Source organism: Gossypium hirsutum, chromosome A13 (genome assembly GCF_007990345.1).
Source record: "Gossypium hirsutum isolate 1008001.06 chromosome A13, Gossypium_hirsutum_v2.1, whole genome shotgun sequence".
NCBI lineage: Eukaryota > Viridiplantae > Streptophyta > Magnoliopsida > Malvales > Malvaceae > Gossypium > Gossypium hirsutum.
Window position 1 is genome coordinate 97,962,024 of NC_053436.1, and position 72,089 is coordinate 98,034,112.

At 32.6% G+C, this 72,089-nt stretch overlaps 5 protein-coding genes and 2 long non-coding RNA genes across 11 annotated transcripts; 5 read left to right on the forward strand and 2 right to left on the reverse strand.

Annotated features, from left to right (window-relative positions):
- Positions 1 to 12,954: 12,954 nt before the first annotated feature.
- LOC107895324 (uncharacterized) lies at positions 12,955 to 14,042 on the forward strand. The gene is made up of 2 exons (XR_001683483.2): positions 12,955 to 13,355; positions 13,630 to 14,042. It is a non-coding gene; the product is annotated as an uncharacterized lncRNA (long non-coding RNA).
- Positions 14,043 to 16,473: 2,431 nt separating this feature from the next.
- LOC107895323 (probable 2,3-bisphosphoglycerate-independent phosphoglycerate mutase) lies at positions 16,474 to 20,763 on the forward strand. 3 transcript variants are annotated; one of them, XM_016820636.2, is made up of 6 exons: positions 16,474 to 16,894; positions 17,463 to 17,901; positions 18,486 to 18,631; positions 18,915 to 19,191; positions 19,371 to 19,643; positions 20,122 to 20,763. In XM_016820636.2, the coding sequence occupies exons 2-6, from the start codon at positions 17,593 to 17,595 to the stop codon at positions 20,602 to 20,604; spliced, it is 1,488 nt and encodes a 495-aa protein (XP_016676125.2). In that variant the 5' UTR covers positions 16,474 to 16,894; positions 17,463 to 17,592; the 3' UTR covers positions 20,605 to 20,763. The 3 variants fall into 3 exon arrangements, with proteins under 3 accessions (XP_016676125.2, XP_016676124.2, XP_016676126.2); XM_016820635.2 differs by having other exon boundaries at positions 17,528 to 17,901; XM_016820637.2 differs by having other exon boundaries at positions 17,565 to 17,901.
- An 858-nt stretch (positions 20,764 to 21,621) lies between these two features.
- On the forward strand, positions 21,622 to 22,884 carry LOC107895322 (uncharacterized). Its single transcript, XM_041084802.1, has 2 exons — positions 21,622 to 21,866; positions 22,017 to 22,884. Exons 1-2 carry the CDS (start codon positions 21,622 to 21,624, stop codon positions 22,882 to 22,884), a joined length of 1,113 nt encoding a protein of 370 aa, XP_040940736.1.
- An 8,599-nt stretch (positions 22,885 to 31,483) lies between these two features.
- LOC107895320 (uncharacterized) lies at positions 31,484 to 33,807 on the forward strand. Its single transcript, XR_001683482.2, has 3 exons — positions 31,484 to 32,414; positions 32,537 to 32,595; positions 33,662 to 33,807. It is a non-coding gene; the product is annotated as an uncharacterized lncRNA (long non-coding RNA).
- A 16,778-nt stretch (positions 33,808 to 50,585) lies between these two features.
- Positions 50,586 to 55,430, forward strand: LOC107895317 (uncharacterized). The gene is made up of 7 exons (XM_016820630.2): positions 50,586 to 50,868; positions 50,947 to 51,080; positions 51,619 to 51,805; positions 52,635 to 52,775; positions 53,247 to 53,903; positions 54,102 to 54,281; positions 55,086 to 55,430. The coding sequence occupies exons 1-7, from the start codon at positions 50,602 to 50,604 to the stop codon at positions 55,260 to 55,262; spliced, it is 1,743 nt and encodes a 580-aa protein (XP_016676119.2). The 5' UTR covers positions 50,586 to 50,601; the 3' UTR covers positions 55,263 to 55,430.
- Positions 55,431 to 55,541: 111 nt separating this feature from the next.
- On the reverse strand, positions 55,542 to 56,950 carry LOC107895319 (serine/threonine-protein kinase BLUS1). The gene has a single exon (XM_016820631.2). The coding sequence runs from the start codon at positions 56,798 to 56,800 to the stop codon at positions 55,613 to 55,615; it is 1,188 nt and encodes a 395-aa protein (XP_016676120.2). The 5' UTR covers positions 56,801 to 56,950; the 3' UTR covers positions 55,542 to 55,612.
- A 10,166-nt stretch (positions 56,951 to 67,116) lies between these two features.
- LOC107895316 (uncharacterized) lies at positions 67,117 to 69,131 on the reverse strand. 3 transcript variants are annotated; one of them, XM_016820629.2, is made up of 4 exons: positions 68,418 to 69,131; positions 68,067 to 68,184; positions 67,709 to 67,949; positions 67,117 to 67,496 (listed from the first exon to the last, which is right to left on the reverse strand). In XM_016820629.2, exons 1-3 carry the CDS (start codon positions 69,017 to 69,019, stop codon positions 67,734 to 67,736), a joined length of 936 nt encoding a protein of 311 aa, XP_016676118.1. In that variant the 5' UTR covers positions 69,020 to 69,131; the 3' UTR covers positions 67,117 to 67,496; positions 67,709 to 67,733. The 3 variants fall into 3 exon arrangements, with proteins under 3 accessions (XP_016676118.1, XP_016676117.1, XP_016676116.1); XM_016820628.2 differs by having other exon boundaries at positions 67,117 to 67,618; positions 68,418 to 69,130; XM_016820627.2 differs by having other exon boundaries at positions 67,117 to 67,949.
- Between the last annotated feature and the right edge of the window lie 2,958 nt (positions 69,132 to 72,089).

The following is a 72,089-nucleotide window of genomic DNA, read 5'->3' on the forward strand; positions in this document are numbered from 1 at the left end:
GTTTGGAGCCACACAGCCTAGACACATGATTGTGTGACCCCTGACTTGAAAATTTCTAAATTCTTCCCTAAAAGTTCTGATTTGTTCTGATGTAGTCCCTAAATGTTCATAAATTATTTTTTAAAGCTTTGAAAGCTCGATTTAAGACCTAAAACTAGATGATCTCTTTTATATTGAATATTATTTGCAATTATGGAATTGATTTGATTATTGAATGTAAATCATATTAACTATTTCAACTTGACTAGTAACATTCAGTATCTTATTCTGGCAACAGAAATAGGATATGGGTGCTACAATAAGTATGTAAAGATTTTATTTTTATTCAAAGGATAATACTGTGTTAAGCAAAAAGGGGTAAGTATGGTATAAGTTATCGCCAAAGGTATAGTATGCGTTGTTTGTCTAAAGTACTATGCTAGTTAGGTTGTAAAGTAACCTGGTTTGGAATTAACTGGATAGATTAGTATGATATTTGTAAATACAACGTATTCATTTATGTTTCTCCTGAAAACTATAAACCATTAAAAAGAAAAATTTCGAAATGTATCACACTTGTTATTCTACCAAATAGGATGGGTCATATTTATATGTGTAAGAAGGGTTCTGAAAAATGTTCTTCTTCTTCCTTCAAGAGTACTTTCTGATACTTTTTCTTAAGTCTAATTGTATCTCTTCCTCGTTAAGCAGGAAGGTATGGTTCTTAGTTAATGAGTGGTTATTCCATCTCCAGGTAAGTATTACAACTCTGCATGTCAAGTTCTGGATGAGTAAGTCTGTATGTGGTATTTGAACAGTAAGTTGTAAGTATAAGGTTTTGCATGGGGATTATCACTGATTAAGATTATAGTAATTTGTATGTAAATAATTTTAATGGTGGTCTTATGTTCTGTAAGCAATTGTTGCTGTTAGCTTGAGAAGGATGTCTGAGTTTGGAGCTTAGAACTGTAGTAGGTGAGTATCAGGTGAATCTTTACCCTAACTCTTTTATATAAGCGGTTCAAGTAGAAGTACATATAGAAGATGATATGTATAAACTTCTATTGAAAATAATATTAATTGGTAAGTTCAAGTAACGTTAGAGATACAAAAAGTATGAGTCAGTCAAGAATATGAATAAATCTGGGTAAGTAAATGCTGAGAAATGTCCCTTTATGAATGCTTTGGTAGGGCAGTTATATTGCTAACCAGTTTGGCAGATCACGATATGAAATCAAGTGTAAGACCATGAGGTTAAGACCCATGGCATCGTATGATATAAGAACACTCATGGTGTAGCCTCTAGTAAGTTGAAGACTAGATTGACAAATCATGATACATGAATGTGTATAAGTTCATGTGGTTAAGACCCATGATAAGATTTGTCTGTATGTATGTTCATGGTGTGGCCTTTGATAATGTGTAAATCAAATTGGCAGAACACGATACATGAAATTATGTTTAATTTCATGAAGGAGAAACTTATGGAACCTTCTGTGAGAGTCTGCTTGGATAATAAACAAATGAATTTGTATAATGCCTTTTTGGCATATTTTGTTTGGCCCTTGTGGCGTACTCTGCTAAATCTATCTGGCAAAGTATGCTTATCCGCCCTTATGGTAAGTTTTGGGAAAATTCTAATTATTTTATGATAGATACTTCTATGGTAAGGTTAATTTGGTTGAATTAGATAAAGGAAGTTCTGAAAAAAAATATGTATCTGTATGTTAAAAAGGGTATACACTAAGGTAATCTATTAGTTTTGCAAATAGGCATATTCATGGTTATGAAAGACACAAGAAATTGTCAATTCAAGTTCGTTTGCATTATAATGTTCAAAATCTGAGTATATAATTTCCGTCATATTTGGACAGTTTCATATCTTCTTTTGAAATCTCATAGAATTCAAGACATCATTATTTTTAAGTATCTTGGATTTTGTAACAAAATTATGTGTGAAATTCATCTGAATGGTCTATACAATTCATTATCAGTATGAGTCTGTGGGTTGTTGTATAAGAATATGATTTGATTAGTGGACCAATGGTATTTAGTTTTGTGTAAGTATCCGCCAAACGTATTTATATCCAATAATCATTAATATCTATGAACAATTATTTGGGAATAAGTGTATATGTGAGGAGATGGTTTGTATGAAGTGGGATCCCAAGGTATATTCTTTGAAATAGTAATATGTGGTTAAGTGAAAGTAAAGATTTCAGTATAGAAAGATCCTAAGTTGTTCAGATAAGGAAGAATTGGTAAGCTAAGAGTACGGTAGTTGGTGAATATGAGTAAGCCGAAATAGCAATAATATCCGTCTGATACAAAATTAAATGGTTCAGAAGGATAGATGATGCATCAATATTCTACAAATATTATAAAGTATCCACCAATGTATTTTTGTAGTAAAGCTCACTAAGTTCTCTTGAACTTACAATGTCTGTTATTGTTTCAGGTATTGTTGTAAAAGAATGTGCCAAGAGGGACAACACCAGAAGTGCACTAGGGTAGCGATGAAGTGGGTTATTATGCATATAGTAAAAAAGTGGCGTAGATTAAGGTTATGCCCTAAGAGTCTGTCTTTAGAAAACTTTTATACTATAATAAGTTGTAACAAGTTTGATGTAAAAAATATATTTAATAGTTTCCCTTTTTCTTAAATATTAAGTCTCTCAATTAAATTAATAAGAAAAATGTGTTAAGGAAGGATTGTTTGTCAATTATTTGATATTTTGTTAAATATTGTGTGTAGCAACACTCGAGATCCAAACTCGAAGAATCTAGTCAGGTTGAGGGTGTTACAAGAATGCTAATAAATTGGCACTTAATGATTTTGAATTAATATCTAATAGTCTATACTTGAACGATTCACCAATTTTATTGGTGTATTATTTACAACCCACGAGTTGACTTACTTGTACTTGGTATATTATTTTCAAGGACACCATTGCTTACTTACTCTCATATCCTGGAGAATGATTCAACTTACTCAATTGCGTTCGATCTACTACTGGCGTATTTAATACAGGAGTTATTATACTCAACTATACAAAGCCTTGTACACAAAGCTTTCAATTAGTAGATTTTATAGATGTAATATTGAAATACAGATTTGACAACATTTGACCTCTTGACAGATTATCCTTACAAACTCTATCTTCATTAAATGCCTAGGCGGACCTATATGCAACTTCTTCATTGAGAGGAAATCCTTGTGAATTCTTACTTGCAGACTTATGAAAGTAAACCATTCTCGCCCCTTTTTCCTCAATAAAATATTGATAACTAGATAAGACAGATCTTGGAAAATAATTCTTGTTGTGAACTACCCTTCTTGGTTTGTTCTAATGAACTTAGATTCGTAGTATAATCCTCATGAAATCCTAATTTAGACCTAAGTCTAAGGATTCATACTTTACGAAATTTACCAGTGTGTTCAAAAATAAGATTTCCATAACGAGTTCAATAAGAGAACCACACAATCACTCAAGCAGACAAGTCTGGCAAATCATCGTATCCTGCATAACAAATAACCTTTCATTTACAAACTCATGTAAACAGATAGCTTATTCATAGCAGACTTATTAAGAGCGCATCCCTTCTTTGCAAAATCCTATTTATAACTTAGCCCTAATGAATTTCCACTTATAATATAGTACTTATAATATAGTTCTAACGTTCTTTCACATATAAGATAGTCCTGACAGGCTTACACACATAAGATAATCTTGACAAATTTCCACATCTTTCATAAATTTCATATGCCATGAGCATGGAGTTTCATACACATATGGAGCAATAAACATCATCATCCAATCATAAATTTGTCATAGATAGACTTAACCAATATCTTTCATAACACTCAACCAATATAACCAACAAACATCAAGCCTAACATCTGATAGATAGACTTACAACCAACCATATACTTTCTGTAAAAGCTTGTTTACAGTAGTGTTAAAAACAGTGGTTTCAGGACCATAATTTTGACGGGTGATTTATTATTTTAATATTTATTTAATTTCTACGAGATTATTTTAAGGTCGTATTAAAATTTTGTTCAGAAATTTTAAATTTTAAATGGTTAATTAAGTAATAAGGACTAAATTGTAAAAGGTGTAAAAGTTGAATTTTATTAGTTAAAAGGGTTAAATGGCTATGGAAATGAAATTTAATGGACTTGAGTGGTAAATATACCATATTTAAAGTTTGTGGATGTTTATGGATAGATTTTATTGAAATTTTTTTATTAATAATAAGGTTAAAATAGTAATTTGGTAAATAAAAGAAAAACTAAGTACATAAAATACAAAATAAAAATGTTGTCTTCTTCATTTTGTTTCAAACCCTAAAATAGCCATTGGAGAAGAAGGAAGGTTTGGCCAAGCATTTTACTCTTGCATGGTATGAATTCAAGCCCCGTTTTTAATAATTTTTATGTTTTTGAGCTCGTTTTAGCTTAATCTAGCTAGCCTGGGGTTAATTTGCAAATTTTTTAAAGGTTGAGGGACTTTCCATGGTTTTTTTAATAGGTTTTGAAGTTATTTGATAGATTATTAATCTTGGTTGTAAAATAAACATGTTTGTTAAGTGATTTTTTATGAAATTGTATTTAGGGATTTATTTGTGAAAATAGTAAAATTTCATGGTAAAATTATAAAGTAATGATTGAAATTGGTTAGTATAAGTCCCTATGAAATTCAACTAGCTTGTATGGAGGATTAAAATGGTTAAATTTCAAATTATGAATTTAAAGACTAAATTGTGAAAAGTTAAATGTTAGGGGTAATTTCATAATTTTACATAAATATGAATTATGGATTAAATGGAATATTAGAAGTACTTAATTGAATGAAATTATCTATTTAGATCAAGATAAACTACAACCGGACTTAAATCGAGGAAAGGCTAAAGTTTCGGATTAGTTTCGGGTTTTACTTTTATGACCCTAGTCATCAAGGTAAGTTCGTATGAATTTATGATCGTACTAATGTTGGCTAATTAATTATTTTCTATGTTGCATTAATGTGAAAGAACTTTAAATTGTATATGTATCGATGTTTGAATAATTGACGGGTAACGAATCCTGTTTGAACCTTAGGAATTCTTAGGATACGAATGACACGTCATTAGGGATTTCATGTTTCGAGTACTGGTCTTGAATGTCCTATCGATGGCTAATGTCCTACATTTGTTGCGGGTTCTCCACAGCTCGTGTGAGTAGCATCGTGTAGCTAACATTCCAACCCACAGCTCGTGTAAGTACTATTGAAAAGGAAAGGTTACTGTTATATAGAAAAGTACACTATGTGTGTGAGTATTCTTGAGTATCCAATGCAATTCTAGATGGTTCAATGGGTAAGAAAAGAAAATTAAATGGTAAGCATACAAATTAAACGGTTCATGATCATATAAAAAAATTGATGGATTAAATGATGTATATGTGAAACTTACTTACTATATGATTGAATACATTTGTATCATGGATAAGCATACTAACTTGTGAGTTTGATAGTGCTTGTATAGGCTTATGCTAAGCTTATAGTATTGGTTATGATATTGTGTTTATTCTATAAATTGTGTCAATGAAATGGTAAGTTTTGTTTGAGTTTATATGAGCTTACTAAGCATTAGTTGCTTACATAGTTATTTTTCTTTGTTTTATAGATAATCGGAAGCTATACCGGTTGGAAGCTCGTCGGAAACCTATCACACTATCCAACAATCATTTCGATAGTTTTTGAGTATTTTGGCCAAGGTTAATAATGCCATGTATAGGATCTTTAGTAATGGTAGTTTATAAATGTGTAAATGTTGATTTAGTATGTTTATGCCTTTGAAGTTTATGTTTGGTTTAATGGACTTGTAATGCTTTGTTAAGTTAGCTCATTTGGGCCACTTTTGGGAACTTGAAATGTATAGTCTTTTGGTATGTTTGTGATGGCTTGAAATTGATCATCTGTGATATAGTTTGGTAGATAATTGAACTAAGTTATATGCCTGAAAATTAGTTATGCTGCTTTGGTTTGATCCATAATGTTTTGATACAATTGTGTTGCCTTTGAATGGCATATTGATTAGATGAATTAGAATGTTTGAAATGGCATGTTTAGGTTTGTTTGAATGATGTTTAAATCCCTTAAATGTGTGCTCAAATGAAATAGTTGGTTAGATGTGGTTTGGCCTTGAAATGGCATGAATTTAGGGTAAATTTTTGGATCACACGGGCTGTCACACATCCTAGCAACACGATCATGTGTCATTTGTAAATTCCTAGTGTTTTAAGTCAGTGAATTACACGGCCTAGAACATGGTCATGTTTGGCAAGCCAGAGAGTTACATGGTATGGGACATGGTGTGTGACCTTTCTCAGTGAGTTATACGGGTAATAACACAAGCTAGGACACGACTGTGTGTCCCTTGTTCGATTGTTACACGGCTTGGGCCATGTCATATGGCCTGGCCAAACAGCTGTGTGACCCCTGTTTTCCAATTTTTCCAACTTCTTCCCAAATTTTTTGTTTTGTTTCAAATTAATCCCGAACTACTTGTAAGCTATTTGTTGGGCCTCGAAGACTCGATTTAGGGACCAAATGCATATGCTTGATTGTATTTAATATGATTTACTTAAGTAGTGTTAAATTATTGTATTGAGATGCATTAAGGTTAAATGTTTTCCAATTGTACGGTAATGCTCCGTAACCTTAATCTGACGACGAAGACAGGTTAAGGTTGTTACACAAAGGCTCGATTTAGGGACCAAATGCATATGTTTGATATGTTAACGAGTTTAATTTATTTAATGTTATGTTTTAAATGTTGTTTCGATTGTTTGGCAATACTTCGTAACCATAATCCAGCAACGGAGATGAGTTAGGGGTGTTACATTTTTATATCTACACACAACATGCATCTCGATATATCATCATCCAACCATAAATTTGTTATCTTAGGACAAAAGTTACAAACCCAACAACTATACCAAAATGTAAACATCTATTTAAGGATTGAGTTCTGGAACTCATTTGGAAGTTGATGCCAAAACCTTGTTCTTAGCTTTTTCCTTTGTTACTCGAGCCTCTAGCTTACAAAACATAACAACCATATCAGAATCTCCAATAAAAATATTTCATCATCATAAAAACTAGAAATTTGTTTACATGTAGAGACCATTAAAATGATTGTCCACAACTTTATCCAATACAAAACAAAATCGATGGATAACGAAAATCCTTAATTTTCTTTCCTTTACTTAAATCCGTGACACAGAAAAGTTAAGCACCTTACTAGCTTAATAAATTATCCATTTCTTAAATACAAACTTTAGTTTTTTTTTTCTCCATGCAGACCATTCTCAATCTTTCTTTCCTTCAACCAAACCAATGAAGATGATGATGAAAAAATAGAAAAAATGAAGGATTCCCCATTGAAAAATAACATCTCCCTTATATACTACTCATGCATTTCCTTCATCGATCCCAAACACAACAGCCAAGTGTACATGTCCATAATCATCATGTCTCGCACTAAAATATTTCTAGTTTAAACTCAACAAAACTAGGTTGAAATCCATCTATTTCCCAAATAGTCTGCCAATTTTTTTTATTTGTACTAAAGTCCGCTCAATTTATAAACTTTTCAAATTGATCCCCAAAATTACCGTTCAAACCTTAATTTAACATTTTAGGGTATGACAACTCTCCCACCCTTAAAAAACATTTCGTCCTCAAAATTTCTTACTCTCGATTAGAAAAGAGAATAACCATACTAAGATGACACATAATAACAAATAACTTTTCATGAAATACTTTGATTAATCATCATACCCTAGTACTTAGTGGATAATCTTATCAAAGAGACATAAGATATAGTCTTTGCAGAGTGTCAAAATATAAATAGCCTTAACGAATAGCTAGTTGACGGATAAGTACTAGGCAAAACCATGTTGGCGAATACTATCTTATACAATTTATACTGGCGAATATTCCCATGTTTTTGAATACTAAGGGTTTAAGAAAACACTTATAAGAACTAACAGCTATCGAACACGGATTGTAGGATTTGAACTGTTTATTACAATTCCCTTAACTATGAAACTTCCTGTGGACGATTGGCTTTATAATCAGACGTAAAGAAGTGGAATCATCAATCAATTTTTTCCCCCAAATTTCTTGTTTCTCAAGCTCTTTTAGAATCCCTAATTTCTTTTTTTTTCCTTCTATCGCAATTTCTTCCTTTGCTCTTCCATTCTTACATTCGGAGTGCAACTTCTTTATTCATTCGAAACTCCCATTCTAGAGGTAATTCTTCAATCCCAATTTTCTTTATTTTACAATCATTTATCATAATGGTGAGAGAAAGTCATAATGGTAGAGGAAGATGTCGTAATAGTAGAACCCCAAGAAACCGTAGGAGTAGGTTAGCCACTGAAGGTGGCAAGAGGCCATAAAATCGAAAGGCTAGTATTATAGTCGAATCACTTTCTTACTGGTGCCAAACTTCTGAGGAAGAAATGGTATTGCATTTGGAAGTTAGGGGAATTCGGTCGCCTAACTTTTCCTTCGACTTTGAGGTTGTGAAAGGAGAGTGTTGATTAAGCGATACCACAAAAAGTTTTATACTTTCCCTTTATCTGTTCGAAGAGGATTTCCATCTCCCTTTACATCTATTCTTTTGCATCGTTCTAAAAAAGTACGAAATTGCACCTGAACAGTTCATCGATTTATCATGGTGGACACTGGTGGCGTACTTTATAGATTGCAGTTTACAAGACGAGCCACCCTTGTTGGATCTGGTGCCCTAAGTGTAGTATTTTCACCTAAGTACACTTGTAATTTTTTCCAATAGATTGGTAATAAAACTATTCATGAATTACATTAATACTTTTTATAATGTCTTCACATAGTTTTTCCACGCAAAGCAAAATGGAAGCAAATGTTGTTCATTGATTGTCTATTGTTTAACTAATATTTAGCAGTATTACGTGGTTGGATCATAATACAAAAAGAACAACTTGTATTAGTAGACGAACCTAAACATGTCCTTAATCTAATCGGAAATGAGCAAACCGATTGAAAGATTATATGTCGTCTATCAAGTTCAATTGGTGAGATGCTTTGTCTTGGGCATCGGAGTGGGCAACTCCTAGAAGATAAAGCCCATTCAATTTGTAATTTTTTCAAATTGATCCCTGAAATTATCGTTGAAACCTTAATGTTTTGGTGTGTAGCAACCCATGTACCAATTTGTAAATCTGTTAAAGTTTTTGAAAGTTGCCATTGATCTTGAATAAATTAGTACTAAATTGATAGATTTTAAGCTTAGATGTGAAAAAGGACTAGACTGTAAAGTTTAAATTGCTAGATTTGTAAAAAAGGACTAAAATGTATAAATTGAATATTTAATGTGAAATTTCTATAATTATATATAGTAGAGGGTCATAAAAAGATGTAATTGAAATCAGTTTCAAAATCAAAGCTTAAAAATGAAAGTTATAGCAATTTCAATTTTAGGAACTAAATTGAATAAAATAAAAAACTTTAAGGGCATTCAAAAAATAAAATTAGACTGATTCATGCATATAATAGGGTGTTATAAAATTTTTGGTATTGATAAATTGAACTAAATTATTGTATAGATCAAGAATTGAACCAAATCGAAGATAATCGTGGAAAAAAATTGTTGATTACTCCTTAAAGACTTGTTCATTTGTTGTTTTGTCATGTAAGTTCATATGGAACTTAATATTTTGTTTGATAGCTATGTTGATTTGTATTTATTTTTATATAATTTAGATTGTTATGAAATGGATGAAATTGGCATCAATTGGACTAAATCGCAAAGTATGAAAAGTATGATATTTATGAATAGGTACAAAGTATCAAAGTGGACATGGAATGTTTATAATATTGATATGACATGTATATATTGTTACATGATTTGAAATGATACAGTTACGATAATAATGGTAAAAGATCAAGATACGTATGGCATGTCATTAGGGCCAAAGATGGAAACGATTAGGGATTTACATGGTTACATGAGATCCAATTTTTTTTGTAGATTCTTAGTTTATATATATCGTTGGTTTAACCTATACTGGTAACCTCAATACGATGTCAACTTGTATAAGAAAATTCATAAATGTCAGCTTATGTGAGCAACCCTGATCACTATCATCTTGTGTGAGCACTATAATGCCGTGTATCCAAGTTCAATTTACTAAGGTTCTTTCGAGTGAAATCAGTAACCTAATGGAAATGAAATTGTTGAAATGTTTTGAATATGAATTAAATTACATATGCTTTCAAATTGAAAATGAATTAGTTGGTACATGTTGTCGTAACCATTTTTTTTTAGATTTAAAAAAAAGGATCAACTTTTTGAAAACAGAACGTGGAGTCGCCACCAATCTTTTGTTTAGGTGTGATTGGCACACCTGATAAAACATTTTATTCATTTAAATCAATTTTGGCCTACATAAATTTGAGGAAACGGGTTCGGGAGCCGGTTACGCACGAGGAAGGATTAGCACCCTCTACCAAATTGATTAAGTACTGTCCTTATGTCTGAGATTTGAAACTATTTTTGAAACATGGTTTCTTCGAAAACATTTGAATAACTCAAGTTGATTGTCAAAATTCTCTTGTTTCAAAGGAATGCAACATCATATCCAACATGATAGGACTCGATCCTTTATTCCCTCAAGAACACGATAAATTTTCGATTTTCAAAAATTTATACGTTGAAAATTACAACAGGATGCCCAATCATTTAGTCCAACAAAAAATCGAAACCCAGCACGGTAGGGCACGATTCCTCAAATTCCCAAACATTGAACATTGCCTTGTTTTAGAATTTAAAGAATACGAATGAAATTCTAAAGGAATATTTGATGATTTTGGATAAACGAGAAATCGAAACCCAGCACGATAGGGCACGGTTTCCCGAATTCCAAGCATCAAACATTGCCTTGTCTTAGAATTTAAAGAATACGAATGAAATTCTAAAGGAATATTTGATGATTTTGGATAAACGAGAAATCAAAACCCAGCACAATAGGACACGGTTCCCTGAATTCCAAGCATCAAACATTGTCTTGTTTTAGAATTTAAAAAAAAACGAGTGAAATTCTAAAGGAAGGTTTGATTATTTTGAACAAACAGGAAGTCAAAACCCAGCACGGTAGGGCACGATTTCGAATTTCCAAACATCGAACATTACCTTCGTTTTAAGGAATTTTTTTTTACGAGTACCTATAAAACCAGCTTGAAATGCATTAATTTGATTTGAAATAAATATAGGATAATTAGTTTTAAAGAGTTGGAAAACATAAAATGATATTTGTAAACCCTAAAGGAAAAATAAAAACATGGGATAACATTCATGTTTGAAATAATATGACGGATGAATGAAGATAATATAGTTCATTTAATCAACTAACAAGATAAACAACTAAATTCAACCAATCTAAAAACATTATCAATTTCCTAAACATGAATGAAGGATAATTAATATGATAGTAATACATAACGAAAACAACGCACAACGATAATATACATAGCCTAATACGATACAATTAAATGCCAAACATGCAAAACAAAATGAAAATAAAAATGTACAAATTTAAAAGGATGAACACATAATATATTATAAATGAATTGTTGAATTTGAAACTATTTGTAAAAGCAAACAAAAGATATATATGCATTCATTAAATCATGTGTTATAGAATGAAAACTTTTAAATCAAATAATATATGCATGTAAAAATGTTTATTAAAATACACTCAATAACGAAAATTTTGATAATATGTAGAATGTGAAAGTATAGCAAGGATACATAATAAGATATAACCTTAAGAAAAATACATAATAGGTTCACAAAAAATATATATATAAATAGATTTAGAAATTATTAATTGTAAATATTTGCATGAATTTAGTAATATACATGAAATTAAATTAATTTTTTCACAAGTCATATAGGTAACAAATTTAAAAAAAAATTATATGTATAAACACATGAATTTAGTGATGTATAGATCAAATATAAATACCAATATATATATATACGTATAATAATAAAAAAATAAGATATGTGAGATTTTTCTTTAAATAACATCAATACATACTATGTAAATAAATTTAAAAGAAATTACGTATGCAAAATAAAATGAGATTAATAATATACATAGAATATAAAAGGAGAGTAAAGTGTATATAAAATATGAGATTAGGAAACACTTATACATATAACAAATTTAAAAACATGTATATATATAAATAAATAAAGAAAAAAATATATATGCAAGAATAACATGGGATTAAATATGTATATAGGATTAAACTAGTTTTACTATAAATCATATATGTATAAACATAAAAACGCTTGAATGAAATATTACATAAAATGTTAATATAATGTAAAAAAAGAACTTAAAAATGACGAAAAAAACAAAGTAAAGTTATCAAAATAGGTCAACACATGTGTTAAAATATTAAGAACTTTAAAATAATAAGTATTTTAAATGGAAAATTCAATTAAAATAGCATATATGTACAAATATATATATATATGCAAATGTATTTAAATGGAATATTATACAAAATGTTAGGATGATATAACATGAAAATTTTAGAACAGTGATTTTTCAACAAAGCAAAATCAATAAAGCAAACTCGGCAAAAAGAGAAAAAATAAAATAAAACAAAAAATAAAAATAAAAAAATTAAATGAATTCTTTTGAAAATAAGTATTGGATAGATAATAAACGTAATTAAAATAAATTTAAAATAAAAGGGGTAATCTAAAAATAAAGAAACCAACATGGGGACCAGTGTGCAATGTGCGCAAATGCACAAGGATTAAAACTGGAAATAATCTAGGTCTCATAATGTAGTGCTTAGGCGCGGACCGAATTGCCAATATGCGTAAATTTCAAAGCCAAATTAAAAAAAAGAAGTGAAATAAATAAGGCATGATTGAATGCTTGCGCAAATGGGAAGGACCTAATGAGAATTCCCCCATTTTCAACTAAAAGGCGCAAATTAGGCCTGTTAAACGGGGTGGAGCTATTAACCCACTCTGCTAGGGTTTCATTTAGCTCATAGTCGTCGAACCACCTTCATGCTTGGTGGCTGACGGCGCACGAATAGCGACCGGATCTTGTCGCTGGAGGCCACAACTATAGAGATCTAGTAAGTTTTCTCTTTCTCTTTTTCTTATTTTAGAAAAAAAGGCTTCAAATCCTACACTATTCTTTAAAAAAAACAAGCAAAATTCAAAGAATGAAAAAGAACTTAACATCGTTCGACCCTCGTCCACATCTCCCTGCTTTTGAGATATTTGGACTCTCATCGACGTCCATTCAGGTATTATTTTCTCATTTTTTTATTCTAAAATCGCAAAACAAATCAAAGGAAACAAAAATAAATAGATAAACAGATTTTGAAATCACCTTTTAATTTCTTGTTCCCTTTTTTTTAGTATTTCAATCTCTGTGTGTAAAAAAACATTGTCTTGGTTTCGGGTTTTTATATCCGAAAAATAATACATCTTAATTTTTCATTTTCTTTGCGCGTTCCTTCTGTTCTGTCTTCATTTTCCTTTTGTTCTGCTGGCTTTCTTCTTTTTGTGTGTTTGCAGGTCTATGGAGGAGGTCAACGGGGCAGAGGCTTCCTTTTTGGTGCAAAGGACGGGTAGAGCCGTCCCTCGAGCGATGTTTGCACTGAGAACGCACATGGCTGGCAGAAGGAAGGCGCGGCGCTAGGGTTTCGGTTGGCTGAACTTGGTTTAGGCATCGGTCCTATCGGGCTTAGGTCTTTCTTTTAATTTTGGGCCTATTAGGTTGTAATTTTGGCTGAGTTTAATTGGGTTTGATGTTTGGGTTGATGTAATGGGTTTGGATTGGCCTTTTAATGGGCTTATTATTTGGTTTATTTATGGCTTAGTCGGCCGGGCAAAATTTGGGTTGTACACATGTTATTAATTGAATTGTTGTATATATATGACTTGTATTATAAGTTTTGATATGTAAGTGGACTAACCTATTGGTTGTATTTGTTGATATGCATATGATACTACAAAGTATACCAATGGATGCCATATTGAATGCCAATGTGTTTAAATGTTTAGTTTATTGTAATGTCAAGGTAAGCTAAGTAAATTTCATATAAGCTTATTAAGCATTAAATATGCTTACCCCCGTTATTTTCCCTTTCCTTGTAGTTGGTCAACTTGCGAAACATGTCAGACGGATCAATGAGAATCTCACACTATCTCATTATTTATTTAGTAGTTTTTCAATCATTTTAAAGTCCGATTTTGTGGCATATTCATAGGTGTTTGTATATGTTAACTTGAAATGATAGTTTTAGTTTGAAACTTTATTAACGTTTAATTTTGGTAAGGTTAATGCTTAATTGTATATATATGTTTTGGTGATATGTTGAGATATGTTGTGGCAAATTGAAATGGCATAAATGGGATATAATTTGATATAGGTAATGGTTTGGCATTTTTCAAATGGTTTAGTTTGAATGTCATGGTATTGGAATGATATGTTTAATGGTTGAATAGGTTGTATAATTTGATGCAGAAATGATTGAGATTATTGTACATGTTTTGGTATGTATTGGAAGTGTTTTGGTGCAGGTGAGGTTAACCAATTATGCACAAAATGAAAGGATTGTGTGGTAATCATGAAATAGGTACCAAATGGCTTAAATTTTACCAAACATAGAGTCTAAGTCCCGACGAGCAATCTTCCCCGTCACAACGTCGACTGACAATGAGTCATGTCGCGATGTCGAGTGGCTTAAGGTCACGACATGAAAAACTATTTGGTGAAGTCACGATGTGGAAGAAGTGATGTCAGACGTCAACCCTGGAATTTTGAAACTTTATAGTTTGGTCCTATTTCATGCTCGGGTCAACAAAAGAGCTTTCTTAAGTTCAATCAAGGCTCGAATTTAATTGTGTATCACAATATGAATATGTTTATGACATGATTGTATGTTTGAATAATTTATTTACAGTGTATTTGACGGTAGTTGTTTCGGCAATAGATGTAACATCTTATAGCTTGGACCCAACGATCGGGTCAGGCAAGAGGTGTTATAATAAATCCATAAACGGATTCATGATCTATTCTTCTTGGGTCCAGTCTGATGTCCTATCAGTCCAATCAATTACATCTATGTCTCTATCTTCTGGGAGTCATCCGCTCCGATGCCCAAGACAAGATATTTCCCCAATTGGACTTGATAGATGACATATTAGTCTTTTAATCAGTTTGCTCATTTTCGATTAGACTAAAGACATGTTAGGTTCATCTACTAATATAAGTTGTCTTTTCGTATTACGATCCGACCACGTAATATCACTTCGTATTAGTTTAAATATTAGACAACCAGTGAGTCAATATTTGCTTTTATTTTGCTTTGAATGCAAAAATCACATGAGGACATTATACAAAGTATATTAATGTAATTCATGAATTGTTTTATTAACCAATTTATTCGAAAAAATTACAAGTATTCATAGACGAAAATACTACATTTAGGGCATCAAATCTAACATGTTACACTATCAGCAAATGATCTTCAGCTATGTTTTATTCTATCCTTAATGATGTTGGTCAAATTTGGAGAGGAAGAGGAGAAAGGATCGGTTTTCATCCTCTCATACCTTATATCTTTTTACTTGGAGACCAAGATGGTTCTTTCACTTGGATATGAAATAAGTTATGGTATAATTATTGAAGATATTTCAAGAGATAAGTTCAGTCTTTTACTAAGAGTTTTAAGCTTAATGTAAATGTGCTTAAAACATCTAGTGTTAGCCTATAAAAGGTTGTTGGTTGTCACACATGTTGGTGTACTAGTGGGTGTGCTTTTGGTTAGTTATTTGTGTGTGCTTTACTTGGTGTTTTTTTCACTATTGTATTAGGAATTTTTTTGGAGAATTATTTTGATTTGTAAATGAGGTTTTAGGTGAATGAATTGTAATAATCGGGATCATTGTTGGAGCTATAATTACTTCCTGTGCAAGGATAACTTGGGCTTAAGCTAATAGAGTAGTTTGTGCAATGATAGTTTGGACTTAAGCCAATAAATGAAGCTCCGTAAAGTACGATTATATATTCAAATTGCATTCATAAACATCATGTGTTGACTTCTCTCTTTGCTTTACCCTCCATTTATAAATTACTCTTTAGCATAATTCTTAACATATTAATATCGTATAATTTTTTATGCAAATATTATATAAAATTTAAAATATTAAATATTTATATATTAAATATATTAAATATATTATATGTCGATAGAGTTTTAATTAGATTAACATGAATATTATTATAAATATAAAAAAATAGTTGCTTTGAATACTTTAAAATATATTATTCTTTCATTTATGAATTGAAGAAAGATTTATCATATTTTAAAAAAATTATTTTTTATATAATGCATAAAATTAAGAATTACCCATAATCATGTAGAGGCATAGACGATAAACTTTGTTCGGTGCACTGACATGAATGCGAATCCCTAATTTTTCTGATTTTGGTTCTTAGAGAAAACAAGAAGAAAATCTTATTTTGCACTTGAGAGTTTGTACTTTGGACAAAGATTCATGAAAATGAAATAAGAAATCCTTAAACTACCCAAGGAAACATAAAAATGGCTTCCTTCCTTTTCTCTGTCATGTCAAAAGAAATTTTCAGATTCTCTCAGAAAAAAAAAACCATATTTTTGCATAGAATTTTGAGCCAATTTGCTTCCAATTGATGAATAGAACAAAAGCTACATTTGCTTTAAACGATTCCTCTCTTGATAAACCCATCAACACTTCTTCCTCTTATCATTATTTTCAGCTCCAAAAAACATTTCCACTAATCTCCCTTGTTTAGGTAATAATTGATTCTCTCTCTTTCTTTAATTTCATTTGCTTATTGGCTTTTGTTTCAGTTCACCTTTTTAATGTTCTCTTCTTCTTCCTTATCTTCTTAGTTATTATTATTATTTATTGGATTTCGTATAATGTAAGCGGTACCCACTTTATATTTTGGCTTCAATTTTATGAATTCATCGTGTATATTGTTTAAGAAAAATCTATGCTGCCTGGTTTTGTCTTACAAGACAGGAAATAAAATTTTAATGCTTCTAGGCAGCTGCTAAGTGTTGTAATAGATTGAATTGTTAGCCTTTAATTTCTGATAAATATTCCATTTCATATTTTATTGATATTTTGAATGAAATTTATGCTACATTTTAGATAATTCAATCCCAATGATTTGTTAACTTCAAAAACCATGGCAAACTGATATGTTTACCAACCCATCATATGAATTGGATCGCACGATCCAATCACATATCGTATGCGATCCTATTGATAAATCGTTAGCATCCCAAAAGACAAATGCTTGCGCTTGGTTCAGAGGTTTCTAGTGTGCTTTAGATTCTATTTGCTTGCTGTAGGAACTAGCTGCTTTGCTAAGTTTGGTACTCGACTCACCATAATGAAGGAAACTATCTATTTTCAGTTCATTTCTGTTCATCTTTGCGACTGCCTTTAAGCAGGATAAGGCATAAATAGATACGCAGAAACATGGGCACTCCTGCCGAGTCAAAGAGAAGAGTGGCATTCGTGTTGATCGATGGATTGGGGGATGTATCAATACCGAAGTTTGGGTGTAAGACTCCTCTGCAGGCTGCAAATGTTCCAAACTTGGATGCCATAGCATTAGCTGGAGTTAGTGGCCTCATGGATCCTGTGGAAGTAGGTTTGGGTTGTGGGAGTGACACTGCTCACCTTTCGCTGTTGGGCTATGACCCCAGAGTATATTACCGAGGACGTGGTGCATTTGAGTCCATGGGGGCTGGATTGGCGATGTCACCTGGAGATATTGCATTCAAGGTGTCTAACCTGTTCTACCTCGCCTTTTATTTGTTTATTTTTACTCTCCTGCATTTCTTGGTCGATTGTTTTGTCGATATTGTTTCTGTTTTGGACCATTCACTAAGCATCCCTTAATGGGGTAATATTATGAACTATGATACTTCTCAAATGCTGATAATTTGATTTTTTGATTCAAGAATTTCAACTTATTAGTTAAGTTTAATGTGGTCATTAGCTTTTATATGAATGAAGGAATTTTTGTCATTGGCTGTATTTTATTTTCACATTTAATATAAAAAACATACACTTATACTTGTTGCATGAGATGATTTTATATGATCTTTTACTTGAAAACCTTACATCTTTAATCTCCATTCCCCAGAAAATAATTAAACTTAGTCCCTTTTCTCCGAACAGGTATAACCTAGCTTCTGACTTTAATCACTGATTCTTTTGAGCATTTTCTTTAATATTTTTACCAAGTTTTCTTTTGGCAATGAATTTTACCAACAAGTTAACATGTAATAGTTCTGTATATTTTCTTTAAAGAACATTATTTGTGTTCTTATACATGATTACCCATTCCATTTTTCTATCTCCAGTCAAATTTTGCAACTTTGGATGAGAAAACTGGCATAGTTACGAGTAGGAGAGCTGACAGGCATTTTGAAGAAGAGGGGCCTATCCTTTGTGGTGCCCTGGATAGAATGAAGCTTCCATCTTTTCCTGAGTATGAAGTCAGAGTCAGGTACATTGTGTTTCTTTGCTGTAATTTTGAGTTTCTTAGTTCTGCACGATATGTAGATTAGTTGACAATGTTTCATTTTTACAGGGCCATTTTAGTTATTGAAGTTCCTATGATTGACAATTTTGAACCTAGGAAATGTCTTAGCAGAAATGGTTGTGGTGGTTAGCCTAGATGGATATGAGAATGTTTTGTTCGATGTGAACTTTGTTAAGGATTCAATTGAGACTTTAAGCTTCTATTGTGAACCATTTAATGCTAAGTCATCATAATCAACCTCATACAGGTATGCAACAGAACACCGATGCGGAGTTGTTGTTAAAGGGCCAAGACTCAGTGGAAATATATCAGGAACTGACCCATTGAAGGACAACCGCTTACTTCTGGAAGCCAAAGCTTTAGATGACACAGATGAAGCAAGACACACGGCTGCAGTTGTTAATGAGTTATCCTGGGAGATTTCGAGGATACTGGTGTCTCACCCGTTGAATGCAAAAAGATTAGCAGAAGGGAAGAACATTGCTAACATTGTCCTTCTAAGAGGCTGTGGTATTCGAATCGAGGTATTTTATTTTGTCCTAGAATTTTCCCTAATGTATATGCATTTGACTTCTTTGAATGTGGAGAAAAACACGTGCACCGAAAAAAAAGAACATTTTGCGTTTTGCATTTTTCTAATTGGTTTCTTGTTCTTCTATAATAAGATAACCGAGAAATGGCTCTATCTCTTCTAATTATGTAGGTTCCTCCATTTCAAAAGAAACATGACTTGTGGCCTTGCATGGTGGCACCCACAAAAATTATTGCAGGATTGGGCCTATCACTTGATATCAATATCCTAGAAGCTCCTGGTGCAACTGGGGACTATCGAACACTTATAACTTCAAAAGCAACTGCCATAGCTAAGGCGCTTTCTGCTCCTTTACAGACTTGTCCTAATGTCTTTGTTCCAGGGGAGGATGAGCACAAGCCTGGCAGATCAGATGGCTATGATTTTGGATTTCTCCATATCAAGGTAATGACCATATATGAACTCATCATTTGTCGCCATTTTTCGTGACTCCTAAACTTTAACAGATACTTGTAAATAGCTACCTTTTGGGGTAGAACCACTGTTATTTTCCCCTTCTCTTTCCTTGAGTTTTCATCCTGTTTAATCCCATATAAGATAATCTTGTTTTGGAGTTTGCTGATCATTTATGTCGAACATATCCTAATTTATCAATCCTGGGTTTGAGAATCTTTTCTTGCCCGTGGAAAAAAATATCTCCGAAGTGGCAGGGCATGAGGATATAATTGTATCGTGAAAATTGTTTGACATTCAGAATATCTTATCACAGAGATTGATTTATATATTCCATTTTGGCTTTGTATGCATTTCCCCTCCTTGTTACGGACACTAACAAGGTCTAATGTTTATGGAGTTCTGAAATATATGGACATGGTTATCCATGTTTAAGCAATGTGATTTACTTGATATTTCTAAATTGCAGGCAATAGATGATGCAGGTCATGATAAGGCAACTGTTTTCAAAGTAAAAGGATTAGAAGCTGTAGATCAAGCTATAGGGCAGCTGGCTAAGCTCATGTGGCAGGCTGAGTCAACCGGAAACTTTCAATATTTTATTTGCGTCACTGGTGACCACTCTACACCTGTTGAATATGGAGATCACAGTTTTGAGCCAGTTCCATTTGCAATATGCCGGTTGAAAGATTTTGTGGGTGCCATTGGTGGGGAGTCTGTTATTTTGGAACCTTCTCTTGATCCTTTTCCTCTTCCAACCGTTAAGGCGGGTGAAGACCTAAATGAAGACATTACTTTAGGAAAAGGGAGAAATTGCAAGCAAGTTGAATCATTATCTGGTGATTCAGTTTTCGAGTTTAACGAGATTGCTGCAGCGAGGGGTGCTCTTGGACGGTTTCCCGGTGGAGAGATGATGGGAATTATAAAGAGATTTCTTAAATTAAGTGCTTGACTATCATTAGCTCTCAGTATCTGTATCAGGTACTTCTAATCCTAAATAGACTGCTGTTATCCAATGATAACCATTGTTCTTCTTTTGTAAGCAAAATAAAGATTGCATCTTAACAGTGGCACACATTTTTTGAATAAAGCAGTTCCTATTTCTTGTTCACTTTGAATAAGTCATTCATCATTCTTAGAGATAGCAGCTAGGCAAGACTCATGAGACTCTTCTCTTTTGTAAAGGAAAACCATTGGTGATCCTCTAGAATCAAAGGGAAAACTCCGAAGAATATTGAAGAATATGCACGCTGAATGTGTTGATTCATAAGAATTTCCCATTTGTTTTAAATATTTCGTTTCTTTATATAATAAAGTGTCATGTAAACAATCATGATAAAGTAAAAAAAAAAAAAAAAAGAGCAGGTACTAAAGCAAGCACTATTCTTCCTACTAGTAAGTTGCATATGTGTAAATACATCAGCAAAAGCAAGTAAACAAAGCAAAGTTTAAAGCAAAATGTTGTTTTGCCTTATCTTTCAACACTTCAAATCTAATTTATATATTATCGTAAACTAGTCTCTGAGTTATACTTCTTTTAAACGGTTTATCACTTAAAAAGTTTCACAATTATTTGCTCATTTTTTTATTCAATCAATTGAATTAGTTGATTAGTTCAATGCTCAACTTTTTTTTCGGCAAATCATTAAAAAAGGTATAATTGGAGGATAATTTACACATTAAACCTTAGTCATATACGTGTGCTTATTTTTTTAAAAGTAGTGGTCGTCATTTATCACACTTTTCTTTTTTTTCTTTTTTGCTGCTTTTCATTAGCTTACAAGGCCCATGTGCTCCTCGTTATGTAAAACAATCAAATAATCCAATTTCTACTAGAAACCAACTTTTTTTAAAGCTTAATCAATAAGAAAAAAACAATCATAAAAAGGGATCCTCCTCCAATACCTCACCATTTCAAAAAACCAAAGGGAGAAAGAGAGGAAGTGTGTGTTAGTCTGTGGCAGTAGTGATGTATGTGACAAGGCCCCTTTCTTTATACAGGAAATCGCCAAATGCCCTTGAAGATGAACCACCTGCAGAAGGCCCTTATTCAGGTTATTTAGTGATTACAGATGAAGAGGCTGAGGAACAAGACACCTTCTGTTTCGGGGCTATTAAGAGGAAGGCTGTTGAAAAGCTGCCTTTCCCACAAGACAAGATATTGAATGTTGTTCATTCATCGGAGGTTGAGGAAACTATGGTCACTAGGGTCTGGTTTATTCCTGTTCTTGATCAGCCTCTTGCTTCTAATCACTACTATGTTATTCGAGCCAAAGGCAGATAGAAAGGGTAAGGCTATATATATACTAATCAACAATATATATAATCTGTATTAGAAATTGTGTTTATGTTGTCAACTTGCAGGCTAGCATGTACAAGTTCAAGGGAAATAGATACCAAACTATGTTGTTTCTTCAATAATGGTGTAAGTGATGCAAAACCAAAACCATTTGATCACCGAAACGTATATCAACAGTTCAAGATCCATCGTCACCATGGGCACAGTTTCTTTGCTAAATCCACCGCTACAGATTCAGTCCCACCAAAATTCTTAAGGAGAAATGGATGGGAACTTCGTATCTCACGCTCATACAGGTTACAACTAAACCAAGCACTAGGCCTCGACTCATCTCTCCGAAAACGCCTCCCCAGTTTCGATTTCCCCATGTACAACAAGAAGTCACCTTCAGTTGCCATCGGACAATGGTACTGTCCCTTCATATTTATAAGGGAAGAGTCGAGACTAAGGCGACAAATGAAGAAATCACTGTTCTACACGATGACACTGGAGCAATGGTGGCAGCAGATTCATTCATGCGACCAAGTGAACGATGAACAAACTGAGGTGAAGATGAGTAAAATCGTGAAAAGGGAATTCATTTCTGTGAATGGTATGCTTGGTGAGAGAGAAGACACGGTTGGGCAAGGAGGGTTTTGGTGGTTCAAAACTTTACCGAGAAACGATGGCCGAAAGAGCAGCAGTGTTGGGTTGAGTTTAGCTATAATGGAGAAAATGAAATGGTTACAAGAGGAAGGAGGATGGTATAAAGGAGATGAAAGTGAAGTGAGGGTTGAAAGAGAAGAAGAAACAAGAAGTGAAGAAAGTGGTGGGTGGAGGAGATATGCTTGTTATATGCTGGTGGAGAGCTTTCATTTGAGAAGAATGGATGGGAGTTTGGTGCTAAGAAGTGATTTTAGGCATACTCAAAAGATTCGATCTAAATGGGAATGAATGCTGTTGATATGTTATCAGTTAATGAAGCTTTAATCTACGGCTTAATTGGGTTCATCTTCTTGTATGTCTTTAAGTATTACATGCTGGCTCTAAGAGCTGGGGGATACTGGAAGCAGTTGTAATTATCTATCTATGTTATCCCCCCAAGAATTCATACTACTCCATGAATATTTTGAAAGCAAAAAATATTATGGTTTTGCCGTTTCAGATTTATTTTCCTATTTTAATTTACCACGGTTTAATTTTTTAATAACATTTTAAAAACAATTTCTTTTGTCTCGCCAAGATGAAATGAGTTTTTTTTTAATGTTAATATAGAGTTTTTCTTATAAAAAAAATTTATATATAACATTTTAATTTGAATACGAGAGAATATGAACATTTAAACTAACTAATAAGAGTATATAAAGTTTAATTAAAATTGACTTAACCGGTGAAGGTGAGTTAATTCGATTCATTAATTTACTAATGAAATTAGTTCAATCGAAGTAATCATTAAAAGATTTTTGAAATTTTAATTATAGTTTAAAAGTTAATATTTAACCAAATTTATTACTTCACCCAAGTGATTAATAATAAATATTATATGTATTATATATAAGAAGCATAAATTCAAATTATATTTGGTAGTGGGTAAAAACATAAAATATTAAAACTTTAAATAAAATGTAAAATAGGTAAGAATTAACAAAAATAAAACTTAAAAACCCTAACACTATCATTTTAGTTGGGTTAAATAAAAATTTATTAACTTAATCAAATTTAATTTAGTTTAGTTTAGTTTTAATTATTTTTGCAAAAAAAAAATTATTCGAATGGTAGTGTGGTTGAGTTATTTATTTGAACACCCTACTAACTAATGGCATTAAGTAAAGGAATCAAATTATACCAATAAATAGGGGTGTTCAAACTTTGGTTAAAATTAAATTAACCGACCGAATCGATCTAATTCAGTTAATCGGTCGGTTAACCGATCTAGTTCGATTGGAGATCGGTTAAAGTTTTTTAAAATTTCGATTAATGGTTAATTCGGTTCAAAATCAGGTACTTAATCGAATATATTGAACTTAATAAATAATATTATATATTATATGTATTAGGCTATTACTAGTTCTGTTAATTCGATCAAATGAACATTATCAATTTTTTTATATATTTTATACTTCTTTTAACCAAAAAAACAAATAAAACATATAAATTTCGATTAATTCGGTTAACTGACCAAATTAACCAAAATATTTCGATTCGATTAATTTTTGTTAAAAAAATTGGTTCGGTTAAAAGTTAAAGGATTAAAAATTCGATTAATTCAGTTAATACTAGTTTGGTTCGATTAACCGTTTAAACACCCCTACCAACAAGTGCAATAGTAAGGCACATTGCACTCTCAAGTAAAGGACTTAGATTTTAACATTATATGCAACATTGTTGGAATGGCAACTATAAACCTTAAAAGGATTAATTTTTGTGGACCGTAAAATAGGATACCTTGGTGTAATAAGTTGATGTATATTAGATTTTGTCATACTCAAAATAAAAATATGATTATATTAGCATTTATTCTTGATTTAAAAAAAATAATTTTTAAATAATTTATTTAATTGAGTTAATGTCAAGTTAACTTATGATATTCAAAATAGATAGACAACTATTCTTTAAACATAGAAATTGTTCGTAGAAGCGGTATGGGGAGCTTCAAGTTTCAATTACAGACCAGAACGAAGGTTTTGTTGGGATATAGAGATTGGTAATATCTGAACTGTGTATAAATTTTAAATCAATTTACTTTAAATGGAATTTTTTTTAGACAAGAAATGTGGAATGATTATAATAATTATTTTGCTTTATTTAATTTATTATATTAAATTATTATTTTATCTTTATATATATTATATACATATATATATTTTTGTTTTTGATGAAATAAAATTGAAAGAAATCAACTACATGAAACAACTATTGTTTTTATCCTTCTTTAACAAATCAATAACCTCATTGGGAGCTTCATTGAAAACATGAAGACTGGATTTCCAATTTAGATCGAGTTTAGCAAGATGGTCTGCCACTAAATTTTGAACTCGTGGAATATGACTGACTCTCCACTTTCCTTCCGTCTTCATGATACGTTAGGTCCTTCTAAGAATAGTAATCTCGGATTCCTCCAAATCCAAATCGGACAAGGTTTTAACGACTTCAAAGTTATCAGATAATATCAAAATTCGTCTATAACCTTTATTAAGTAAGATGAGAATCCCATCAAGAATGCCCCAAACTTTAGCTTCAAATGGAGAGCAGACTCCTAAAAAAATGAGAGAACCTCACAATCCAATTTCCTTCCTTATCTCTAGCCACGCCTCCAGAAGCAACATATCCTGAATTTCTGGCCACAGCTCCATCAGTGTGAAGAGAGACCCACGAATCATTTGAAAAAGTGACCAATTTTGAGCTAAAGGAACTCCTTTCTGTAGAACCCATACGTAATCCGTATTGGCGAGCCCAACAACTCGATTTCCAAACCACCTCAGTTGCTGACCAGGAAAGATTTTGAAAAATGAATAGATTTTTATTCTTCCAAACACGCCACACCACTACTCCGAATAAGCATGGCCAGGAAAGTCCACTATCCTGTAATCTTTCATGAAAAGACAGGTTAAGTGAAAACCAATAAGGAAATGGGGAAGAAAAGAACCTTTGTTTAAGTTGTTCCGGAAGAATAAACATCCACACGTTTTTTGCAAAGGAACAATCTCGAAAGACGTGGGCTAAACCTTCAGTCGTATGACCACATAAAGCGCACGAGCTACAAGCACTCAATCCCTTTCTAACACTCTCTGAGTTAATGAGGAGTCTCTGTTGGACAGCCAGCCAAAGAAAGACTCTAACTCTTTGTGGACCCGGCAAATTCCAAATAGCCTTCCATTGCTCATCAAGGGTCTTCCAAGTAGATTCTTTTAAGGTCCAATAAGCGCTACGAACAGAAAAGGCTCCAGAAGATAATTGAGCCCAAACCACTCTATCAGGACTAGAGTCAGGATGGGGGGAGGAATACTAATAATCTTACAAACCACATCTTCAAGTAACCAAACACGAAGCAATTCTACGCTCCAGCTTCCATCCAAGTTGACTAAATCCCTAACACGGCAGTCAAGATCAATGTTAGAAAAGCCTGGAATTTTAGAAATTAAAGAACCCATACCTGGAATCCGTTTGTCCTTCCAGCATCGGACAGTGGATCCATCACCAAGAGACCAAATTAATTTATCCCGAATAAGAGGCCACAACTTAGAAAGAGCTTTCCATAGATGTGAGCTTCGACTTTTGTAAATCGAATCTAGGATAGATTCTTTCCAACAGTATTTAGAGCGAAGAACACGAACCCAAATAGCATTGTTCTTAGAGCCAAGACTATATCCAATCTTCATAAGAAAAGAATTATTCTGATCTTCCAAATGTCTAAAACCAAGTCCACCCCTAGAGCAAGGCTGACAAATAGAATCCCAACCAACCAGAGACATTTTGGAGTGATCATCAGTACAACCCCAAATAAATTGTCTAACCAACTTTTCAATTTCTAAGTAGACATTTTCGGTATCATCAATGACTGCATAAAAAAATTTGGAATGGAAAGAAGAATCGATTGCGCTAAGGTGATCCTCCCAGCCATAGATAACTTTCTAGCATCCCAACTCTATAATTTCTGTCTTACCTTATCAACAAGAAATCTAATAGTGCATTTGGTAACCCTCTCGTGGAATAAAGGGACATCAAGATACTTCCCTAAATTCTGAACTTCTTGAAATCCGAAAACCTGAACAATTTGACTACGAACCTCTCTAGAAGTAGTCTTAGAAAAAAAGATATTACTTTTCCTAGTGCTAATTCTATGTCCCGAGTATCACAAAACTGATGAAGAGTACACTTAAGCATTCGGGCTTAATCCAGCTGAGCTTTGCCGAAAATAACAAGGTCATCGGCGAAGATTAAATGAGAAACAGCTGGACTATTTCGAGACAGTCGAATAGGCTCCTATTTCTCGCTTTCTATATTCTTACGAATGATATACCCTAACCACTCCATGCACAAAACGAACAGATACGATGACAAAGGGCACCCTTGATGGACACCCCTAACTGGTTTAAACTTACAAGTAGGAACACCATTCCAAAGGATCTGCATTGTAGAGGAGGAGATGACAGACATGATTACTTTTCGCAAACAGATAGGGATTCCAGTCGCACTCAACGAAGCCTCAATGAATTCCCAACTAACTCTGTCATAAGCTTTCTCCAAGTCAAGCTTAAGGGCCATCCAATTTCTCGCTTTCTGTTTACATCTCATAGAATGAATGATTTCTTGTGTAAGAATAATGTTGTTTGAAATGTTCCACTCGGCTATAAATCCAGCTTGTTCCTAGGAGATCAACTTAGGAAAAATCACTTTGAATCTATTGGCAATCACTTTCATTACCAACTTGTATAACACTGAGCAAAGGCTGATAGGCCGAAACTGACTGAAGTCTTCAGGATTCTCTTTTTTGGGAATTAGAACAATCAACATGTTATTCAGATCCTTCTCAATCTGTCTTCCAGCAAAAACCTCTTTGACCAATTGGCACACATCACCGCCAAGTAAATCCCATTGACTTTGAAAAAAAATGGCATGGTACCCATCACTGCCAGGCGCTTTAAGAGGAGCCATGTCAAATAATGCCTTTTTGATTTCTTCATTAGTGACATCAGCTTCCAAAAAAAAAACTTCTGAATGATTAAGTCTAGGAAAATCAAAGTTAGGCATACCCATTAAGGTAGGAGTAATCTCACCATAGAGTCTTTTAAAATAGTCAACCGCTTTTTCCTGCAAGATAACCTGATCAGAACACTAATCTCCTTCATCTAAGCGTAAAGAAGAAATGCGGTTGAAATTCCTTCTCTTAATCGTGCGGCTATAATAAAATTTTATGTTTCTATCTCTCAATTGAAGCCAGTCACAACGAACCTTCTATCTCCAAAATAAGTCTTCATGATCAAGAACATTTTCTAACTCGTCTCGAACTTCCAATTCCTTTTGAGAAAGGAGACTAGATGGAGAATGATCAATGGCTTTTTGAATATTATTAAGAGAACGCAAAAAAGTCCGCTTACGAGAGTTCAAAAAGCCATATACGTTCCTGTTCCAGATTTTGATATCAGAAGTGAAATTATTAAGAGAATCACTCATATTACCAGAATACTTCCACTTCTCTTTAACAAAAGTAGGAAAAGTGCTATGGTACGTCCATCCCACTAAGAATCTGAATGGTCTCCCTATGGAAACGTTGAGGTTCGGATTAGTATGAAGTAAGATAGGCCGATAATCCGACTTAATACGAGTTAGGTGATAAACTAAACACTGCGGGAATGTTAACATCCATTAATCATTTATGAGTGCTCGGTCAAGTCTAACAAAAGTGCTACCTCGTTGTCAAGTGAAAGAGGGTCCACTAAAACCTAAGTCCTGCAAAGCACAAGAGTCAAAGAAATTACCAAAAGATTCACAACGTTTACCAACATTAAAAGGACTTCTTTTATCCGAGGGGAAAGAATAGCGTTAAAGTCTCCCATAATAAGCCACGGAATAGATTGAGATGGGGAAACAACTCTTAATCATTCCAAAGAAGCTTTCTTTTTAACCTGTCAGGACTACCATAAACAAAAGAAATGAAAATAGATTTATTGCAAATAAAGTTATCAACACGAAGGGAAATAAATTGAGGATGACTGCAAGTAATATAAACTCGAACAGAGTTCTTCCATCCTACCCATATACCACCTGAAAAGCCGACAGCTTCAACCCGCTGAGAGAAATTAAAACCCAATTGATCAATAATAAAATTGACTTTATTAGCAATTACTCTTGGTTCAACTAGAAAAATAATATTCGGACTAAATTCTGAATTATATTCATTAAAAGCCCGAATAAATTTCCTGTTAGCACTGTCTTGACAATTCCACGAGAAAACTTTAAAATTAGGCTCCATCGATATAAAAAATAAAGATAAAATGAAGAGCAAATCAAGAATAAAATTAAATCCATTTAAATAAAATTTTAAAGGAAAAAAAGCCAAAAAACAACAAACCGCCTTACTGTCTAGGGGTTGAAGACCCCTCCATTTGTCCATTATTTCTAGAAAAAATTACATCACTACCATTCTCCTTGGAGATAATAGAAATGCTTTCAGCTAATTGCTCCATTGAATTTTTTAGAGAAACATGAAGGGACCCATGATTCTTGAACCGCACATTACTGCCTTGAAGGCTCTTGTTATGCTTGTTAATTTTTCCTCTAATTTTTGTCCCTTTTTCCCGAATCAAGAAACCCCGTTGACGATGATGAACTGTTTGATTGAGGCGCTTCTTGTTTATTACAAAAGATCACTGCCGAGTGCTTCCTCGAGTCTAGCTTTCCAACATCAACCACCTTCTCACTTCTGTTAGATTCCTTTAAAGTTGGGCTAGAACGAATTGCAGCATTCTCCCTATCAGTAGGAAGGGATTAGTCTTCTCCATTTTGTTCTATATCGTCCACTGCTTTAGCAAGAGCACTGTTAAAACCTCCAAAACCATCAGCGCCCAAATTGGACCCTTTGGTAAGATTCTCTGCAGCCTGCATTTTTCGATCCAGTGGAATTCAGGCCTGAATTGGAGAATTATCTCCTAAGCCCAAACTATTGGTAAGATTACCTAAGCCTTGTTTTAAATCTATAGAATTAATGTGGGTCTTGACAGAATCCAAAAGAGGGCTATTATTCCTCTTGATGAATGGGCCAACACTATTCTTGGGCCCCATCTCCTTACCTTTACCGTTACTATTACTTTTATTAACTTTATTCTGCCCATTAATTCAAACTCCCGTGACTTTCCTCTATTGATCCTCTATTGAAATATTTTTCCCTTTAGCCTTCTGGATCTCAGACATATCCCTGATTTATGATTCTTTTATTAATTTTCTATTTTCAAATCCACTGAGATTGGAACTTTCCTTTTCCCTCTCAAGATTCTCGTATGATTTCTGCATCTCGATCCTTGATTTGCGCCTAGATTTCCTTTCAACGATCATCCAAGGACTATAGTTACCATCTTTTTTCTCTGTAGTTTCAATGTTCAAATTTTGGTTTACCGGTTCTTCCACCAGTGAGCCTATGTTCGCTTAGATCGGAGCTTCGGCAACTTTGAAATTGCATATACTTTCCACATGCCCATACCTTCCACAATGAAAGCAGATTGTAGAGAGGGATTCATAGTCAACTCTTTGTTCACGTTCATTGATTAAGATTTGTGACACTAATGGTTTTTCTAAATTAACATACACTGCTAATCTAGCAAATCTTCCTCTTGTTCTACTATCAGTGTTTATGTCAAGCTTGACCATTTTCCCTACAAGATTACCGATCTCAATAATAATTTTGTGGTTGTATAGATAACTTGGTAAAGCAAGAAATCTAATCCATGCCATCACTACACTTGGGAACGTCTGAGAAGGATCGAAAGCCATTGTTCAAGGCTGGACAGTCAAATATTGACCAAAGATTGTCCACGTGCCTTCCGAGAGAGCCTTCTCACAGTCGAAATTGTTTTGAAAATTTAACTAAAAAGTAGCTATTCTCAATGTCCATCATATGAAAAGGAGCTGAAGGTTTCTATATAGAATAGATTTTATTCTGCAAAACTGAGAAACCAATATTGCGACCAAGAAGTTTTAAGATCACAGTATTGCTCATGATCTAAATAAGGATCTGTTGAATTCGATCCGAAAAATTGATGGAAGGCACTCTGTTCACCATAGTTTTCTGAATATCACCTTCCAAAATATCTATATTCTCCTTATCGTTTGCTTCTTCAAAGCCACCCTTCGACTATTCACCGACTAGCATATCTCTCCATGAAGTATATTGATCAGAGGACAATTCTATCACCATATCATTACTCTTTTCTACCTCTTTGTCTCTGAACCTGACCTTCTTAGGGCTCGTCTCTTCCACAGATGAATTTCCAGGAACAGCAGAATCACCGAGAGAATTCATAGCTCCAAAAAAAAACTGATTATGTAAGTCTTTTTACTTTTCCTTTTATTTTCTTTTCAATTTTGTATTTTATCTTTATATATTATAAAAGAGTAAAATATATAAAAGAAAAGGTTAAAACCTTAAATCACTATGTTACATCAATTCAATGGTTTTTTATTTTTAGTTTATGGTTTCTAACTAAAAAAAAAGATTAGAGAAATTAATTGCGTGAAAAAAATTACTTTCCAACGCAAATCCCTTATTTTACTTGGAAGTTTTGTTACAAGTAATCACGATTATGTATTAATTGACTTTTTTAATAATTATGTTTAAAGGATTGATAATATTAAAAGTAACTAATAAAAATTCAACATGACTGGCTTTTAACTCTTAAGATTATATATTTATATTGCAATTGTTACATCCCAACAATTAAGTTAGAAGAAATTGGGTTAGTAGATCAAGAGTTGTCACACTCTGACTTTTAATTATAAGCTCATAATATTATTTTAAGAATGAGTTGTTAGCTTAATGATTAAGGGAAAAAGAAGATAGTATGATTGGCTTAGAGACCCGAGTTTGAATCTCTTTCCGAACAAATAAATTAATTTTGCTATTTTGCTCACTCCCCTAGTTTTGTGCCACCCAACCTATCTAAACTCTAGGTATATATGTTATTTCTTTCATTATTTTTCAACCTTCCTCTATTATCCCTCTGCTCTTACTGTCTATCTCATATTCCTCTCCCATTCTTCTAATTTTTTTCTTCTTCTTTCTTCCTCTTGTGTCGTCCCAAACACAGTGAAATTCACCATTTTTGTGCAGCCTTTTTGTCTATTATTCTGCTGCCATTTTTCTAGCCACATTATTTTCATTTTTAATCCCTAAATCAGCCTCCCAATGTTGACCATTGTCACTTCCTCTCCTCCACTTGTGGTGGTACCAGTTAGTTTCCATTTTCTTTCTCTTTTCTTTTCATTTTCTTGCCAATTTTTCTGTTGTTTTTATAGCCACTTTACTGTTGTTTCCAACCCTAAAAATCGTCCCCTTTTTTTCCCAAAGATCTTTCTTTGTGCCACTCACGTCAGCCCCCTTTTCTGCCACCATTTGTAGTGTTGCCACCCTTGGAACACCATTGCTTTAGGCTGTTGTTTTCTCTTCATTTGTTGCCCCTCACAATAGTGTGTTCTTTGATTTTTCTTTGTTTAAAACAACCCTTAACGTTTGAAATCAATAGGGTATCCAAACATGTTCATCTGCCATCTCAAATCTGGTTATTGAGATAGGGCAAGTGTGGATCTATGCGAGATCTTGTGTCATTTGATTTCATTAATGGTTATTATTTTCGTCGAATGCTCAAGGCCTTAGATTGACTTTTACTTACTGATTTTTATATGTTATTTCCAACTTAGGAATTGATTTTAACGTCTCGGATCAACAGATAAAGTTGATTTTCATTTGCACCATCATTTTGCATCAAATCAGTGTAAGTTAGCTTGTCAAATTGGATTTGAGAAAATCGTTAATGTAGCACTGATTTGGTTGAATGCATTTCAAGACTGGTTTTAACCATATTTTAACGTGTTAGGTGTTGTAATTTGGATTTAGGCACATTTAAAGCTTAAGTGTGGACCTTACGAATTAGTGTTATGGACTTGCGAATTAAGGTATGGGTTTTTCCTTTTGCTAAATTAGTTTAAAAACCTTATAATACGTGTTTAGATAGTAAATTTGGTTGCTAGTTTTGGCATGTCCGAAAGGTGTAAGTGCTAGTAGATGAGGTGTCGAGTGAGATACGTATTTAAATAGATAGTCCGATTGTTAAAGGCCCTATTGGGACCGAATGAATTGTGTATGAGTTGTATGTGATGTATAACTTTGTATTGTAACTGATGGATCGTATGTCGGTATATCAAGTCTCTAATTGCTAAGTCCTGATGAAAATGCATATACTGTATGCATATATAGCATGCTGAATTTTGAAACATTGATTGATATGCATGTAATATATCATGAATGACATTGAGCTTGTATGTATATAAATTACATACCATATGTGAAAATGACTGTATGGAAAACATGTATGCATGCCACTGTTACTATAAAATGAACAGCATGCAAGGCATACACCGATTATATTAACTAAAACGCATGTTAAGCATGTTGTAATACCAAAATCATAATGATAAACATGATATGCTGATTGATTGTATGACATATTGCATCTGCATGGGGTAGGTACTTATGGTTGATGGAGGAGTTCAGTGGAGTACGAACGACATTTAAAATCCGCATATTGAGTCAGTATACTACACCTGGAGTACCGAGGAGATTGTGCGATTTATTACTAACAGCTTGTCTGCACCATTATTGGCAGTTTACCTGCATTACTGATATTAGTGGCTTGTCCATATTACTAGTAGCTTGTCTACACCGTTACTGGAAGTTTAATTATATTACTGATATTGGTGGTTTATCTACATTGAGCTCTAGCTCGCACTGTTTGGAGTTCGATAAACAGGTTTTGCAGAACTCGTGGTGTGTAGCGAATGGATGGGTAGGAAACCTTTTGCATTGTATCATACACATGACATGCTCATTCACTGATTGGTTATGCCATGTTCGATACTAAAACGATGTTGATTGTTAACTGTTATAATTTATTGCATGATGGTTTATTGTTGACCACACTGAGCTTTCATAAGCTCACCCCAATAGTTTTAAACTTTTCAGGTAACCTTCTTAACTAGGATCAGACCTGGCATTTGGAGCATCAACTCGGACATCGAACTTTTTTTAAGTTTATTATTTAATTGGAGTTTTCCTTTGGTTTTGGACTGTAATAATTTTTATTTAGTCTATGGCTTGGTAATTTTGTATTTGGGGATTTATGTAACATCCTAAAGTAGGGCCTAGAAGTTTGAGCCTAGTGAACTGTGATCGTCAGTAAGCTTGGTGAGTTGGTAGTCGCTAGTAGGTTTGGCGAGCCGGTGTATGCCAGTAGGTTTAGCGAGCTGATGTACAATAGAAGTTTTGGCAAGTTGGTGTTCGCTAGTGGATTTGGTGAACTATGACTGCTAGAGAGCTTGGCGAAATAGGGATCACCAGTGGGCCTGGTGAACTGTGATAGTTATTTTGGCCCAATAGTAAAAAAGTAAGGGTAATCAAAGGGTAATTATACCAAAATTCAAAGTCAACTTACTTTTCTTTTCACAACACCATCCATGCATGTAACTATTTCCTACTTCTACTGTGACTAGGGTATCCTAAGAACACCAAAACACTAAGTGCCTATAAATTAAGCCCTTTCCATAGGAAATCTCATATTCTATTAAGCAACAAAGCTCTATCAAATCCTTCATCGATTACTCTGTTATCAAGTTTTAAGAACCTAGAACTTAGATTTTAGGATCTAAGGTAAGATTATGTTCCTCTATTGTGTTGATGTTTAAGAAGAGTTTAGAACAAAGGAAACTAGGTTTGCCAAAAGACCAGCATGTGCGAACTTAGGTTAACTTATGTTTATGTATAAGTTTCTACATGCTATGTGTGTTAGTGACTTTTTCATGTTTGTGAAATGACGAACTTGACAGAACAATCTATAAGTAAAAACAAGGGAAAAATGAAGCTTGTTTAAAGTTTTCAGCAAATTGGTGAGTGTTTAGGGATTGTCGTATGTATGTGCAAATCATAATATTAATTAATAGCTTAGAGTTTTAACCTAAGTTCTGTAATACCCCCTACACGTATTTATTGTCAGAATAGGGTACGAGGTATTACCGGAGTTTAATAATTTTTTTATTTTTTTTATATTCAATATAGCCCCTTTATAAATATCTAACCTTCCCTGCAATATTAAATCGAGACCAATCCACATCAACCAAACCAATTCAACATATTTTCAAGATAAATTCATGCATATTTATAAGATAATGTCATCACATACCCAAAACCAGGTTTGTTAACCATACTAATGGCTAACTTTACATTCATTTCACGTTAACATTTACTTTATTAGCTTATACATGCCATTGATTTCCAAAATAAAGTTTCTTTATATACCGAAATCTTGAGGTTGATAGCGTGATGTGTCTCCGACCAAATCCGACCTCCGAGCTCTTAACACTACAAAACAGGGGAAAATGAAACAGGGTGAGCACTTTGTGCTTAGTAAGCTCATGTAACAAGAATTATACTTACCTAATATTTTCAATACAATACAACAAACATTCCTATATCCATTCAATGCATTATTACCCTAACATGTACAAACTCAACATTCAAGTTAGTACAATAATTTCCATGTACCAATAATATATACTATGATTGATGAGCTCATCAATACATGATTTCCATTTCCTTATATTTTTTTTTCATATTTATCCGTTGAATTTCTTGGAATTTCGATGGATTTTCAGAGGTACACTTTTAGTGTACATTTCCGGGTCCGTCAATTCATATTCATGTGCGCACATTTCCATTTCAGAGAGCACACTCCCGCGAACCTCATCCTTACAGCGGGATTACCAGTCCAGGCTAAATCTCATGTAATATAAACTCATAGAGTATTGTCGGATTACCAGTCCAGGCTAAATCCCCTGCAACGACAATTACTCTAATGAGCTTGGATCTGAATTACCAGTCCAGGCTAAATTCAGACCCTAATTCGGATTACCTGTCCGGGCTAAATCCATTTTCCACATATTCTTCGGGAGGGCTATATCAGGATAGGATCACCCGTCCGGGCTAGATCCTTTTTACCGTCAATTCCTTTTCAGAGATCCATCGAAATTTCCTTTCATTCAACCGGGATTTCTTCCCCCTTTTTATCAAATATATCAATGTTTCATCAATTTTCATACAATGAACATTCAAATCATATTCACATCAATAACATACATTTCAAGCATTTAAGAATATAATTCAAGTTACATGAACTTACCTTGATACTTGTTCGTGTACAAAAATCTACTAATCCTGAACTTTTTCCTTTCCTTGATCTAGCTTCGTATTTGAATCTTCTGGATCTAAATAAATAAATTTAATTATCAATTTAATACATTTCATGTTCATATGCAACAATTTCTATAATTTCATTATTATTATTTATAGTTTATTCAAAGCTGTCTATTTGAGTCATAGTCATTAAATTATTTATAACTCAAGATACGAATCTCTAAATTAAGATCCGTTAATTTTCCATGAAACTAGACTCATATATATTCTTACCATAAAATTTTCAGAATTTTTGGTTTAGTCAATAAGTACAGTTTATTCGTTAAAGTCACCCTTGTTCTGCTGTCTGATAATTCTGACCCTTCTTCATTAAAAATTAATTATCTCTTCATACAGAATTCGGATAATGTTTCCGTTTGTTTTTCTTGAAAATAGAATCATTCAAAATTCTATGCATATAAATTTAAGCCCCCAATTATTTTTATTCAATTTTTATGACTTTTCAAAGTCAGAACAGGGGAACTCGAATTCATTCTGACCTTGTCTCACTAAATTCATTATATCTCATGATTTACAGATCCATTGCTTACACCGTTTCTTCTATGAGAAACTAGACTCAATAAGCTTTAATTTCATATTCTGTTCATCTTCTAATTCGATTCCTACAATTTATGTTGATTTTTCAAAGTTAGTCTACTGCTGTTGTCCAATATTATTTTAGTGCAAGCTGTTTATTACCATTTTTCCCCTAAGCTTTTAATAAATAACAATTTCGTCCCTACTCAATTAGCCTATCAATTGAGCTGATTTTTCTCAATTAACACTTTATTCTATCACCTTAAACTAGTTTACAACCTTTAGGAATCAAAATTTCAGCAATATACTTTAATTCCAAACATTTTCACAATTAGGTCCTAAAAATCAATTTCTATTGAAATTACCTAATAAAATCATCTCATAAACAAATTAAAGCTTTAATTTCATTCTAATTCATCATAAAATTAAATAACTCAACCATGGTGACTTTCAATTTCATCCATGAAATCAAAAACTAATGAATTTAATAATAGGACCAAGTTGTAAAAGTCTTAGAAACACAAAAATTACAAGAAAAAGGCAAGGATTAACTCACTTGGTGCAAAAATTATGGAATACCAGCTTATAGAACCCTCCTATGGCATTTTTAGCTGCTGAAATTGAAGAGAAATGAAGAGAAATCTAGATATTTCCTATTTAGTCCTAGTTTTATTTAGTTAATTTTGCAATATTCCAATTTTTCCCTTAATTATCAATTTTCCTGCTGATTTCATGCCCTTGCAGTCCAGCCCGAATAAATTTTGGGTCTAATTTCCTTTTAAATCCTCTCTCATTAGACACTTAAGCTATTTAATCATCCTATCCACTTTTACACATTTTACAATTTAGTCCTTTTCATTTAATTAACTATCCAAACATTAAAATTTCCTAACGAAATTTTAATACCACATTACTAACATTTCATAAATATTTATAAAATTATTTTCAACTCGGTTTTACGAGATAGAGGTCCCGATACCTTATTTTACTTTATTTCTTCAATAATTTCTTTTTCTAACTAACCACTAAATAGGTAAAATTTTTCTATCAATATTTTCATACGATTTTCCTATCATATCAATTTTCATGCAAAAATATTGAAATAAATTTTTCTTTAAATCGGATTTATGGTTACGAAACCACTATTCCGATAACCTTGAATATAGGCCATTACAACTCTCCCTCCCTTTTAGGATTTTCGTCCTCGAAAATCTTACCAGTAAAGAGGTTTGGGTATTGTTTCCTCATTGCCTCCTCCGGTTCCCATGTCCCTTCCTCAATCCCATGCTTTTGCCACAATACTTTCACCAAATTTATCTTTTTATTTCTAAGCTCTTTTGTCTCTCATGCCAATATCTTGACCGGTTTTTCACTGTAAGTCATATCCAGTTGAATCTCCACTTTTGTTGGAGAAATAACATGTGAAGGATCTGATTGATATCGTCGTAACATAGATACATGAAAAACATTATGGATTCTATCAAGTTCCGGTGGTAATGCCAATCGATAAGCGACTGGTCCAATTCTTTCTATGATCTCATATGGCCCGATAAATCTTGGACTCAGTTTACCCTTTCGACCGAATCGAAGAACTTTCTTCCAAGGAGACATTTTCAGGAATACCTTGTCACCGAATTGAAATTCAATCTCTTTTCGTTTTTAAGGTCGGCATATGATTTTTGACGATCGGAAGCTGCTTTTAGACTATCCCGAATAACCTTTACTTTTTCTTCTGTTTCCCAGATCAAATCAACCCCATGTATCTTCCTTTCACTGAGTTTTGTCCAATATAACAGTGTTCTACATTTTCTACCATACAAAGCTTCATACGGAGTCATTTTAATACTGGACTGATAACTATTATTGTAAGCAAATACAATCAAAGGTAGATACCTCTCCCAATTACCTTCAAACTCTAGTATACAACATCGAAGCATGTCTTCCAATATTTGAATTACACGCTCAGATTGAGCATCTGTCTGAGGATGAAATGCAATGCTAAAATACAACTGAGTACCTAAGGCTTCTTGCAATTTGTTCCAGAAACAAGACGTAAATCGGGGATCTCTATCTGATATAATAGAGACAGGTACTCCATGTAGCCTGACAATCTCAGATATGTATAGTTCAGCTAATTTATCTAAAGAATAATCCATACGTACAGGAATAAAGTGCGCTGACTTTGTCAATCGGTCAACAATCACCCAAATAGCATCTTTTTTCCTCGGAGACAAAGGTAACCCCGATACAAAATCCATAGTGATTCTTTCCCATTTCCATTCCGGTATAATAATTGGCTGAAATAACCCCGAAGGTACCTGATGTTCAGCTTTAACTTGCTGACATATTAAACACCTTGATACAAACTCAGAGATATCATGTTTCATTCCCGACCACCAGTACATCTTTTTCAGATCATTATACATTTTATTACTCCCCGGATGTACAGACATAGTACCGCTGTGAGCCTCGTGTAGAATCTTCTATATGAGCTCTGAATTGTGAGGTACACATACCCTACCTCTGAATAATAAACAACCATCAGAACTAATCTGAAATTCAGAATCATTACCTGACTCACACTGTGCCCGTTTAACCTGTAACTTCTAATCATTCTTCTGAACTTCACATATTTGCTATAAAAATGTCAGTTTAGCTCTCAATTCAGCTATGATTGAACCATCATCAGTCAGTGACAACTGGGTATTCATAGCTCATAAAACAAATAGAGATTTTCGGCTCAAAGCATTAGCTACAACATTAGCTTTACCCGGATGGTAATCAATAATCAAATCATAATCCTTTATCAGTTCAAGCCACCTGCGCTGTCTCAAATTCAAATCTTTCTATGTCATCAAATATTTCAAGTTTTATGATCAGTATAAATATGACATTTCTCACCGTACAAGTAATGCTGCCATATCTTCAGTGCAAATACAATAGCAGCTAATTCAAGATCATGTACTGGGTAATTTCTTTCATGTGGTTTAAGTTGTCTTGAAGCATAGGCTATTACTTTACCTTCTTGCATCAAGACACAACCTAAACCATTTAATGAGGCATCACTGTAAATAACAAATTCCTTACTCGGTTCAGGCTGCACTAATACAGGTGCTTTCGTTAGTAGATCTTTCAATCGGTTGAAATTCCGCTGACATTCATCAGTCCATTCGAACTTTACATCCTTCTACAATAATCGAGTCATTTGAGAAGCTATCATAGAGAATCCCTGTATAAATCTATGATAATAACCAACTAAACCCAAGAAACTTCTAACTTCAGATACATTCTTTGGAGGATTCCAATTGACAATAACTGAGATTTTACTTAGATCTACTTTGATGTCTTCGGCATATGTGTCCAAGAAAACCCACTTTTCAAAGCCAAAATTCACATTTACTGAATTTAGCATATAACTGCTTCTCTCGCAGAATTTGCAACACAATTCTCAAATGTTCTGCATGTTTTTCTTCATCCCGAGAATAAACCAAAATATCATCAATGAATACTACTGCAAATCTGTCTAAGTACAGTCTGAATATCCAGTTCATCAAATCCATGAATAATGTAGGTGCATTAGTTAGCCCAAACGGCATAACCAGAAACTCATAATGTCCGTACCTGGTTCTGAAGGCTGTTTTTGGCATATCTGACTCCTTTACCCGTAACTGATAATAACCTGATCGAAGATCAATCTTTGAAAACACAGTAGCACCTTTCAGCTGATCAAATAAATCATCAATCTGGGGTAACGGGTACTTATTCTTTATGGTTACTTTATTAAGCTGCCGGTAGTCAATACACAGTCTTAAAGACCCGTCATTCTTTTTCACAAACAGAGTTGGAACACCCCAAGGTGAATGACTCGGTCGGACAAAATCCTGTCAACAAGCTCTTGCAACTGTGTCTTTAACTCCTTTAATTCAGTAGGAGCCATCCAGTACGGAGCTATGGAAATCGGAGTAGTTCCTGGAATCAAATCTATGGAAAACTCCACTTCTCTTTCTGGTGGCAACCCTGGTAATTCCTCTGGAAACACATCATAAAATTCACATACTATTGGCACTGCCTGTATCCTTGACTCAGATACCTTGGTGTCGAGTACATAAGCCAAGTAAGCATCATACCCTTTTTTGACATACCTTTGTGCTGCCATTACTGAAATCACATCAGATAACCCCTCTGTCTGATCAGATTTAACCCGGAGCAACTCACCATTATGACATTTTAGCACAATATATTTTTGTCTACAATTTACTATTGCACTATGCTAGATTAACCAATCCATGCCCAATATTACGTCAAATTCATCAAATGGCAGTAACATCAAATCAGCCAGGAAACAATAACCTCTTACCATCAGTGGACAATTTTTACAAATTTTATCCACCAAAACAGATTAACCCAGGGGGTTCGAGACTTTAACCATAAATTCAGTAGGTTCAACAGATAAATTTTTTACAATTGCAAGTTTAACACATATATATATGAATGCGTAGAACCAGGATCAATCAATGCAGTAATATCAGTATCAAGTAAAGAAAATGTACCAGTAATAACATCGAGTGCTGAGGCATCTTTTCTGGAACGAATGGCATATGTCCTAGCAGGTGATCGTGCCTCAGACCTGCCTGCAATATCTTTCGTAGCTCCTCGGTAACCACTGACATTACCAGATGGTCGAGGTGGTCTGCCCCTCGAAACTGGATTACTTAGCTTCGATATTTGCTCAGCTTCTTTTTCACCTCTTTCTGGACAATCTCTGAGGAAATGGTCAAAAGAACCACATCGGTAACAAGCTTCACTCTTTAATCGACATTCACCAAAATGAGCTTTATTACAATACTGACATCTCGGCTTAGGAGTGCCTACACTGCCAACACTGGCCACTGATGGAGTTGAAGGTCTTGGATTAGTGCGTTGAGAACCTCGCTCTCTATCCGAATACCCAATGGCTGAGGTAGAATGATCCTAGTACTTCTTCAATTTTTTTGGAGCAGAAAACTGGGATTTTCCCATCGGTCTTTTACTAAAAATTAGAGCTTCCCTCTCAGCCTGTTTCTTTTCTTTGCTCAATTCTTTTGCTTTATAAGCTCTCTCTGCCAATGTAGCAAACTCTCAAATTTCAAGAATTCCAATGTCTTCATTCAACCCTTCTTCGAATCGTTTGCACATTTCAGCTTCTAACTGTAACCATTCTCGAGCATATTTACTCAATCGAACAAATTCTCTTTCATACTCAGATATTGATCTGTTACACTATTTCAGCTCAAGAAATTCTTTTCTCTTCTTATTGAGAAACCTCTGACTAATATATTTCTTTCTGAACTCGGTCTGAAAGAATTCTCATGTAATTTCTTCTTTCGGAACAACTGAAACTTTAGTATCCCACCAATGGTAAGCTGTGTCTTTTAGCAGTGAGACGGCACATTTCAGACATTCTTCTGGTGTACAAGATAATTCCTCCAAAACCCGAGTAGTGTTTTCTAACCAGAATTCAGCCCGTTTGGAATCATCATCAATTGCTGCTCGAAATTCTTCGGCCCCATATTTTTAAATTTTATCTACTGGAGCTTTCCCTTTTCTGAAAGATTCAATACCTGTACCCTGTGGGATATCGGGAACCGGTGGAGGAGCAGGAGGGGGAGCTTGAACTTGCTGCACTACAGGGTTAGTTCTTAAGTATTGACTAAACCATTCATTCATCATTTGAAAGAAGGCTATTTTTGCCTCCTCCCCTCGACCCTATATCTCGGGCCTTCTCCTGCTAGTTTCTTCTCTTTGTACTGAAGCCGGAGCATGACTCCCAGCTTCCTCAGATTGAGCTCGGTCGGTAGACATTTACTATAAGAAAAACACATTTAAATGGTCAGGAGATATCACACTATCAATAATAATTTAAATGGCATGTATAACTAATCCCGTATTTACTATGTCGGTCCGAGAACCGGCTAAACCGTAGCTCTGATACCAACAAATGTAATACCCCCTACCTGTATTCATTGCCGAAATAGGGTACGAGGTATTACCGGAGTTTACGATTTTTTTTTATATTCAATATAACCCTTTTATAAATATCTAACCTTCCCTGCAATATTAAATCGAGACCAATCCACATCAACCAAACCAATTCAACATATTTTCAAGATAAATTCATGCATATTTATAAGATAACGTCATCACATACCCAAAACCAAGTTTGTTAACCATACTAATGGCTAACTTTACATTCATTTCATGTTAACATTTACTTTATTAGCTTATACATGCCATTGATTTCCAAAATAAAGTTTCTTTATATACCGAAATCCTGAGGTTGATAGTGTGATGTGTCTCCGGCCAAATTCGACCTCCGAGCTCTTAACACTACAAAACAGGGGAAAATAAAACATGGTAAGCACTTTGTGCTTAGTAAACTCATGTAACAAGAATTATACTTACCTAATATTTTCAATACAATACAACAAACATTCCTATATCCATTCAATGCATTATTACCCTAACATGCACAAACTCAACATTCAAGTTAGTATAATAATTTCCATGTACCAATAATATATACTATGATTGATGAGCTCATCAATACATGATTTCCATTTCCTTATATTTTTTTTCATATTTATCCCATTGAATTTCTTGGAATTTTCGATGGATTTTCAGAGGTACACTTTTAGTGTACATTTCCAGGTCCGTCAATTCATATTCATGTGCGCACATTTCCATTTCAGAGAGCACACTCCCGCGAACCTCATCCTTACAGCGGGATTACCAGTCCAGGCTAAATCCCCTGTAATATAAACTCATAGAGTATTGTCGGGATTACCAGTCCAGGCTAAATCCCCTGCAACAACAATTACTCTAATGAGCTTGGATCTGAATTACCAGTCCAGGCTAAATTCAGACCCTAATTCAGATTACCTGTCCAGGCTAAATCCATTTTCCACATATTCTTCGGGAGGGCTATATCAGGATAAGATCACCCGTCCGGGCTAGATCCTTTTTACCGTCAATTCCTTTTTAGAGATCCATCGAAATTTCCTTTCATTCAACCGGGATTTCTTCCCCCTTTTTATCAAATATATCAATGTTTCATCAATTTTCATACAATGAACATTCAAATCATATTCACATCAATAACATACATTTCAGGCATTTAAGAATATAATTCAAGTTACATGAACTTACCTTGATACTTGTTCGTGTACAAAAATCTACTAATCCTGAACTTTTTCCTTTCCTCGATCTAGCTTCATATTTGAATCTTCTGGATCTAAATAAATAAATTTAATTATCAATTTACTACATTTCATGTTCATATGCAACAATTTCTATAATTTCATTATTATTATTTATAGTTTATTCAAAGCTGTCTATTTGAGTCATAGTCATTAAATTATTTATAACTCAAGATACGAAACTCCAAATTAAGATCCGTTAATTTTCCATGAAACTAGAATCATATATGTTCTTACCATAAAATTTTCAGAATTTTTGGTTTAGCCAATAAGTACAGTTTATTCGTTAAAATCACCCTTCTTCTGCTGTCTGATAGTTCTGACCCTTCTTCATTAAAAATTAATTATCTCTTCATACAGAATTCGGATGATGTTTCCGTTTGTTTTTCTTGAAAATAGAATCATTCAAGATTCTATGCATATAAATTTAAGCCCCTAATTATTTTTATTCAATTTTTATGATTTTTCAAAGTCAGAACAGGGGAACTCGAATTCATTCTGACCTTGTCTCATAAAATTCATTATATCTCATGATTTACAGATCCATTGCTTACACCGTTTCTTCTATGAGAAACTAGACTCAATAAGCTTTAATTTCATATTTTGTTCATCTTCTAATTCGATTTCTACAATTTATGTTGATTTTTCAAAGTTAGTCTACTGCTGCTGTCCAATATTATTTTAGTGCAAGCTGTTTATTACCATTTTTCCCCTAAGCTTTTAATAAATAACAATTTCGTCCCTACTCAATTAGCCTCTCAATTGAGCTGATTTTTCTCAATTAACACTTTATTCTATCACCTTAAACTAGTTTACAACCTTTAGGAATCAAAATTTCAGCAATAGACTTTAATTCCAAACATTTTCACAATTAGGTCCTAAAAATCAATTCCTATTGAAATTACCTAATAAAATCATCTCATAAACAAATTAAAGCTTTAATTTCATTCTAATTCATCATAAAATTACAGAACTCAACCATGGTGACTTTCAATTTCATCCATGAAATCAAAAACTAATGAATTTAATAGTAGGACCTAGTTGTAAAAGTCTTAGAAACACAAAAATTACAAGAAAAAAGCAAGGATTAACTCACTTGGTGCAAAAATTATGGAATACCAGCTTATAGAACCCTCCTATGGCGTTTTTAGCTGCTGGAATTGAAGAGAAATGAAGAGAAATCTAGATATTTCCTATTTAGTCCTAGTTTTATTTAGTTAATTTTGCAATATTCCAATTTTGCCCTTAATTTATCAATTTTCCTGTTGATTTCATGCCCTTGCCGTCCAGCCCAAATAAATTTTGGGTCTAATTTCCTTTTAAATCCTCTCTCATTAGACACTTAAGCTATTTAATCATCCCATCCACTTTTACACATTTTACAATTTAGTTCTTTTCATTTAATTAACTATCCAAACATTAAAATTTCCTAACGAAATTTTAATACCACATTACTAACATTTCATAAATATTTATAAAATTATTTTTGACTCGGTTTTATGAGATAGAGGTCCCGATACCTTATTTTACCCAATTTTTTCAATAATTTCTTTTTCTAACTAACCACTAAATCGGTAATATTTTTCTATCAATATTTTCATACGATTTTCCTATCATATCAATTTTCATGCAAAAATATTGAAATAAATTTCTCTTCAAATCGAATTTGTGGTTACGAAAGCACTATTCCGATAACCTTGAATTTAGGCTATTACAAAGTTCTGAGAGTAAGCTCTCTCTAAAAACTTTATTTTTGTGTTTAAATATGTGTTATATGAACAGTGATATGCAAGCTCTTTATTGTGAGCTCAAAATGAACTAGTGCTCTATGAGCTCCTCAAAATTGGAGAGCTCTATGTTGTAAGAAATTATTTTGACAATAAACTTTTTAATTGTTGGATATAATAGCATGCCATAGGATTGTGAGTACTCACCTTTATGTTTTGTGGTTTGGGCGAGAGACCTTAGGACAGATTAGAGAGATAATGGAGTGTCAAGCTAAGCTCCACTCAATGTGACATGTTGGTGTGTTGAAGAGTGCTTAGCTTTATGCTACATTTATGGGACATGTTAAGACTCATTGAGTCATTCTGAGGCATTATAAGGAGATTCACTTATCCAACAGTAAAGAACATATGAATAAGTCTATATTTTTCGAAATATCATGTTTTACAATTTAAAGTTGTCTGACAGTAAGTATTGGCGAACTAGGTTTCGCGTAAGTATGGCGAACCTAGTTCGCAAGTTCTATGACCTTACCGAGTTTCTATTTAACTTATGTTTTGTGCGTGCTTTATGGTTATTCTTTTGTATTCACTGGGTTCACAAGAACTCACACACTATTTTCTATTCACTGAAGATAGCTAGATCGCAAGGTGAGCAACAACGAGGCGAGTGATCCAGGCGAAGTATACTTGCTATAAAGGTAGTACAAGCGAACTCTAGATTAAAGGGAATATGGGAATTCTGCTTGGGCTTAAAGATATAATTCTATTGACTTTTCCGATTATTTTAGGACTTAGTTATTTTCATGATTTCTTATGTTTTTCCTTATGTTTTTAATTGCAAACTAATAATGTTTTATAAACACATTTGAATTTTAAATATATAAATATGGTCCAAATTCGATTGATATTTTCTTAATTTTACAAGTTCACTCTTAAGTAAGTAATTTATAATATAGTGTTCACCATAAGCAATGACATGAAGTATTCAAAACTGAAAAAACTTTGCAGAGTTCGCCAAAATTGCTACAAAGTAATAAGGTTGCGAACTGTACTAACTGCGAACCTTAATGATTGGTGAATTGCTATCCACGAACCTTTAGTAGATTTTGATATGTGCTAAAAGAGAAACCCTGCGAACTGTGTTCACGGTATCCAAACAAAAAGGGGTAGTTTGCCAGACTTACCCTGTTTAAAGAAACTTACCCATGAAAGTCTTAGATTGTGTGAGCTATGCAAAGGAGTGAACCCCTATGTTAGATAGATGAACATCAAAATTCTGTGAGGTACATTGCTTTGCAAAACTTAAGGTTCACATGATCTTTATTTCTTTCTTTCATCAAATATTTATGACTTCATGAAAAAAGTAAGTTAAGTTATTTAGAGCGAAGTAAAGTTCGCATGTTATTTCCACTGCATAATATGGAGCAAGCAAAGTGAGTTCGCGAGCTTATGCTTTCTTAAAATCTATACATATTTTATAATCTAACTTGTGGTGAGCTGGAGGTTAGGTTGGGTGTTAATGAAGAGTCACTTAAATGGCTAATATGGCATTCCATAACTCAGGTTTGATGACTGAACCATGTATGGGGTGTTACAATTTATGCATGCATGGACTTTTGAAACTTAATAACTGATAATTACACGTTATCTAGCTTAAGAAAAACCGACATAGTTCATCGATTTCTACTACATTACAAGGATTTGGATTTTGAATAACAAAATATCAACTCAGTTGGTTTTCTTAAACTTCGCAAATGATGTTCGAAGGAAAACAATACCCAAAGTTTTCTAAAATATCACTATCGACAATAAAATGAATCTTATGTATAGTCCGTTTGATAAACAGATGTTTTAATCTAACTTAAAACAACAACAATAATGGTTTTTCCTAAAGTTAGTTGGATTAGGGTTTTTAAAAGACTAGCGGGTTACTTGGCCATTTCAGTGGTTAATGTAGCCTTCTCGGTCATAACGTCTAGGTTGAGTTAGGGAGGTTACAGCAGTGGAGCGAGTGATCCAGCGTAACATGCCAACTGTAGAGTTTTAACACCCCTATACCCGATTCGACCCAAGGAACCTGATATAAAAATATTACATTTGGAGCCAAAGTAATTTTGGCTAATCACTAATATATTTGAACATTAAAAAAAATAAAGTTTTCGTAACTTATATTTTAGTCCTTATGACTTGAAGCACACTTGATCTTCCTAAGTACATGCCATTCTATTCAAAATTTTGAAACATACCCTCTTGGCACTTGGAGATGTGATGAGATGAATGCTCACAACCTTAATTACAACTCTTCAAAATCACTGTACCTACGCGTTGAAAATAAACGCGTTAAGTCGGTGAAAACTTAGTAAGTATCCATGATATTAAAATTCTATTAAATTTCTTAATTCTCAATATCTCATTTCTTTGTTTATTTATCATATTATTTTGTAAATTTTTACTTATTTCACAATTTAGTCCTTTAGGTCCTCAAATTAACCTATAAAAATTACTACTCTTTTTAATACATGTATCATGTTTCACTGTTTAGTATAAATTTTCATAATTCCATCAGTAATTCTTTCTTATACTTCCTCAAATACATTCAATTTACTTATGTGTTCACTTTACTGATTCAAGATTTCGAACATTAATCGTAGATAAACCTTTACCATGTAACGAAAATTATTTACCTTTTTAGCAGAGGCCCAGTAGACTAAATAGAACACCTAGGATATACAAAATTGATACAGAGGTGCATTATTATGCACTATTAAGTAGAGAGCACTAAAGTGCTATACAGAGGGCACAAATGTGCTAAACGGAGAGCACTAATGTGCTAATAATCGGAGAGCATGCTAGGGTCCTTTAATGGCATGCCACTAATATCCTAGTAGTTCTAATCTCGTCTACTTGGGCAAATTATATCATGCACACATATCACTTTTACACTTTTCGCATAATGCTTTTACATACTTTATAATTTACTCATTGTACCAATAATCCGTATACTTATATCTTCACTATCTTTAATACATGTAATATATTTCTAAATTCATTATTCATCCATAATTCGCTAATAATCCTTATCATGTATTTCACATATCACTTTTATTATTTTGTAATTTAGTCATTAATACAATATTCCATGTAGCAATATATTTTACTTTTAATAACACATATAATTTAATTCAATACTTATTAATAACCTAACTATTATACTTTTATTATAATTTCCTACTTCACATAGTAAATTATTTCACACTATTTCTATTTTTATTTACTTAATTACCACTTAGTTTACAAAGATCACATTTTAATCCTTAAATAATAAGGAAGTTCATGAGTACTTACCTCTTTTCTATCAAAATCTCTTGCTCCTCTTACCACTTGATTCACTTACTTAACTTCTCTCTTCATCAACATGTCAAAAACACAATATTTTCCTCATGAAAAATCTTTACTTTAACACCGTTTTTATGTTTTTCTATCACTACTAAACTTAAAAAAAAACATAAAACCTTAACATCCATACCTTATTCTCTTGAAACCAAACTTTAATTTGACTTTCTTTCTTCTCTAACTTCTATTCTCTTGAATCTAATTTGATATTCTAGCCCCCCATAGTCTCCTTATTATTTTTCTCTCTCGGTGGATATAGAAATTATTTTGATTTCAAAGTGAAAATGATGGATTTTTGGTAAAATGACTAAATTGTAAAGAAAAGAAAATTTCTTCCTTTCTTTTATTCTTCTCACATTGGAACCATGGAAAGATGAAGAATTCTCTTCATCTTTCTTCATTATATACCAAGTAAAACTTAATAAAATATAAATAAATGTCAAATCAAAATATTAATAAATTAATATTTATTTATTTAATTAATCTAAAATATCACCAACATCATCATTACTCTTCAAAATATCTTTCTTGCTAAATGACCATTTTTTCCCTTGTGATCCTTCAAAATTTCTCCATTGAATTATCACTCATTTTAATAAAATTACAATTTAACCCTTCATACTTTTTTACTTGTTCAATTTAGTCCTAATTCATCCATTTTCCTTAGATTCTAGATCCTTTTACCTTTAAAATATTTGAACTATTTTTCTTTCAACTTTTTCATATTTATATTTAACCCTTCAAATTTTGAGTATTTACTCTTGGGTCATTAAACTTTTCTTACTTTTGTAATTTAGTCTTTTCTTGAATTAATACATCATAATATATTTCCTAAATAGATTTTTTGACATAACTCAAACATTCCCTTTTTGTCACTTTATTTCCTCATTTTATTGTATCAAATATAATATCTTACTTTTTTACTGTAGCAACTTTTAGGGTATTACAAGAGTGGTGGTAGACTTTGTTAGAAAATTGTTTGAAAAATATGTTAAAGTTGACGCTACAAAAAATATTTTTTTTCTTTCTAAAATTGACATTTGTCGTGGTAAGTAAAGCAATAAATTTGATTGACTAAGTAAATGTATATCGAGAACTTTGTGAGCAAGGTTTTCATAATCAAATTAATTATCAAATCGATCAGTCTACCGGTTCATTGGTTTGTCCAATTCAATTAAACAAACCATTAAAAAAAATCTGATTCAATCATTTGATTCAACCATTTTTATGCTCGGTTCAAGTGGTTTGTATCGATTCCCGAATCAATCGATCTAATGACTTTCTCTAAATCAATTTTTGGTCCAATCGATCTAGTCCGATTCAAACAACATTGTCTGTGAGTAGTCTAAGTCAGAATTACGTTTTCGTTAAGCATTGATTACATCTAAGGTAATAGTTATTATAAAATTTTATATTGCTATAAAATAAGTTTTGATTGTTAAAAAAAATACATTTGTAATATTTTGTAACAAATATAATGAATGTTATATTTACTTACCTAAAAACAAAATTCAAAAATATCATTAAAAAAAACAAAATTCGAAAAATTTATCAAACAAACTAAAAACATTTTATATAAAACTATTTAAGCAATAAAAAAAGATAATTATTCACATTAATTATTTTTTTCACTACACGACTTAAACTTTACAGATTTCATAAAAGATATTATTTTAAATCAACCCATTTTTCAAAAATTATTTTTGAAAATGGTTTTTAGTGAAACAAACAAATTATAAAACTAGCTCGTGGTCCTGACCATACCTCTTGCTTCACGGCCCAAATTATGCTGGGCTCATGGCTGGGAATGCCGTCCCTTTTCCCTCTCCGAAAACTTTTAAAATCTCCATTTTCCCGGTTAACAAACATTATTTTCCGTGAAAAAAAAAATTCATCTAAAAGACTAAAGGACTATAGGAAAAGGAAAAAGATGGAACCAGTGGTGGCAACGGTGAGTGGATACCACGGCTTGGAGCGGTTCAACCTAATCAAGCTCATATCTATTGCCGGTGCCAGTTATATCGGCTGTTTGACTCAATCAACCACTCATTTGGTTTGTTTCCTTTTCTCTTAGTACTTTAAAAAAAAATTAAAGGGAAAATGGGGAAAACTAAATTTATTTGGAATTTAGGTATGTTGGAGATTTGAAGGAAGGAAATATGAGCTTGCTAAGAAGTTAAAGACGATAATCGTAAATCATCGATGGATTGAAGATTGTATAAAGGAAGGAAAGCGTTTGCCTGAGGGTCCTTATATGTTGCGAAGGTATTAATTTACTCTTTTAGTTTTTAACTGTTGGGAATTTTTTTTATTGATGGATTTGAAAAAATGGATCTTTTATTTTTTTTTTAATATGAAATTATGGTTTTTTGCTTGGGTTGTTATGTTAAATGGGATTGATGAAATTCAATTTTTTTTTCTAATTTTGGTAGAAGAGGCTGACAATGATACCTCAAAAATTTTAAGAATAATATTAAACATAAAATGGTTAAGTGTTAGGAGAAGGAGCTTTTTAATTCATTGGTTATGGATGAACTCAATTTTGGGAGGATGGAAAGGTGTGAATCTACCGTTTGTTTTTTTATTTTTTCCTATTTCCTCTCCAGACAGAGTACTGAATACTAGACTACTATTTATGGTTCTTGTCATTGATAGAAATGTGTGTTTATATATTTATTTGATGCATAATTTCTCTAGAATTTGATGAGAACTGTATTTTAAAAGTGTATTTTTCAAGTTAGCACCTCAGATCAGTTCATCTGTGAGCAGTTTGCTAATAGAATCCTTCAAACTTTCTTTGTAGTGGAGAAGAAATGGGACCTTTGTTGCTGGAGATTCCTGATGTTGCTAAGGGAGATGCCTTGACTAAGAAGTGCAAAGTGTTTTCTGACAAATCTAATGTTCATGATGGGGTTGGAAATGAAACAACTGATGTTGACCGTGGAGCTTCTGGCTTATCTGGTTGGTCCAAATCTGCATTGTTGGATGAGGTGATTACATAAACTTCTCTGCCTCATTACTTTCTTTCCTTGCCTCGCCTTTTTTCCTGATTCTTTCTTTCTGTTTAGCACACACCACAGAAGAATTCATTGTCAGGGTATAAAATTAGTTAGTGCTTCTTTCAGTTAGACAATTTCATAGGAGCTGTGCTTGATAATTAGTGCTGTAAAGTATGTCAGATGAGTTGATGGCCCTGCATAAGTGAATTATGGATTTGTTGAACATGCACTTCCAGGATTGATTTGGTTTTGGGCTTTTCTGTTCTTCTTGCCAGAACTGTAAATATTTGTACGAGAGACTAAAGAAAATTTTCTACTTGAAACCTTTGTTTGGTTTTTGCACATGAACTATGAATGTGTGCATGCATGTGAGAATTGATGGAATCAAAAGGGGGAATATTTTGTTAGTTGAGCTCTGAATTATTGACTTGCAATTATCATTATTGACTTAAGATATAAGTGATATTAAGAAGCCTGACATATTTCTTCTAAGGATCTTTACTTGAAACCTTTGTTTAGATGGTTTTTGCACATGAATTTTGAGTGTGTGCATTCATGTGAGAATTGATGGAATCAAAAGGGGGAATATTTTGTTAGTTGAGCTCTGAATTAGCAATTATCCTTATTGACTTAAGATATAAGTGATATTAAGAGGCCTGACATATTTCTAAGGGTCTTTACTGTCTAGCTTTTATCATCTATTTATGTTTTTTTTTTGTTTTGAATCTCTGCTTTATAACATTGGTAAAAGCATTTTTTTAGCATTTTATTACTAATTTTCAATTTTACATGTTTTTGTGATTCATTTTAATTTCTGCAGAATCTTTTTCAAGAGCATGGGAGAAACAGTTCCCATAAACTGAAATCTAAAGCATTTAGAAAGTCTCCGACGGAGGAAAATTTGTTTAGTGGTAGCAACTGCTTTCAGGAGACTAGTTCAACTGGATTTTCTCGGGAGGAGGTAACGAGTGCTATTGTCTTGTTTTTTCTTCATTCAAATTCTTCAAGATATTTTCTTAACTTGTTACAGGATATTATATAGTTTTAGTTGTTATTCTAAATTTCTTGACAGCCTTAATTGGAAATGGAAGTATTCATGGTTTACTATTTTAACCTTGTTCATTTATAGCATTTTATCTTTCACTCATTAGTCTTTGACTTATACAAGTTCCATACGGAATAGGGTAAAAAGGTCACCTGTTTACTAACTTCAACATTCTTTTGAAAAAAAATCTACTATCTGAGTTGGTTACTTTAATCTGCAATATGAGTTTAGATATCTTTTTTAAAGGTAACCAGTAATATTCTTGAGGTTTGTGCTGAAGTTAAAAACTAAATCTTCAAATTTTATGTCATTGTATGGATTTTTAAGGAATAATTGCCCAGGTCATATTTTCTTGACTTTGCTTTTTTGCTTTATCCGGTTGAAAAGCATGAAGAGTTGTTTTCTTATGCTTCGGTGCCTCCAATGAGGAACAAAAGGAAGATCTCAAAGAACAAAGAACCAAGTGCTCATTGTTCCGCTCAGCTGATGAGGGAAGAAAGAGATATTCCTAATGGTAGCAGAGGCACTTCTTTGGCCGAATCTTCTAAGAGAAAAGGACGGAGGCTTGTGAAAAATGTCAATAGAGAATCAGTAGTGTTTGACATTTCAGACTCTGACCAAGAGTGCCATCCACCCCTCAGAGTACATAAGCCATACGTTGGAGTTACAAGTCCATCTGGGCATTCGCTTGATAGGATTGTTAGTTTATCTCAAATTGGAGGACCATCTTATCGTGACTTCAGTGAGCATATCAGATTAGATGAAGAAATTGAAGAAGTTGAGGAGATCAAATTGAGGAATAAGGGACCTCCTTCCAATGATTTAACTTCACCAGGGAAGGGTGCACAACCTGTCTCTGGAAGAACTTCACCAGATAGGTGCTCTGATGCTGAGAGAGAGAACCAAGATGTTACTTCCAGATTATCCACATCAATGAATTTATCTTGTGTTATATGTTGGACTGAGTTTAGTCCAACAAGAGGGGTTTTGCCTTGTGGACATCGATTTTGTTATTCATGTATCCAAGAATGGGCTGACAAAATGGTAAACATTCTTCTTCTTCTTCTTTTTAATTCATATGTATTTTTGCTGGGACTCCCTTAATTATTATTAGTATCCTACATGAATGCTAGGTTAGTGTTTTATGATTATACTTCAAGTTATATCGTTTTTTCCCCTAATGTCCTATCTTGAACTTGATCCAATTTGAAAGTGTTCTTATATTAATTGTGGTGCATGTAGACTTCAAGGAGAAAGGCTCCATGTTGTCCCTTGTGCAAGGCAATTTTCATGAGCATCACAAAAGTGGAGGATGCAGCCATCTCAGATCAAAAGATTTTCTCCCAAACCATTCCTTGTGCCACATCAACATTGGATGTTTCTGTTATTTCTGATCAAGAAAGAACTGGTTTTGGTGCTCAGGTAGTGGATACTCTAATACTAAAAGTTATATTGCTTGTATCTTTGTGGCATTAAGCCATGCTTTATGCTGTTTCTGCATAGCATTTTAAAATCAGAAATAGGACACTTAGGTGGCTCTGGTGGTTGATGAAAATTGAAAGGGAAAAATGCAATTACATGGTATAGAGGTTTGGAAAGGCTAAATGGAACAAACACGATCACAAGCATAAACTGGTGTACATAATTAGGTATTACTAAGTGTATGCCTATCATCTAGAGTTGATGGCATTTCATTTTGTGTGATTTACGGCACAACACGGTTAAAGAGATGCTAGACAAATGTAAAATTGGTTTTGACCCTATCCAAACAAGGCTTCTCCATTGAGAAGATATTTTATTTTCTGAAAACTCTTCTGTGCTGCACTGCCAATGGATGTGAAAAGTTTATCGTTATCTTGCATAGTCAGCGACGCAAAACTAGTATTTTCAGTAGAGCCACCACTGTTACATTATATGTCATCTATGTTTCTCTGACTTTCATTTTTCTTAAAGTATCTGCGTCAAACATCTGTCTTAACATATATTTAGATACGAGTATGGGCATATTGTTCTCCGAGGACCCTTCTAATACATTAACACACAAAATTGGACATTTCTGTGTCAGACACATACACTCACACCTCAGTCCAAGTAAATTAGCATTTCATCCATTTTTCTTAGTTGCTTGCACTTTGCTGACACTAAAAACTTTGCATTCTTATGGTACTTTGTAGTTCGATTCTACTGAATTGATTTTGTACATTTTTTGGCCATTTATTTTTGCAGTCCTCAGCAGCTTCTGTTTGCATCAAGTGCCGTCTGCGAGAACCCGAGGATCTTCTTATCAGCTGTCATTTTTGTCAGATACGAAATATCCATAGATACTGTCTTGATCCTCCTTTATTACCCTGGACTTGTATTCACTGCCAGGATATTGAGAGGCTCAACCCTTACATCTTCTAATATACATGAAACTCCATGATGGTAATGCATCCAGAACATGTCATCTTTGACAGTGTTGTCTCTAACATTGATGTCGTATATTCAGTACTCAATTATATATATTATATTACTGGGGATGGTTAAGCCTTCTTTTTTTGGAACAAGAGATTCTTCATTCTTGTCTACATCTATAGCTGTGCCCTTTCTCGATTACATGATAATGTTGGATACAACATGATCATAGGATATGAATTTAACATTGAGAAAAAAAAAAAAAGTAACGTTTGACACAACATGACATGATATAAGAATGTGTAAAAATCTGTCAAAAAGTTAACATTGATACGATACCAATAAACAGAATGTAATAGTTAAAACTGTGCTGACTTCGTAAGAGTTTGGCATTTCAGCGGGAACAATTGGTTGCATTGCCCCATTACTGTCAATCCATCCCTGTAGTTATCAACAAGTCTTGATTCCAAGGTTTCATCATTATCATCATCAAGCAGCAGAGTTGACGCTTGTGCTTTCAACTCTTGAATATCAAAAGTCCAGGCACTAATTCCCTTTGGGTACTCTCTCATTGATCTTGCTTCATATTCTGCTGCAGATGCCATATTCTTCGAAGATAGTTGTTGTGCAGATTCACTGTTCTGAATCTGAAGGACTTTCACAGGATTTAGCGGCGGCCGGAAATCAGCTAATAACTTCTTCAGAGAAAGCTCAGGAGGTTTGGCATGCTTGAAAAATGAGTGCTTCAACAATTTCCCTGCAGTAGGCCTCTTCTTGGGATCTTTCACCAGGCACATGGCCACCATGTCTTTAAAGGACTTGGAGAATTTCTTATCACCAAGTCTTGGAGGAGCATTCTGTACCGTCATGAGAAGCACCTTCAACGGCGGATATTCGGACAATGGTGGATGACCGTGGGCGAGTTCCAACGCTGTTATCCCAAACGACCATATATCAGCTTTAGAATCATACCCAGTTTCTGCTTGCATAACTTCGGGTGCCATCCAACAAGGCGTCCCCGTAAAAGTATTTCTGCAGCGTTGCCTATCTCCTGAATCGAACATGCAAGCCGAAACCCCAAAATCAGAAAGTTTAACGGCGCCATTGCTATCGACCAATATGTTGCCGGCTTTGACATCCCGATGGATATGTCCTTGTCGGTGGAGATAATCCAAAGCCTTGAGGGTTTCTTTAAAACAAATCTCGATCTCTTCTAACCCATTGGGATGAGCTTTCTTCATGGCGTGTAAGCAAGAACCCACCGACATAAACGGCATCACCACCCACAAGTTACGATCTACAACGAATGACGAATACGCTCTGACGAGATTGGGGTGATCAACGCAACTCATCGTCTGAGTTTCAAGGCGTATGTTTTCCAGGCTACCATTGTTGCAGCGATCCAGATCCAAGCACTTGACGGCCACCACGGCGTTTAGAGGAAGGTAGAAGGCTCTATATACCGTAGCGCTGCCGCCATTGCCTATCTCATCCAGAAGCACATAATCGAAACGGTTAGCAGAGTAAATCCTTTGAACATCAGCCATAGTGTTGGTGAATCCGGTTGAAAAACCCAGATTGATGAACAAATTTGCTTTGAAAATTCCCTAAGTTAATTATCTGATTGGATAGCAAGTTTTTTTTTCCAAATAACTTGAAGGATGTTCTATAAATACTAATATATCTCAAACTCTTATTCAGTATCATAGGAGGGGGTAGTTTAGATATTTGACCAAGTCAATGGGAATTTGACCTGCAAAATAATAATAATTATAATAATAATAAAAGCCTTTTAATAGATACCAATTATTTGGGCTTTTTGAATTATAAGCATTTACGTTTTTAAATATAATTTAAATAAACCATTTTTAATCTAAAATAATCTTATTCAATTGTTTAATATAATTAAAAGAAGTTGAAAGCAAAATTAAAGTTGGAACGAAATTAATAATGTTTCAATGGGTGTAATTCAATTTTTATTAAAATTTCATCTATTTAATTTTTTTATATAAATTTAATCTAATAATAAAAATATTAAAATATTGTTAAGCATGAACCAAAGATATGGTTTTAGTTGAAGCAAGATACTTCCCCACTTTTTTATTATGGCCAACTATAGTCATATTACTAAACATAAATAGTCATACCAGTATATTATTACAGTAATTAATAATATACTAATATAATTTGTATTAAAAAATTATAATCATTAATTATCTTTCTATTGAATATGAGGGGAATTTAGAAGAAATTGATAATAATTTAATATATAATTATCTTTTTATTGAATGGTGCCCAAACATTTTCCTTTCTCTATTTCTACTTTAAATATATTTCTCTATTTCTACTTTAAATATATTAATTTGAGAATGCTAAACTAGAAATCAAGTCTTGGGTCGATTACATTTTTTTTTAAATGGGTTAGTAATTTTCTTTACATTTATTTTATTTTATACGAAATAAATTTAAACTATATTAAATATTATTAATTTATACCAAATATTTTTAAATTATTATGAATTATTCTTTTTTAATAATTTCATTCTCTCAACAAATATTCAAGCAATGAGACCTTGTCATTATTAGTTAAGACAAAGATTGTAAGTCCTTAAGTATTCATGTTTGAGTTACATTATGCAGAATTGAGATATCTGGATCTCTAATCCCATCACATGTAATGTTGAGATCATTTGTTATGTTTAGTGCTGCTTTAATTCTATTGACATGTATATATATATATACTCTATTTAGAATAATTTTTTTTGTGAATAATAATATGAAATATATATATATTAGGCTAAAATGAACAAAAGTATCAGAAGCCTTATCTCGTTTAAGAGTGTCAAAGAACTCCCCAGGCACATCTTCAATTATCTGCATACCTTTCTTGCAGAGGCGAAGTCAGAAATTTTTTTTAGGAGGGGCCAAAATAAAATTTTAATTTTTAATAGTCTATATGTTATAATTTTTAAAGGATTAAATTAAATTTTCATAATTTTAGGGGGCCAAAGTGCAATTTTATCTTTACTAATTTAAAATTTTAAAATTTTTCTAAATGATCAAAACAACATTTTTCCATTTTGGGGGGGAGCCTTTGCCAGCCCCCTTGGATTCGCCTTTACCTCTTTCCCATCAGAAGACAATGTGACAATAAGATTAGTGACTTGATTGCTTTCCCTAGGCACATGCCTTATCACTTAATGGTCCTTACTCTATAATAACTGCTTAATTCGTTGAAGTAAAGCCAAATTCGAAGACACGAAGTCACCTTCTTGGATAGTTTTGACCACCTTCAAGCGATCTGCTTGCACCAAAGCCTTATCATATATAGCCCAATTATTATTTATAAATTAAATATGATTTTAGAATATTTTTGAATTAGTAATATATGATTTAGAAGAATTTATTAGGTAAAATGATTTCGGAAACGAGGAATCGAGACCTCAATTTCATAAACCGAGTCGTAAATATTTTTATAAATATTTACGGTGTATCATTGAGTTAGTATTAAAGTTTCGTTAGAAAATTTTAACGTTTTAATAATTAATTAATTAAAAAGGACTGAATTGAAAAAGATGTAAAACTTGCTAAAATGATTAAATAGTTTAAGTGTTTAGTAAAGGATGACTAAAAGGGCAAATTAGCCCAAAGTGGGAGGCTAGACGGCATAAGCAAAGAAAAATTAAAGGAATGGTGTGAACAAGGGGTAAAATTGGAAATGAAATAAAATTAAATAGTTAAAAATGAGACTAAATTGAACCTGTAGACATTTCTTCATATTTCTTCAGCCAAAAACACCATAGAAGGTCCTTAGAAGCTGGTTTTTCATATTTTTTTTCATCATGTGAGTTCAAATCTTGCTCTTTTTTTTGAAATTTTTGTGTTTTTAAGATTTTTACAACTTGGTCCAATTGTCTATTTCATTAGTTTTGATTTCATGGGTAATTTTGAATGTTTCCATTGATGAGTTCTGGATGTTTATGATGATTTAACATAGAATTTAAGCTTTAATTTTGTCATATGATGATTTTATTAAGTAATTTCAATAGAAATTGATTTTAGGACTAAATTGTGAAAAGATTAAATCCTAGGGTTTGGTATTAAATTTATTTATCAAAAGCTGTGTAATAGCTTAGAATATTTAGATAAAGTATTAATTGAGAAAAAATAGCTTATTTGATAGGCTAATTGATGAGGGACTAAATTGCAAAAAATTATAAAAGGTAGAGTATTTGTGCAATTTCAAAAATTGAAGAGTATAAATTGTGAAGTGAACTAGAATTGAAATATGTGTTAATGAATGAATAATTTTACATTTTAGATCAAGAGTCTGTAGATTAACGAGAAAAAGGGAAACTAGCAGAATAGTCCCTAACTACTACAAATTCTACAAATCTACCTCAGGTAAGGTTATATGGTTAAAATTTTTATGTTTATTTATTATATTAGTGAATGTTCTTATGTATTTATTCATGTCTAATGTTGAAAATAAAATTATTGTTGAATTATGAAATTGAAATAAATGTTCAAAACGAGTGGAATGCTGATTGAGTATATTCGTTTTGTGGCAAAGGACGAATTGACGGATAAAATCATGGTTAGACCATGGCAAGTTTATATGTAAGACCATATCTGGGCTATGGCATTAATGTAAAGGATGAATTGACGGAAAAGACCATAATTGGGTTATGGTATTACGAACGTAAGACCATGGCGGTGATTAAATACAAGACCATAGCTGAGCTATGGCATTATGATGATAAGACCATAACTGGGTTATGGTACTATGAATGTAAGACCATGGACAGGCCATGGCAATGCATGTGTAAGACCATAATTGGACTATGGCACAAAGAATACGATGTACTCACATCCGTAATCATTCATTGATTCTGTAAGAAATTGGCAAAAGACTTATGTGAATGAATTGAAAGATATATTGATTAATAATGTTATTGATCTGATGGAAATGTGTTCATTAATTTATGTTGTGTTTGACAGGGAGAATGCATGATTTATTTACAATTTAGTTTATTATATTAAGTTCGGTAAGATCAAAGTTTAACCTAATGAACTTACTAAGCTTCATTAAGCTTACTTGTGTTATTTAATGTCTTTGTAGATTAACGTGAAATCGGAGGGTCGGATCAACACATCAGGTCACACTATCTAGATTGCTCCAGTAAATTTTTGTTATACATTCTATGGTTTATATGGCATGTATAAGGCTGCTGTAGAAAAGAACTAAATTTGAAGTATGGTTATGAATGGCATATGTATACATATTTGTATGCATGTAACTAGTAGTAAATTTTGGTAAATTAATGAATTGAACTATATAGTAAGCTTAGGTAATTAGTTTTGTAATGTTATGGGATGTATAAAATATGAATTTGGCTTGTTTTGTTTGCTTGATTGAGGCTATTTGATTTATTGAAATGTTATATATAGGTTGATATCATAAAGGGTGAGAAAAGTGGCTTTAAAATGACTTATTTTCGTCCACATGAGCGTGTGTCTTAGTTGTGTGTGTCACACGGCCTGGCACATAGGCGTATGGTCGGCCGTGTGTCCCCTGCACCTTAAAATTTCAAAACAGAATGCCTAGGTTTTTACACACGGCCTAGCACACGGGCGTGTGGCTTAGCAGTGTGACCTCTGCACTTTGCACATAGCCTAGCACTCGGGCGTGTGGTTGGCCGTGTGACCCAAGTCAGTAGCTACCCTAATTTGAACACGGGCTAGGACACGACCATGTGCCTCACATCGAATGCCCATATGATCTAAGACATGGGCGTGTGTCCCTTGTTCCTAAGAAAAATTTTAATATTTTGGGAAAAATTTCCTGAGTGTCTAGTTTAGTCCCGATTCACTTATAAAGTGTATTTTGGGCCTTGAGGGCCCATCAAAGGAACAATATGAGTATTATATGGTTGATTCTTGATCTGTATAATAAAGGTAATGAAATATTCGTAATTAGTCCGTAAAGTCTAGTAATGCTCCGTAACCTTATTCTGGCAACAGATAAAAGTTAGGGGTGTCACATATCATGTCCCTTTTTTTTTGTAACAGGAGTAAACTATCCCATATACCCCATAACTCAATATAAAAAATGAATAATTATCGAAAGCATGGTTACAATTAACAACCCAATATATAGATTTGATTTTAATAGGTATTTTAATTGTAAAAGTTAGATAAATATTATTTTAAGGAAGTGAGATAAATCTTTTATTTTATTTTAGGTTTATATATGTTTTAATTTCAAAACACGTTATTTAATTTTTCATTAATTTTGATAGTTTAATTTTCTTTTTCTTATGTTAAACTTAAACATCAAATATTAAATTAAGATACAAATTAGTTAATATTTTATCACCGACAGTGAGTTGATTACATTTACAAAAGTAATTTTAAAAATTATTCTTCTTTTTTTTTAATAAAAAATTCTCTAGGCTATGTTAAAATTCATCTCTAATATTCTTTTGCTTCACATCTTTTAAAGTCATAAATTTCAAAGAAAAAAATTCACAAAATTAATTAAAAATTATATAATATATCAAACTAAAATTTATTATTATTCGAGTTCGGCTCGTTAGATCAGAAATTGAATTTAAAAAAAATTAGTTATTATAATATTCATTACCATTATTTTTGGTATGTAATAATGAATGCATAATAATTATATTATTAAAAATAATTTTAATGCTAAGATTATAATTTCAATAGTTAAATATTGAATTTTTTTACCGTAAAATAAATAATTAATTGAGAAAAAAAATCATTTTTCAATTAGGGAAGGGGTAATTTAAGAATTGAATTCAAAATTATATGAATAAAAAAAATTAGGTATAAGTCCTTTATCATTCTATTTATGATTATATTATATTTTAATTTGATCCAGTAATATATTTTAAAAAAAAATCCTTAACTATTATATTTTATTTAAACAAGCCTTTAGATTATTATTTTTAATTAAATAAGCTTTAAACTATGATTTTATGTGTAAAATTCTTGATTTTATTATTAAAGTAAAATTATTTTGAATTTCAAGCTCATATATCAATTTCTTGATGATGTAATGGAAATCATATACACTTTAACATCAACATAAAATTTTAAAAAGAGTAATCAAAATTTTCAAAGTACTTTCAAGAAATTTTAAAATATTATTTGTCTTAATTTTTAAAAAACATAATGTTATTTTCTATTTAATAAATAATTCTCATCAAATTCACATCCGCATAAAATGAAAATTAATTTTAAAATTCAAAATATTTTTACTTTAATATTAAAGTGAAGAACTTTCATGAGTGAAAAATGATAGGTTAAGAACTTATTTAACCATAAAAATAATAATTTTAAAAAGGGAATTTTTAATATATTAGCCTATATTTTTATAAAAGTTATACCCATTTTGGAAGGATATATTACATTTATTATATATTTTCTTAAGAGAATCAATCTAAATCTTTTTCTGCTTTTTTTTTCATAATCTAAATCTTTATTTTGAAATTGTATTATGATTAATTTGTAGAATCTTTTTATTATATAAATGAGTTGAGGGTATAAAATCTGTTATAATTAAAATTAATAATATATATTTATAAATTATGTATTAAATAATTATCATTTATAAAATATTAAATTATGTCACACTTACAATATGAGTAAAAATTATATTTAAAAATAATTTAATTATTAATTAAGTCATAAATGAAGTAATAATTAAAATATGAAATAATTTTTTTAGATAAACTCATTTTATTTCAAATAAATAAATCAAAACATGATTAGTATTGTTTATTCATCTCTTTTGTTTGAGTTTTAAAAATTAAAATTATTAGAACAAAACTATATAATAACAAAATTTTTATATTAAACATTTATTTTATAATTATTATTTAATAAATTTTAATTTATTTACTTATTATAAAATTTTTGATTAGAAAAAAAACTAATATACCCTATCTTTTAAATAATAACTAATATTGTTGTTCTATAAAAAAATATTTTTTTTATTTTCATACTTTTATATAATCTTTAAATAAAAAAATAAAAAATCACACTTCCAAAGATCAAACACATGTCTAATAATATTTATTTACAAATTCTTTATCACTTCGCTTATGGTCATTGATGAATAAATTTTAGAAGAAAATATTTTTTGAGTCAATATTTGGTACATGAGAAGTATACTTATTTTATTCCACAAACATCTTTAAAAAATTACCACGTGTATATTTTTTTCTTAAAACATTTATTTTTTAAGTATTTTATTAGTCTTATAAACACTCGCTGACCCTCTTTTAGAGTCTACAAATTCTGCTGACAATATACCAAAAATTTTCATATTTTTTTGACATAAAATATTTTCTTTCTAATTAAACATAATATATTAGAGGACAAAGCCGCTATGCGGGCTATATTACTGCTAATTTACAACTTTATTTGATATATTTAAATTAAATAAGGGTGAGATTACCTTACGACACATTCACAACCTAAGTGAAAAAATATATTTATAAAGATAACGATAATAAAATATTGATTAAAATGATAAAATTGAAATTTTAAAAAGATTGTTATATTGAGTTTAAATCTGATTATTTCATAAATTTTATATTAAAATATAAAAATACGAAAATATCTCTAAATTAATATTTATTATTTTATAAAAAAGAGATATTTTAATAATTTATCAACTAGACTGATGTTGAATTAAGTGAATTGTAGGTTTTAAATATAATATTAGATAGATATAATTCCAAGTCATTTTAGATTTTTAGAAAAGATATAGATAAAATAAAATATTACATTTATTGTTAAAATATTTTAATTTTCATATTAAGTTTTTAATTAGAAATAATTATTTAATATAGCTCTCATTCAACAATATTGTTTATTGTCTTTATATTAAAATAAACCATTTCATAGCTAAATTCATATTAAAGTTGAATTAAACCATTTTTTTATCGTCATAAGACAATAAATGGTTGCAAGTAAAAGGAGAATTGATATCCCATATTATCAAGAATACAAATTGAGAAATGTGGCTTTTTTATAAAAAAAAATTCAAAACTTTTGATTATTTATAAAAATAACTCTAAAAATTATGTACATAAATAACCCTTTTTGAACAGTAAATATCGTTAACGTAATTGCTATTGGCACCACCACCTCTAGTTTGAAAAATATATAATTTTTTTAGGTATCGACGTTGCCTTTGACAACACCAATCAAGGTCTATCCCCTTTTGAAAATTTAAATTTAAATAACCCTTAAAAATATAAAAAATAACAAAAATAAACTATTTTTAAATTTTATTATTATTTCTAAAAACAATAAACTTAAAAAACTATATAAATTTCTTATTTAAATTACCTAAATATCTCTCTCAAAAATTTTCCTCAAGTTTTAAGTAAGAGTTTTTTACTTGAGTAAAACTCTTAAGGGATATGTTTGGGTAATTTAAATAAGAATTTTATATATTTTTTAAGTTTATTATTTTTTTAAATAAAATTTGAAAGGGTTTATTTTTGTTATTTTTATATTTTTAAGGGCTATTTAAATTTAAGTTCAAAAGAGGATAGACCTAACATACAAATAGATCAAAAGTTTAAAATCATTTAATTGGTGCCGCGGGAAGAATGACCCATCCTTTTTTTCATCCAATCTAAAAGGGTAATTACTACATCAAGTCCCTGAACGTTTTACATAAATATATTTCAATCCGATGCTGCTAATGGTAACGACAACATAAAAAAATGTATTTTTTTTAAAAAAAATGGTGTCACCGAATTTACTATTCAACATAATTTTCAAAGTGAGTCATTTTTGTACATAAGAAAAAAAATTCAGGTCATTTTTATAAAAAAAATCAGAAAAACGTAGACAAAGACCTTTATCTCGCACAAGACATTGCCCCAAAAGGCTATGATGGGAGAAAGCAAGCCATCATTGTTTCCTCATCGATAAAAGAAAATCCTGACACAAAACTTGGATATCCTTAGCCATAAATATGAACAAAACCTTGATGCAGTGAGATTGTTGCCACCATAGTAGTGGAAACCTGTTTGAATTAAAGAGTAGAATTTTTTTGATTTGTTTGTTCAAAATATAAGTTATTTTGAATGTTGCTAGAAACATGAATCATTCTAAAATATATAATTTGAATGATTCAAAAGATAAGTTGTTTCCATCCGAAACAAAAACACAGAAAAAAGAAGGGATTTTCAGAAATTAGGATCATTTGACTTGAATTACCTTGCTAATCTGCGATCAGACGCATTATCTTAGTAATCAAGAAGATTTTTGTTTTCAGCAATTTCGGTTCGTTTTCAACTGTTCTTAATATGATGTTACAGTCCAATGGATGTAACACATTTCAAGATGTGAAATTTCCTAGCAACACTGCAAAACAATCATAACTTTCGTAACTATAAATAAGAACAGGGCCTTCCATAATGAAAAAGAGAAACTCTAGGAATTCCAGAGCCAGTGCATGCATATCTCTTCAGCTTCTTCATTCTAATCTCCCTAAGCAATAACTTTACCCTGTGGTAGCAATGAAGTGATGGGACTGTAGATTTTCAAGCAAAAAATCTGTAGCTGCTTATCCTCAATGAGCGGAGATAAGAATCTTTTAACTCCATGTTCATGTTCTTCACATGGAAATGTCACTATGCTCAACTTCACTGATGCTGCTCTAATTAGCCAAATGTTTGCATATGGATGATCTCATCATGGTTCTGCAAAATTTCAAGCAATGGCACCATTGTCTTTTTGGATCTTTCTTTCAATCATCTTTCTGGCACCATTCCCGACAGCCTCGGTTTCATGTCTGATTTCCATGTTTTAGATTTGTCACACAACAGATTAACTGGAGCTATTCCCGATACCTTTTGAGGGTTTGCAAGTTTGCTTGCTTAACCTCTCTTATCATTCTCTTCAAGGCAGGCTTCCAGGATCATCGGGGCTAATCTCATTTCTTACTCAAATAATAACCTCACTGGTCCTATTCCTTCATCTGGACAACTTACTACATTTCCAGCATCCAGGTATGAAAACAACCTAGGGCTACGTGGGATACCATTGCCCCATGAGTTCTGATATAGGCAGGAAAAACCATTCCATGCTGAGAAATGTGGATTGGGTATTGGTTATTGCTGTGGTGGGATACATTATTGGTATAACAATTGGAGTTTATGTTGGAAATGTCTTGTTTCAAGACAAAGAGGAATGGTTGGTGAAGACAAAGGTCACGATCATCTCAAAATTCAAAAGAACCATTAAATGCTGAAGAATAATAGATCAAACATCCATGAAAATTGGGAGGGGCTGGAATATAAACAACGGTTTTTAATGGAATTTCTTAATTAGTTAGCTAGGCAGTTAAACCATTTCTTTCTTTTCTATTTTCCTACTAAAGAGGCCCTAGCCTGGAGTTAGGGAAAGGGGTTTGAAGTTTTAAGTCTGCTGAATGCTACCTCTAAACTGAAGTAAGCTCAGGGTTCAAATCCTCTTTGATATTACTACATATCAGTGCATGTATACTTTGCGTTCTTATTCCTCTTGGAAGGTTGTCCAGCGTTTTGACTGTGAATGTCATCTTCATTAAGAACCTAAGCAATCATAAATACCTCCCTTCCGCAATCCTCCCTGCTGGTTGTCGCAGTGCAATGGGTATATATGTATTAATTGAATTAATAAAGCAAAAGTTCTGCAGATGGATAATTTAACTCCATGTGTAAAATTTTGATCTGATGTAAAGACAACTTTGAGAATAGTATTGCAGATGGTTAAAACACTAAGTTCATACATACCCCAATTATCATCATGTATTTGAAATCTAGACAACTACTCTATGAAAAACTTTTTCATATATTTGAAATCTAGAACAAATACAAATATTTTATGAAAGTTAATGCGTTCAAGTACCACAGGCAAAGATATTAAAGTTCTAACAAATTTCCATAGATACAATCCAACGTTTTGAATTGCAAATAATTATAATAAAGAAACAGTGGAACAACTCCACTACTCTCATCACCCCAAATCCATTGGAGAACCCCCACAAGCATAAGTTTACTCAATGAGAAAAGCTATCCTTCTACTGGTCACTTGGATAAAAGAAGTTTCCAGTTGCTTTACTATTGTTATTTCCTACGCCGGAACTTCCTTTTTTGATTTCCAGATAACATATATTGAATTGAATCATATGTATTCATCAGCAATGCAAATCTGATTTAGGATCCATCCGGTGGGCAATGAGATTGATTATGATAATTGTGAGATTAAAATCAATGATGAGATTGCAAAAGCAGCAGAGGTAATGAGGTGTGCTTGTCTACTGATGAGACAACCTACGCCACCACCAATATTTTATCCACACATTTCAATAGAAACAGCCAAAATGATAGTGAAGAAGTTAAAGCAGAATTCGCGCTAAGTACCTGTAGGAACATTTTAGAAGCCTGGTCATGTGGTTCGACTAAGCTTTATAACCTCCTCCAGCAATTTGTTGGCTGAATCCCGTACTTCGTCTGGAACTGTGAGCTTTGGAGGCACTTGGTCTAAATTATACACAATGATAACCTTCATTACATGCACCAGAAGCAAATTCCTGGCAGCAATTCCCCACACATCCTTATTAGCATGCCGGCATGAATCTTTTAACATGCATTGACTGCATACCTGAAGAGATCCCAGACAAAAGAAACAAACAAACAAACAACATTAGAATATTTATAGTTAACAACTTAACATATAACAGAGGTTTTAACTGTTCGAATTATTGAAATATTGGCTTACAGTGTCTTCTTGAATTTTAAAGATTTTGCGCAACCACTTAGCAGCAAAGACATTATTTTTATCAAGAGAAGGGCAACCAAAAAGCGCCACTGTTTTCAAGTTTTTGCTTGACAACCACCTGAACATACGAAAATTTTAATGTTTTGTTGTTTAATAATAAGCAAAAAAGAAAGTTATTCAGTGTAGGATCCCCCTAAAGATGTGAAAATAAAGTGTTTTTTCTCTTTGTTTGCTAAATGATATGCAAAAATCATGAATGTCAAGCTTTGCAATACTTGAATCAAATGGCAAAATCTCTAAAACAATTTTACAGAACAACATGAAAGAGAAGAGGGAAAAACATGTTCTTACTGTGCAATCTCTTGATGATCTTTACCAAACTTGTAAGCAGCAGACTTTATAAAATCTCTGCCATATTTACTATCAAAGTAACTAAAATCCAACTTGTTGTCTACCAAAAAATTAGCGTTGTTAAAATAGCCTTTTGAATACAAATGGCTAGCGAAAGCCTTAACAAACGGCGAAAGGTCCTTCAGAACTGTCGCCTCCCCCGATTCTCTCCTGCGTTTTTCCACCATCTTTTCACCACCAAACAACTCAACCAAGTTGATAACTTTCTTCTTGGGTTTTTTCTCTTTCTCTTCCTTTTGCACTTTTGACTTTGGGTTTTCTTTCAACGCCCTAACTTCTCTCTCCAATTCCCTTAATTCGCTCATTATCCCATTCTTTTCTTCTTGGTATTCGCTTTCGTTTCCGCCAGCCTTTTCAGTTAAACCAACCGCTTCTTCAAATAGCAGAGAAAGTGGCTTCTTGATTGGTTCCTGGGGAGAGGAACTAAGGGTTCTTCTGATTATGAAGGACGGTGAATGAAGGAAGGTTTTGTGAAGAGGGTTCTGGGTTTTGAAGACAACTTTGGCTTGGTTAGAAAGTAATAAAGTTTTAAAGAGAGACATTTGGAAATGGAAAAGGAGGGGTTTTGGAAGGGTTTTAAGGTTCGACGAAGAAATGGGGTTTTTGCATACGATGCCATGGGAAGAGGTTTTTTACACAGAGGACATAGGAAATGCTCAAATCAAAATGGGGGAAACTTGGGTTTCATTAGGGAACCAAAGCTGGACCATTAAGCCCAAGCCTTAAACCGACCCGTTGACTGAAAAAGCCGAAGCTGGGTTTTATAAGCTCAATATTTATTTGCTTTCGTTATTAGTTTTGTTTGAGAAATTTGGAAAGGCCCATTGCCTGAAAGAAACCAGTGCTTATTTTGCCTTACTCCGCAATTTCAGTCTTTAAAAATTTGCTTTACTTGTCTCCATTGTTATTACGTGATTCAATGTGGAAACTGTAGTTCAAAGATGCACAAAGAATGGGATATTAGATCGTTGATCAGAAGTGATCCATGATCCTTGCTTTGGTTCATTTGCATTTGCATCCGCCCTGAGTTGGTCCTTTAGAATTATATATTTTGTAATGTAGTGGTGCTTGCGAATAGAATCCAAGATCAAGAGCACTAACACAAATAAGAATAGGTATTATGTACAGTTTTCAACTGGTTACTTGGCACCATTGGTGAATTACTAGTCCATGAAACATTTGGGTGAGTTGTTGGACTCTGATGAACGTAAAATGAGGTTTTTACAATCCTTTCGGATTGAATGAAAGAAACCATGCATTGTTTCTTTTACCAGGTTGGTTTTCAGGTCTGTGTTTGCCAGTGGATTCCATCATGAAGAGCCCTGAATTCAGAACATCTGAATTTCAACAGGAAAAACAAAATGAAAGTTCTGAATTTGCAAGCACCTGTTGGCTTTGGATTCCATGTGATAGTGGGTGTAGATTCAAGTGGGAACAAAGAAAGTAGAAAAAGCTGAGGGGATTTCCACAATATCTTAATCTAATAAGCCCAACCCAAAGTGTGAATGAGAGGAAGGGACATACTGTGCTTTAAAACTCTATCCGGATTTTTTTTTTCTTAAACTATATGTATTTGATATTTATGAATAGAAATTTGATCTTTTACATGTATAAAAGCATTTATATTGAACATACATACATACATACATAACTCACATCCATTTTGGAATCCCATCAACATTTACTTCTCATGTCAACTTTGAATGAAATTTTTGGCTAAGCTTTGTGCAGAAGACCCCAACTTTCTCGACAACACTAATTTACTCCTATTATCACACTATGTTATTTCTGCTTTTTCGTTGGCTGCATTGTGTTTTTTCCTATTATCAAGTTTCATAAAGTAATTGTGTCCTTCGGTTTGAGATGAATATTGTTGATGATTGTGTGTATCACAAATTTAATGAGATTAAATAAATATTCTTAATTCTATATGTCGATGACATTTTGCTTACCACTAATGATATAGACTTATTGCACGAAATCAAGATGTTTTTATCTAAGCATTTTGAGATGAAAGATGTTGGGGACACCTATTTTATTTTAGGAATTTAGATGCATCGAGATCAATTTTGGGATAATCTTAGATTGCCACAAAAGAGCTATATCGATAAAGTACTTAAAAGGTTTGGCATGCAAGCAGGAGCGAAGCCAGAAATATTTTGTAGGAGAATCGAAATTAAATTGTAATTTTTATGATAGTAAAAATATAATTTCACTATTTTAGTACCCTATACCTTTATAATTTAAAAAAAATAAATCAAATTTTTATCATTTTAAGGGGGTAAAGTGCAATTTTACCTTTATTAATTTAAAATTTTAAAAATTTTAAAGGGAATAAATGAAAAATTTTCTATTTTAGGGAGGTTGGAGACCCTGCCCTTACCAACCCTCCTAGTTATGCCCATACATGTAAGGTTGTAGACCAAGTGACACCCCTATTTCTAAAGGAAACAAATTAATCTTACTCAATACCCTAAAAGTAACCTTAAAATTCAGGAATTGTAAAAGATTCCTTATGCATTAGTTGTTGGGAGTCTAATGTATGTCCAAGTATGTACGTGTCCGGATATTGCGCACATTGTTGGGATGTTAGGCAGATATTTAAGCAACCTTGGTATGGACCATTGGATAGCAACCAAGAGGATTACAAGGTATATTCAAATAATAAAAGATTACATGCTCACTTATAAGAGGTTAGATCATTTGGAGGTTATAGGGCATTCCGATTCTGATTTCATTGGGTGCCAAGATAGTAAGAAATCTACATCAGGCTATATTTACTTGTTAACTGGAGGACTTATATCCTAAAAAGGAGTCAAACAAACACTTGTATCTTCTTTCACTATGGTAGCAGAGTTTGAAGCATACTATGAGGCAACAAATAATGGAATACGGCTGTGGAACTGTCACTGGGCTGCGCATTTTGGAGAATGTAGAAAGATAACTCAAATTATTTTGTGACAATAAGTCAGCGATGCTGTATTCCAATAACAACGGGAGCTCATCTAAGTCAAAGCATATTGATATAAAATTCCTAGTTGTGAAAGAGAGAGTGCAAAATGATTAAATATTCATAGAACACATTGGGACAAACTCCATGATAGCGCATCTGCTCATGAAAGGTTTACCACCCAAAGTCTTTTATGAGTACACTGCTCATATGGGTGTTATATTATTTAAGGATATCATGATTTAGTGGGAGTTTGTATTTCATTTACTTTATGTTTGTTTTCAGACATTTATTTATTTGGTTATTTTCTTATCAGAAATGAAGTATTTATTTTATTTGATACTGACTTCACTTACATTTAAGGAGAACTAGTTGGAAATAAGCATGCTTGGTTTACATTGCTTGTAATTTCCATGCTACGCATTCATAATTGATCTATGTCATTTGACTATATTTGTATATATACCCATTGATGAGTTTAGTCATGATTAATATGACAAAGATTGCTTTGATCTTATATGAAAATAGTTGATGGACGAGATTGTTATAGAATACATGTTATATGATAGCAAATTTTGCGCTCATAAGGTTATACATTTATCAAGAAACATATGTTGCCCAAGTGGGAGATTATTGGATTAAAATTCTCAATTATGGACACA

Excerpts from the sequence above, each read along its gene's own strand:
- LOC107895323 (XM_016820636.2), top strand. The coding sequence starts at position 17,593 with ATGGGCACTCCTGCCGAGTCAAAGAGAAGAGTGGCATTCGTGTTGATC. Across the intron at positions 17,902-18,485 it reads CTGGAGATATTGCATTCAAG|TCAAATTTTGCAACTTTGGA; the intron begins GTGTCTAACCTG and ends TTCTATCTCCAG. Across the intron at positions 19,644-20,121 it reads TTGGATTTCTCCATATCAAG|GCAATAGATGATGCAGGTCA; the intron begins GTAATGACCATA and ends TCTAAATTGCAG.
- LOC107895322 (XM_041084802.1), top strand. The coding sequence starts at position 21,622 with ATGTATGTGACAAGGCCCCTTTCTTTATACAGGAAATCGCCAAATGCC. Across the intron at positions 21,867-22,016 it reads ACTATGGTCACTAGGGTCTG|GCTAGCATGTACAAGTTCAA; the intron begins GTTTATTCCTGT and ends GTCAACTTGCAG.
- LOC107895317 (XM_016820630.2), top strand. The coding sequence starts at position 50,602 with ATGCTGGGCTCATGGCTGGGAATGCCGTCCCTTTTCCCTCTCCGAAAA. Across the intron at positions 51,081-51,618 it reads GGTCCTTATATGTTGCGAAG|TGGAGAAGAAATGGGACCTT; the intron begins GTATTAATTTAC and ends CTTTCTTTGTAG. Across the intron at positions 53,904-54,101 it reads AAGAATGGGCTGACAAAATG|ACTTCAAGGAGAAAGGCTCC; the intron begins GTAAACATTCTT and ends TGGTGCATGTAG.
- LOC107895319 (XM_016820631.2), bottom strand. The coding sequence starts at position 56,800 with ATGGCTGATGTTCAAAGGATTTACTCTGCTAACCGTTTCGATTATGTG.
- LOC107895316 (XM_016820629.2), bottom strand. The coding sequence starts at position 69,019 with ATGTCTCTCTTTAAAACTTTATTACTTTCTAACCAAGCCAAAGTTGTC. Across the intron at positions 68,185-68,417 it reads GATCATCAAGAGATTGCACA|GTGGTTGTCAAGCAAAAACT; the intron begins GTAAGAACATGT and ends TCGTATGTTCAG. Across the intron at positions 67,950-68,066 it reads TTAAAATTCAAGAAGACACT|GTATGCAGTCAATGCATGTT; the intron begins GTAAGCCAATAT and ends GGATCTCTTCAG.